This window comes from Nuphar pumila, chromosome 17, assembly GCF_984573655.1.
Source record: "Nuphar pumila chromosome 17, dmNupPumi1.hap1.1, whole genome shotgun sequence".
In the NCBI taxonomy this organism is placed as follows: Eukaryota; Viridiplantae; Streptophyta; class Magnoliopsida; order Nymphaeales; family Nymphaeaceae; genus Nuphar; species Nuphar pumila.
This window is the reverse complement of record NC_143265.1, coordinates 69,734,500-69,795,447: the sequence shown is the minus strand read 5'-3', so window position 1 is coordinate 69,795,447 and position 60,948 is coordinate 69,734,500. Positions and strand designations below refer to the sequence as shown.

At 38.7% G+C, this 60,948-nt stretch overlaps 3 protein-coding genes across 3 annotated transcripts; 1 reads left to right on the top strand and 2 right to left on the bottom strand.

Annotated features, from left to right (window-relative positions):
* Positions 1 to 15,768: 15,768 nt before the first annotated feature.
* LOC149812139 (phosphoribosylamine--glycine ligase-like) lies at positions 15,769 to 24,016 on the top strand. Its single transcript, XM_089993271.1, has 4 exons — positions 15,769 to 16,338; positions 16,730 to 17,103; positions 19,088 to 19,618; positions 23,390 to 24,016. The coding sequence occupies exons 1-4, from the start codon at positions 16,107 to 16,109 to the stop codon at positions 23,792 to 23,794; spliced, it is 1,542 nt and encodes a 513-aa protein (XP_089849397.1). The 5' UTR covers positions 15,769 to 16,106; the 3' UTR covers positions 23,795 to 24,016.
* A 1,956-nt stretch (positions 24,017 to 25,972) lies between these two features.
* Positions 25,973 to 31,211, bottom strand: LOC149812138 (small ribosomal subunit protein uS3x-like). The gene is made up of 6 exons (XM_089993932.1): positions 31,086 to 31,211; positions 30,782 to 30,929; positions 30,501 to 30,672; positions 26,759 to 26,813; positions 26,558 to 26,689; positions 25,973 to 26,346 (listed from the first exon to the last, which is right to left on the bottom strand). The coding sequence occupies exons 1-6, from the start codon at positions 31,113 to 31,115 to the stop codon at positions 26,185 to 26,187; spliced, it is 699 nt and encodes a 232-aa protein (XP_089850058.1). The 5' UTR covers positions 31,116 to 31,211; the 3' UTR covers positions 25,973 to 26,184.
* Positions 31,212 to 41,132: 9,921 nt separating this feature from the next.
* Positions 41,133 to 44,542, bottom strand: LOC149812137 (mechanosensitive ion channel protein 10-like). Its single transcript, XM_089993214.1, has 5 exons — positions 43,042 to 44,542; positions 42,804 to 42,927; positions 42,409 to 42,702; positions 41,634 to 41,836; positions 41,133 to 41,517 (listed from the first exon to the last, which is right to left on the bottom strand). The coding sequence occupies exons 1-5, from the start codon at positions 44,334 to 44,336 to the stop codon at positions 41,250 to 41,252; spliced, it is 2,184 nt and encodes a 727-aa protein (XP_089849340.1). The 5' UTR covers positions 44,337 to 44,542; the 3' UTR covers positions 41,133 to 41,249.
* Positions 44,543 to 60,948: the final 16,406 nt, after the last annotated feature.

Sequence of the window (60,948 nt, the reverse complement as noted above, 5' to 3'; positions counted from 1 at the left end):
ATTTAATAAATGCCATCTTTTTTTATATTTACATGGAGAAACCGCTCCCAAGAACATAGTCCTTGGTAACCCTTTTCGGGAGAAGATATTAGTGTTGGAGTGGAGATGAGTCATTTTCAACTACATCCTTACAATTGAAGTTGTTGACAACTCGAGTCTCATCTCTCATTTTCTTCTCTACTCTCATCTCTTCCCCCAAAACCGACTTTCAAACAAAACCTTAGCGGTGTTACTTAAAATCTTTCTTGCAATGTACACTGCATTTGTACATCCATAATGATGAATTCAACCATCCTTGTTAGATTTCCAAAGTTTTTTTTTACAAGGGCTCTGCTAATTTGATATTGTGAGTTCAAAACTGACAAGGGGTGTTCCTTGCTGCAAGGTCGTAGCTGAGTGTACTTCTCGATGGGCAGAGGAAAGGTTACCGGCATGTTTGGAAGTGATAAAGATGTAGGAAAAGCGATACAAATTAAAAAATTTAGTACAGTTTTTTTTTTACCTTTTCAAATGAGAGAAAATCTCTATGAAAGAGTTTTTCTAAAATGTACAATTTTTGATAGGAAACATTCATCCACGAGGGAGGTGGAGAAATGTTTTCTACCCAGAGAAAATGGTGACCTTCACTCCCCACCACCCATCTCATTACTATCACCACCACTCACCATCTCACAATCACCACCACCACCACCACTCACCATCACCCACCTCTCAAAAAACCACCATTTTCACGATGATTTTTCATTGTCCATCACCACCATTCATCACCCACCTTCCGAAAAATGGCACCAGAAAAGATCCACCACCCACAATTATTTTTCACCACCACCTACCTCTCGAAAAACCGCCATTTCCACCATCCATCACTACCCACCATGAGGCACATCCTAAAAAATGGCACCAAAGAAGCTCCACCACCCCCACTTCTCAATGATTTTCACTATCGCGCTGCAGCCATTTGCTCTGGTGGTTCCCTTGCTCGACGTTGTTGGGTCAAAAAGCTCTATCGAGGTTTCCATGGTACTCAGTCTGCTCTAGGCTCGCCCCTCGAGGCCTTAGCATCTGTTTGTCCTCTTTTCTAAGAAAGTAGCTCATCTCGTGCGTATTCCCCAAAGTCATTGTTTTTCCTTTCATCTGTCGATGGGTCTGCATGCGGCAATCATCAGCCTCTGCATGGGACCTCTCCACCTTCCTTTAACACCGTCACCTCTTCTCTTGGCACTTCATCCGGAGTTAACAACCGTCCTGGGGGTCAGCCTCTTTGTGCTTTGGAGTCTGTGGTTGGTATGAGTGGTGGTTCATGTCGCACGCATCTTTTCACATCCTCCCCCCCTTGCCTCTCATTCCCAGGGCATCAGGTTGGCTCAAGGGGGGTTGGCGGGTGTTCCGAGCCATCTATGCCAAGATTTCTCCCCTCCAGTGTTTTGTGGTCTGAGTGAATGCTCGATAAGCGTTGTTCGCTGCAGTCGCCCTCTATGGTAGACCACTTGCCCAAGGTTGATAAGCCTCAGTGTCTTATCGTGATCATCCAAGAGCCCCAGTCTTCTCTCAGCCCGCCTTACAAGGTTGCATCATCATTTTTGTCTTCTCTTTACGATGGTGGTTCAGCTCTTGTGTCTTTCCCACAGTCGACGGTTCATCTCTCGGATGCTTCGATTTCTGCGTAGGTCAATCATCAGCCTCTCCTTGAAGACTTGCGTCTGGCTTAATTCCTCTGCATGCATGATGATGGCCTCTCGATCATGGTGTCGTCTCTCAAAGATCGAAGCAACATATATCCTCTATGCCTGATTTCCAACAGTCTTGTCTATCCCCCACCATTCATCGCAATTGTCTGGAATCAGTCCTCCTTTGCTGATACCTCATCCTCTAGGGAGTCTGAGTTCGATGGACAAGGGGGCTCTCCCATCTCACTCTCTCCTTCGATTTCCACTCTGCCTTCTTCGCGCAGTCCTCTCTCATCCTTTATGGGTCTGTCCGTGGCCGAAGCAGCTCAACGTCTCGATCTATCGCTCCCTCAATCGTAGATACAAAGCATCTCCATCCTTATGCGTGAGTCCTTCGCTGCTATCGCAGATGATTTGTCGTTTGTGGTCATTGTTGATCCGCATATCCTAGTTCCAACCATTATCGTGCCTCCTCCTTCTTTGGACGGGGGCTTTTCATCTACATGGCATGGTGGTTTCTCCCACAGGGGACGTCGTCGAACCTCGCATTTCTCCCTCCTTCCAGTATGGGATATCTCCTAGGCGCTCAATGTAGAACCGTACTCCTCAGGGTTTTCCTGATTTTTTAGTTATGAAGATTCTATGATGGAATATTAGGGGCCTGAATTGCTCCTCAAAGTGTCTGTTCCTTGCAAGTTGGATCCGTCAAAAGAAGCCCGGTCTCATCACTCTTTGTGAGACAAAGATGATAGAGGTCTCACGCTCGGTCGTATCTGAAATCTGGCGAGGTGTAGATTTTTTCTTCAAGCTCGCGTTCCATTATGCGGGAGGTCTCCTTATCCTTGGGAGGCCTTCTCTAGGCATCTACCAACTGGACGAAGACGCGTTCTCCATCTTCGTCACTTTGCCCCTTCTTGCCAAGCCTGTGTCGACCGTGGTCACCATGGTGTACGGTCCCCACCGCCAGAGCAGTCGAGAGGAGTTTTGGTCGAACCTGAATAGGGTCATCCAGTCCTTCGGAGAGCAACATCTTATCATGGGTGATTTCAACTGCCTGCTGTCGTAAAATAACTCAAGCATTCATGTTTCCTACTCGACTTCTATGATTGGCTTTCAAAATTTTATTCAGATGCACCAGATGTATCTCGTCCTTCATATCAATGAAGCTTTCTCTTGGTCCAATCGGCAATCTTGCTCATGCTACCGCCTGCTCGACCGCATGCTCGTCTCTTCGGTTTTGTTGGGCTCACTTAATGACATCTCGTGTTGTCTCCTACCCCAATCCGTCTCGGATCATAGTCAGGTTGTTATCTGATGGAGGCATGGCTTCTTCGGCTACAAAACTTTCAGATTTTAGCAATGGTGGTTTAAGGAGCCTGGTTTTGAGTCAGTCGTCCTCCATTCTTGGAGTAGACCTTGCTCTGCGGCTAGGGTGGTAACCTGTTGCCTGATCAAGCTCCTCCACTTATTTCGCGACATCAAATCTTACCTTATTTCCAGTAACATCAGCAAATTTCAGAATCTGGGGGAATGGGAGCATGAACTATCTTCTATCCATCAGTCTCTCTTGGCTACGACCTCCCTATTTGCCTCTGATATTGAAAGTCTCAATGCAAGATCTACTGAGTTGACTCTGTTATTGTATTCTTGGCGACTGAAGGATTAAATTAGTTGGAAGTAGCGGTCTCGTGCGATATGGATTAAAGCAGGTGACGGAAACACCAATTTTTTTCATTCTTTCGCATCTCATAGGCATAGGAGGCAAGTCATTCACTCTCTTTCAATTGAGAGTGTCTCCTACTTGGGCGAATAGGTCCTACCAGTGGTTACCAATTATTTCATTAGCATGTATTCCTGCAGCCACTCGATCGGTGGTTCAATGGACCGTGCTCTTTCCTCGTCTATGCAGGTTTCTTTCACTGGAGAGGAAATCTATTCTGTCGTGTGGGATTCATCGGGTTGGAAAGCTCCAGGCTTTGATGGTTATCCTGTGGATTTCTTTCATATTTTCGGGCCCTGTGTTAAGAGTGACATTCTTAGTGTCTTCGCTAAGTTTCATCGCAACTGTCGTTTGCCGATTCACTATCGCTTGACCATTGTTTCACTTATTCCTAAGGAAGCAACTTCATCGGATATCTCGCAGTTCAACCCCATATCCATTTTAGGGAGAATATACCAAATTATCGCCAAGGTCATGGTGAATAGGATGTGTTCAGTCGCTCCTCGAATTTTTTTGGATGCACAATTTGCCTTCATCCCTCATAGACGGCTGCAACATTCCTTCAATCTGACCACATAAGTGTTACACTCTCTCAAGATCATTGGCGGCTTTCCTTCACTCTGAAGCTTGACTTCCACAAAGCCTACAACTCGGTTCATTGGTCTTTTCTTTTTCATACGCTAGCAAACTTTGATTTTGGTCAGCGTTTCTCTAGTTGGGTGTGTGAGCTGGTTACAAATGCCCAATCACAAATTCAGATCAACGGGGTCTGTGGCTAGTAGTTCAAACTTGATCGCGCTCTTCGGCAAGGATGTCCCGTCTCCTTTGCTCTTTAATATCGTTTTTGAAGGCCTTGTGGCTTTGTTTAAGAGGGTCATGGAGTGTGGTCTCATTGTCTCTCTCAGAATCTAGGAGTTCTCTAGTCATATCCTTACTTATGCCGATGACATGATAATTTTCGGAAGTACTTTCATCCAACAAATGTTAAGAATCAAGCTTATCCTCATTTTTTTCCTATCGATGTCAGGTTTATCTATGAACAATGATAAGTATTATTTGTCCATGATAAATGCCCCTCCTTTTATGCTGACTATTGGTTAGCGGATTTTCGGATGCGCTATTTCAGAAAATTCTTTTTTCTACCTGGGTCTGCCGCTACAGATCTCGCGTATCTCATTGGCAGCCTGGAATGCAACTCTTCAAAAGGTTCAGACTAAAATATCAGTCTGACAAGCATCCTACCTTTTCGTCGCTGGCAGACTTACTCTCATCAAGCACGTTTTAAATGCTATGCCAGAATTTTTTATGTCCATGTTCTTGATGCCTATGGGGGTCAGTAAGAAGCTCTCTCGGTTGTTGGCGAATTTTCTTTGGTCTGGGCAAAGTACCAACAACAAGCACCACCTGGTGGGTTGGGAATCTCTAATGCTTCCTCAGAATAGGGTGGGGTTAGAGATTCCAGATTCCAGGTTGAAAAGTATTGTTCTCGTCGTGAAGCAAAGTTGGCTTGCACACCAACCGGGGTCCCCATGTGCAAGTTTTTTTCTTGCTAAATACAGATCGGTTGAATCGTTGTTTGTTGACCACCGCGTGATACAGCCAATCGTTTTGCACCTGCGTCGCTCGTGGATCCAAGCTTGGTCTGTCGCTTTGTCTAATGAGGGAGATGATGTCTCTCCGGCCCAGTTCTTTTGTCGCACTCTTGCCCCTAATGGCTCTTTCCGCATAAGAGCTTGCTACCTTTCTCTCTTTCCTTCAGGGGTAGATTGGTTCCCTGCACGCCTTATCTGGGGCAAGAGACCTACTCCTCAATCGTGTTTTATGGCATGGCTAATCCTTCACAAATGGGTGCAGATGGACAATATCCTCAAATCTATCGATTTCCATATTCCAAGTAAATGTGTTATGTGCGAGGCGGCCGAAGAATCTACGTTTCACCTTTTCTGGGAGTGCCCTATTTTTCAAAACCTCTTTAAGGTTACCTAGAATAAGTCTGTTGTTAGCATGCGATGAGAGTCATTCGTTGTATACCTTTTGTGGGGCCCTCAGCCAGTTCGCAATTGCAAGCACTAGCGGATTATTTGGAGAGCGTGGCTTCTCTCATCCTGGTGGGCTGTTTGGATGACTCACAACAATGCCATTTTCTAGCAAGTTTCGACAATTTTCAATAAATTAGTGAACTGTATTTTGGCAGATGTGTATGTCATTTTGCGCATTACCATCTCCGATCTTCAGCGCTTTCTGTCGCCCTGGACCCCACCTAAACCAGGCTAATCTCATCTAGTTTTTGTTCTTAGTTTTATTTCTGTGCTCTCGGTCTGTTTGGGGCCTGTTTTGCGTTGTCGTCGAGTTCAATGTTTGTTGACTCTTTTTGTAATGTTGATGTTTATAGTTCGTCTCTCTCTCTCTCTCTCTCTCTATCTCTCTAGAAAATGTATGAAAAGCAGTTGAGGGTTAATGATGTCCATGTTGGGCAACGCTTCTTTTGCATTTCTTGATTATTGAATAGCTAAAAATTTAACGATCAAAAGTTTGTGCATACGTATTTTCTCTTTTTTGGGTGACCATTAGTGGCCCAAACTCCACAGTAAGAGAAAAAACAAAAAGACATCCTTTTGGCCAAGTGTCGCTGATGACATGATCAGACACACTGACATGGACACTGACATATAGATATTTTTTTATATTTTTAGATTAATCTAGCACTTTTTAATAGTAATCTATGATAAATAGATTTTATTGATTAAAAACTAAAATTTTTTGTGCCCTCGGATACCATTTTGTAGAAATTTTCAAATTTGCAAGTTGAATCCTATTGCATATCAGGTCGTACATCTATCATCGTAAGTTCGAGACAAAGAAAATAATATTAGGTTCTTGCCATCCATGAGCTCGAGCCACCTGGCCCAACTAGGTCCAGGAGGGGGTGTTTCCCCCCCAATTTTTTCACGTTTTCAAGATGTGAAGAATGGGGGAGGGAAGCCTACCCTATTAAATCCATTAATGAGGGAGCCTCTCCCTCTTCCCCACGCATGAAGTGGTGGGGGAAGGGGAGAGGCATCCCCCAGCATTGGAATTGGAGAGGTTAAGTGTGAGCCTTTACATAGGAGGCTCACAAACTCTCAATTTTATCTTCACTTTTGAGAAATCAAAGAAAGAGAGATCGTGGGAGGTTGAACGCAATTCAGCCATCAACACGTAAACCGAGTTTGGTGGGTTTGCACCTAGACCAACCACTACAAGAAAATAGGGAATTGGCGACGGACGTTTGCGATGGAATTGTTTCGTCGCTAATTAACAACGGATTAACGAGAGAAACAAATTCGTCTCTAAAATCTGTAATATTTACGAAAATAGCGACGAAATTGCTTCTGTCGCACAATCCATCGCAAATTAGCGACAGCTTAGCGATGAAAAGTTTTGTCGTAATAACCGCGATATTTAGCGACGTATTTGGCGAGGGACAGTCTGTCGTCGCTATCTAGCAACACAGTTAGCGACAAAATATTTCTGTCGCTAACTAGTTATGTAAATTTACGACGGCTTTATGACAGAATTAGGTCATCGCTAAATCCATCGCTAAATATCACGTAAATCTCTAATCCGAGTCCTCTTTCTGTTTCCTGTTTCACTGCTCCCGCCCGTCGCCCTATCCCGCCTGTCGGCCTAGATCTCCTTGGCCCCCACCGCCCGTCGCTCGTCGGCCGACGCTCTCCGTCAGCCTCCCGCTGCTCTTCGTCAGACGCCCGTCGCCCGACAACGCTCAGGTAATCGATATTAAATTCGTTTTTTCTGGCAGGGGGGTCGCCCTCCTGCTTTTTCGGCAGGGGACCGCCCCCTGGTTTTTCGGCAGGGAGGCGCCTCAATGCCTTTCTGGATGGGGGGGCGCCCCCTGCCTCTTTGGTTTTTCCGGCAGGGGGGTCGCCCCCCTTCTTTTCTGGCAGGGGGTCACCCCCCTGCTTTTCCGGCAGAGGGGCGCCCCAATGTCTTTCCAGATGGGGGGCACCCCCTGCCTCTTTGGTTTTTCAGGCAGAGGGGTCACCCCCCTGCGTTTTTGGCAGGGGGTCGCCCCCTACTTTTCCGGCATGGGGGTGCCCCAATGCTTTTCTGGATGGGGGGCGCCCCCTGCCTCTTTGGTTTTTCCGGCAGGGGGGTTGCCCCCCTTGGTTTTTTGGCAAGGAGTCGCTTCCCTAATTTGCCACTAGGTGCTTGGGTGCTCGACTTCTCAACGCCTCCATCGTGCGCATGCCCGTGTGCACGACGTGTGCTTTTTGGGATCTCTGTGTTTGCATTCTCTTTGCCATAGCGGAAACGTGTCCCTACTCGGTGCTGATAGCTCAACTGCAAGGTTCCTTGTGCATCTTGCCAGAGGGCTTGACATGCGGTTTGGCAGACCACACTGCATCGTTCTGTGAAACTGTGAATGACTCATTAAATCAGTTATAGTTTGTTTAATGGTTTCTGCTACTCGGATAACTCTAGTAAAGCTAGAGCTAATACGTGCACCAAAGCCCGACTTCTGGCAGGGCCACATTTTTTAGATAAAAGGCCAATACAAGATTTTTTCATTTCAGCAGAGGGTGACTTCATTTTAACGCATTATCTCTTGCAGATTTCTCAACGAATCCTGTTTGTGGCCCACCACCCATGATAAGTAACTTACAAAATCAATGCAAATTGGGTGAATACCCGTGGTGAGTACGTGATGCAAGCGCATCACATGTTATTTAATTTATTGGATGCAACACTTTACTATTCACACACTCACTTAGTTGCTAGGGATGGCAGTGGACCGGGGGAAAGCAGGGCCCTGCCCCGCCTCGCCCCGTTTGGACCGGGGATGAAGGGTATGAAACGGGGATGGAGGCGGGGATGAAGGTTAAAATCCATCCCCGTCCGGGGGTGGAGGCGGGGATGGACATGCACTTTTCCCCGTCCCGCCCCGTCCCCGCCTCATCCCCGCCCCGACCACTTTTTCCCGCAATATCCCCGCCCTGCCTCCGCCTCATCCTCGTTTGAACCGGGGATGGAGGACATGAAACGGGGATGAAGGCGGGGGTGGAGGATAAAATCCATCCCCACCAGGGAGGCGAGGCAGGGGTGGAGGATAAAATCTTGAGGCGGGGCGGGGTGGAGACCTTGTCCCCCGCCCCGCCCCACTATCATCCCTATTAGTTGTTGATATCTAGGACTGTTTTATTGGAGTTTGGAGATCATGTTGAACATGATCTAAATGTATGTGAATATAAGTGTTCTTATTTTTTGAGTACGGATTCCATGCTAGGCATGGTAGTAGTTAGCAGGATATTGGAGTGTGTTTGTTGCAGGTACATGTTTGACAGTTTTTTGATATGAATGTTTTCGATGTATTGCAATGTTGAATGTGATTGTATCCATGCTTGCATGTAGATACTTTTAATTTTTTTATTACTTACATGTAAAATTGTATAATAAAAGCATGCTTCAAGTGAATGTATCGTTTTATGAATAGTTTGCACATGAAAATATTAAGTTATCAATGCACGCATCATAATTCTTGTGATTGTATGACATCATATATTGTATGATAAATTTGATATTTTCTTTATCATAACATTCTGATGATTCTCTTTTAACTGATTAGGATACTATTTGTAACATCATACGACAAAATGACTGCAAATCGTAGATGTACCTTAGGATAGTTGACAATGAGTTATCACATGAATATATGGATGGTGTTGAAAGTTTTATTGAATTTGCAGAGTTTTAGATAAGGGTTTAGAATAATAATAATAATAAATATATACATATTTTATAATATGGGAGAAAACCGAGACATTGATTATCTCGGTTTCCTAATATGAACCAAACCAAGCTGATTTAGGTTTAGTTTGGATCAAACTCGGTTTGGATCAAGTTTGGGTCCATTTGGTACCAAATCCAAACATAACTAAATCTGAGTCCGGTTGGAACTAGGTCAAACTGGATATGGATCTAGTTTAATTAACCAGGGAATGAGGCAGAAACTGGATCTCTGACTCGAATCCAGTTTATGATCTTCATTAGACTATATTGGATCTAGATCCAATTTGTTTAAATAAAAACAAAATCAGGGACTGAACCCATTTGTTCGGTTTGAGCTAGACCCAGACCAGGGTAGGTCAAGGTTAGGTTCAATAATTTAAAAAAGAAATTATATATATATATACATATATGTGTGTGTGTGTGTGTAAAATTTAAACTCCCATGCTCTTAATCACGACTACCCCTGACCATTAGACCAACATGGATTAACCACAGCCCTATTTCATTATCACAATGTAAAACTCTTTAAGGCACCCACCTTCTTGTACTCCCAATGGCTTGGGTCTAAGGGCAAAGGTAGAGCACCGTGGTTACCAAACTCGTTATGTTTTTATTTTAGCTTGAATACTTCAAGCCAAACCACCTAGCTGAAGGAAAGCCCGACTCAAGATTTTCGTAGGGCTCTTGTGTTCATTGCATAGCACATTTCATGAATTTCTGTCCTCATAAATTGTTAGAGATTGATTTTTTGGTTCATTTTTTTTTTCAATTTAAGAAGTGCATTTGAATAGGAGTATGGATTCCATCATTTTGATATAAACTGTCTAATCAATGGTTAGCGTTGATTCACATTTTTACTTGGATGTGGACTGATCTTAACCGAACGTAGGATGGAAACCATGGTCAATCAAAACAAAATCTCCCTATCAAAATGGGACACCAGAATCTCCTCCCTTCTGTTTTGGTGGGACGAATTGTCAGACCCCAAGGGGTCCAAAGGGTTCAGGACAAACTCATGCAGGACGAGTTTTTTTTTTATCAATTCTCTTGTCTTTGGTGGACTCTTTGGGTACGGTGGATGATTTATCCAAGAGTGGACAAAATGAAAAGAAAAATATGAAATATTACACTAGTTTTGTTCCTTCCGTAACTGTACTAAGTCCAACATTTGTTTGAACCGTACTTGAATACTATGTTTCAAAGTCCTGTGTTTGTTTTATGGAGTGGATGGACAACATAGACACACATGGATAATGGGTTGGATATCTTAGTTTTTATCATACAACTCGATTCAGGTGACCACATCAGTGTTTTAACAAGTTTATTTTAGATTTTAGCCTCGGATATGGATATCAGATTGGATTTAAAAACTAAAAAATATTTACAACATGTCATTTAAGAAAAAATAAGAATTGATATTTTTTATATGTAAAAAAAACTAAATTATATGAAAAATCATAAAATTAAATAAAAAACCATAATTCAAACCCTAACCAAAGAAAATAAAAAAATCCCTAATCAAATACAAGAAAAGCCCAAATCAAATTATAAAACCTTAAAATATAATAAAATAAATCACAAATAAACCAAAACCTTAAACTATAAGAAAAAACCATAAAATTAAATTAAAAATCACTAATTCAGACCTTAACCAAAGAAAATAAATAAACGCTCTAATCAAATTCACTATAAAAAACCCTCAAGTGCAAGAAAATAAATCATAAAACCCTAAAATAGAAGAAAATAAATCATAAATAAACCAAAAAACTCTAAACTAAAGATATTTGATTCAAAGTCCAAATTAATTAAAAACAAAAGAAAAAGCTCTAATAAATGAAAATCAAAGAAAAAATCTTACAAAACAAACAACAACAACAACTACGCCTTCATCCCAAAACAATTGGGGTCAGCGATATGAACCAAAAAAGAAATTCATTTTGGGTCTTCCACATGAATCCTTTTCCTCCAATCATTTCTATCCAACGCCATGTCCTCGGTGAGGTTCAAAGCATTCATATCCTTTCCTATCATCTCCATCCAAGTCTTCCTAGGCCTACCCCTACCTCTTTTAACTAATATATTTTCCCATTTCTCCAACCTTCTAACTGGAGCATCATTAGGCCTTCGCCGAATATGTCCAAACCACCGTAAACGATTCTCTCGCATCTTATTCTCAATGGGTGCAACACCTACCTTCTTACGTATCTCTTCGTTCCGAATCTTATCTTTTATTGTATTTCCACACATCCATCTAAGCATCCGCATCTCAGCTACACTCATTTTTTGAATATGATGTCTCTTGGCAGCCCAACATTCCGTACCATATAGTAAAGCGGGTCTAATAGTCGTCCTATAAAACTTTCCCTTCAACCGCAATGGCATTCTACGATCGCACAGCACTCCAGTAGCACTTTTCCATTTCATCCACCCAACCTTTATCCTATGATTTACATCTCCATCAATTTCTCCATACTTTTGAATGATAGATCCCAAATATTTGAAATAATCATTCACCGGTATATCTTGCTCACCAAGCTTCACTACACTCCCATCACTACTTCGTTGCTTACAAAACCGACATTCCATATATTCAGTCTTACTCTTACTCAACTTAAAACCTCTAGCTTCCAATGTCTGTCTCCATAATTCTAACTTAGCATTAACCCCAGCTCTAGACTCATCAATCAAAACAATATCATCAGCAAACAACATACACCACGGTACATTTTCTTGAATTGATCTCGTAAGCTCATCCATCACTATCGCAAATAGGAAAGGGCTTAAAGCAGATCCTTGATGTAACCCAACCGTTATCGGAAAATTGGTTGTCACCCCTCCACAAGTGAGGACATTGGTTACTACTCCTTCATACATATCTTTAATTATACTAATGTACTTGAGAGAAACACCTTTCTTCATCATTGTCCACCAGAGAACGTCCCTAGGTACTCTATCGTATGCCTTCTCTAAATCAATAAAAACCATATGCAAATCTTTGTTCCTCTCTCTATATCTTTCAATAAGTTGTCTAAGAAGATGTATAGCTTCCATAGTTGATCTTCCAGGCATAAAACCAAATTGATTCTCCGATATCATGACAACCTTCCTCAACCTAGACTCAATCACCCTCTCCCAAAGTTTCATAGTATGACTCATGAGTTTTATACCACGATAGTTTGTGCAATCTTGTATATCACCCTTATTCTTATATAAAGGCACCAAAGTACTCTTCCTCCACTCATTAGGCATCTTATTTGTTCGCCAAATCAAGTTAAAAAGATTTGTCAACCATTCTAAACCTTTCTCTCCCAAGCATTTCCAAGCCTCGATAGGTATACCATCTGGGCCAACTGCCCTTCTTGACTTCATTTTCTTCAAAGCCTCTGCAATTTCTTTCTTTTGAATCTTGCGCATGAAGTCACGATTTATCTCATGAAAAGGAATGGAGAAGTCTCCAAGATCTTGAGCATGACTATCATTAAATAGCTTATCAAAATAATCTTTCCATCTCTCCTTAATCTCCTCATCTTTGACTAAAACCCTTTGCGTTTCATCTTTGATACATCTAACCATACCCAAATCCTTCGATTTCCTATCTCTCATCTTTGCAAGCCTATAAATATCCTTCTCGCCTTCTTTGGTATCCAACTTGTCATAAACCTCCTTATATACCTTAGCCCTCGCGTTTCGAACAACTTTTTTAGCTTCCTTCTTTGCTATCATATACTTCTCCAAATTCTCATTATCACGACTCTTACTTAGATTTCTATAACACTCTCTTTTAACCTTAATAGCTAATTTGACATCCTCGTTCCACCATGATGTATCCTTACCTAGTGGTGCACCGCCTTTAGACTCACCCAATACCTCCTTAGCTACTTTTCTCATACCACCCGCTATCTTATTCCACATTGATTCTGAATCCTCCTCGAGACACCAATCAACTTCCTTAACTACCTGCTCTACAAACATTCCTTGTTTAGCTCCTTTCAGTGCCCACCACTTAATTCTAGGATCTATCCTATGTCTATCCCTTTTACGGCATTGTCTAATTCTAAGATCTAAAATTAAGACTCTATGTTGTGTAGCTACACTTTCTCCCGGTATAACCTTACAATCGATGCAACAACCCCTATCTCTCTTTCTAAGTAGGAAAAAATCTATCTGACTCGTATTAACCCCACTTTTAAATGTTACTAGGTGAGACTCCCTCTTCCTAAACCAAGTGTTTGCTAAGATCATATCATAGGACAAACAAAAATCTAAAATCTTTTCTCCACTTTCATTTCTTTCTCCTATACCATAGCCTCCATGGATATTCTCAAATCCATCCCTACTAATGCCTACATGTCCATTAAGGTCACCGCCGATGAAAAGCTTTTCTCCATAAGATGTCTCTTGTACTACTCCATCTAAATCTTCCCAAAATTGATGCTTAATGGAATCATCTAAACCTACTTGAGGTGCATAAACACTAATAATATTAATAATATCCATACCTAATACTAATTTAATAAGTAAAATTCTATCACCCTTCCTACGGACCTCAACTACATTATCTATAAACTGACGACTCATAACAATCCCTACTCCATTCCTATTCCTATTTATTCCTGTATACCAAATCTTATATCCCCAAGGTTCTATCACTTTAGCTTTCTCACCTACCCATTTGGTCTCTTGAAGACATAAAATATCAATATTTCTCCTACACATAACATCTACTAACTCTACCAACTTACCAGTTAAAGACCCTATATTCCAAGTGGCTAACCTAATTTTATGGTCTTGGATTAACTTCTTTACCCCCACCCGTCCAACAAAGTGAGGGAACCCTTGCCTATTTGACACCACACCCGGGCGCCGGTGTGACGCGTCGCTTCTGGGCGACGACCTAGCAACCCTTGCACATTTATCACTGCCTCCGGGCCTAGAGAGTACAGCGCGTCGCTCAGTAGGGAACGCCCCAACGAAATTCTCATATTGGTTCATTTTCATAGGATATGACAAAGTTTTTATGCTGGCTGTCACAGGCCTACCGCAACCCTCCTCCTTTATCCGGGCTTGGGACCGGCAGTGTATAACTACACAGGCGGAGTTAAAGAAAAAATCTTAATTAAAGAAAATAAAAAAGAAGAAGAAAATCAAAGAAAATGGAAAGAAGCCTTAATCAAGAAGAAAAGAAAAAGAAGAACGAACACGAGAAGAAGAAGAGCGAAAAAGAAAAGGTGCCGGGTGACCTTGCCTCTGCCCCTCCGCTGACCTTGCCACTGCCGACCACTGCCCTTGAGAGAGAAAGAGAGAGCTCCTCAACCTAGTCATCGTCCCTTCGATGGCCACCATCGAGAGAGAGAGAGTGCTTCGCCCCTCTATTCGCCGCACAGGAGAGAGAGAGAGAGAGAGAGAGAGAGAGAGAGAGAGAGAGAGAGAGAGAGAGAGAGCTTTGAGGGAGACAAGGTCTGGCATGCTCGTCGATGCATTTTTTTAAATTTTGTTTTCTTCGTCCTTATTTTTTTTTTGTAAAGAGGGGGGTGAAACAAAAATAACACAGTTTTTTGGATTTGGTGGATGGTGTTTTGTGCATCCGCTGTGTCCAACGTTTGTCAAAAACAGTGTTCTTGATGTCTTTTTCATCCTGCACAATGTGTGAGACGCGCCATCAAACATACCCTTTAGGATGTGTTTGATGTGCTAAACAAGTAGTCTAGGGGGTGTGTCTCCTTTGTTCTGACAAATTGGAATACAAGCATCCAAATTGTCAAGACTTGTCCCGCATTTGCTTCCACCTTTAGGCTCACATAAAAAGGGACACAATTCTTGCAAATTGTTGCACCCTCAGTTTGAACTCACCTTTAGGGTGTGTTTGATACGTGGGACAAACACCACGTTGGGAAAAAAATGTAATCCCCACACAGTGTTGTACCACGTTTGATACGCGCTGACAGCCACGTTGAATAGAAAACAACTTCTTCTGTGAAGCATATTTTCAACAATGCTATTCGAGATGCACCAGTCACACTCCTAGGACGTGTTTGATGATGGCTTGTCCAAAAATTGGACGGAACAAATAGAACAAACATTCTGTCTATTATGTGAGAACTGCACTCGTTCAACATTTGTTGACCCTTTTCCAGCCTGATCCAGAGAGAGTCAGTAAAAGGGTTAGGGCAAAGGAGAGAACGTAGGACATTGGGGGTATTACCACTCCCCGATCATTTTTTTAGAGTGTTTTCCCTGTTCGGTTCTCGGCGTAACAGGGTGTGAAAGACGAGTATTCCATGTATCCGTCACATCCAATGTTTGTTCGCCACGGCATTTAACATGTCCGTGACATCCTGCATGAACGCACGGTCAAACACACTCCTAAGCGGGTGCAACTAGCATGTCCCGGGCAGACGCTGCATGGCATTCTATCCATGCATCGAATCACCATAGATACGAGTATTGTTCTTATTCTATAGGTTCCATTGAAACTCGGCTCAGAACTCGAGTCACCATAGATATGAGTACCAGTTCTGATGCGACACGAGACACGAGACACGAGACACTTGACGTGACAAAGTTCATGCGTGACTGGGGCTCACGTTTCCTCTTTGGGAATCCTCCGCCGGGCAGAGAACGGCGCTCGGTCTAGTGCGCACTGGCAGAGGTTCCTGGGGGCGCTGAACGTTTGTTTGGGAAAGAAACCATTGGCGCCATCGTTTTCGAGGAGAGGCGCGCGACTACTCGACTCTCTGAAGCGTTACCATCCCCACTGGATTAAATCGCCCTCCCAATCTTCCATCTTCTCGCACCCCAACTTTTCCCATCGTTTTGGGGGGTGTCCAAGTCGCCTTCTAAAGAGGGAGAACCTTCTTCTCTCCCTTACATTATCGTGAGCTCTTCTTTTTGTCTTGGCGTCTCTTTCAGAATCCCTTTGAACACTCCTTTCGATGGCTTGCCTGTCCTACAACGTTAGGGTTCTCGGCTTCCACGGAGGCGGCATCCCTCGGAGCAATGGAGGAACGCTGCGTCACTCCCTGTCGTTCTTCGGCGAGGGCAGAGTCTCGTGTTTGGGGTTGAAGAGGTCGAAGTTTCGCGGGGAGAGGTTCTCGGCGCGGACGTCTGTGGATTTCTATGTGAATTCGGCGGCGAAGGACGGACCCGCGACCGGTGATTTCTCCGGTGAGTTATCGTCGATCTTGTTTGGTTGCATGGATGCCCTGAACTGCGTCTGTTCTTTGTTCGTTGCCAATGCATGAATAAGATTTCCATTTTGCAAGAACACTGCTTAGGTGAGCAACTTATGCAGGAAACTAGTATAAATTGGAAGCGCAACATGATATCCTAGCTTGTTTCCAGTTTTCTGGATAAGTGGGGGTGGATTGATACATCCCCCAAAAGGGGAAATCGAGAAAAAGAAAGAAAAATGTTCTGGTTATGTTGTCGAAAGTCATGTTTGCTGTTCATTATTTTTCATGTTTGGTCCTGGTCCTCTTTTTCAGTTTTGTTCCATTTCCTCCCATCCTCACAAATAAAACACACAGATGATTAAATTTTTGGTGCTTGATTGCAGGAGAGAGGGTCGTTACATTGGTGATTGGAGGCGGAGGTAGGGAACACGCCTTGTGCTATGCATTGCAACGATCCCCATCTTGTGACGCGGTCTTTTGTGCACCTGGTAATGCCGGCATTTCCAGTTCAGGAAATGCTACTTGCGTCCCGGACCTCGATATTTCCGACAGCTCGTCCGTTATCTCGTTTTGCCAGAAGTGGTCAGTTGGGTTGGTTTTGGTGGGTCCAGAGGCTCCTTTGGTTGGTGGCCTTGCAAATGATCTTGTTAAGGCAGGGATCCCAACTTTTGGTCCTTCATCGGAGGCTGCGGCTTTGGAAGGGTCAAAGGACTTCATGAAGAAGTTGTGTGATAAATACGGGATTCCTACTGCCAAGGTTTTCTTTTTACCATCTAGCATTTGCAGTTCCTTCAAAAAAATTGACAACAGAAAGGCCACACTTGGTGGTGTGTCTATTAGATGTTTTTTCCTATTGTGTTTTGCTATTCATTGGCTTTGTATTTCTATTAATCGAATCTTTTGACTAAAACTGTATATTTTTCATGAACTATCCCCCATTATATTGTTTTTTCTTCTGGTTTGCGTTTATTTGAACCTCTTCATATAATATCTGGATCATTAGCTATATGCATATGTAATTTTTTGTTTCTCACTTATCTACATATCTCTGAGTTATGAAAAAAGGTAACATTAGAAATGAGTGTCAAAATGCGTGTAGGAGTCCCACCAATAAAAGAAAAGATTAGAGAATGTTATTTAAGTTGGTTTGGACATATTGCACGGGGACATCATTGCACCAGTAAGAAAGGTGGACGTGGTACAAGTGAAAGGAATTAGGAAAAGAGGAACACCATTGAGGCTTACAAGGTAGCAGTCAGAGGTGATATAAAGGATTGTGAAGTGATCAAAGTTGTAGCTCCAGATAGAATGGAACGAAAAAATAGGAGAGTCATAATGCTAACCCTATGCCATTGGGATAAGGTGTGACGATGACGTCCATGATGATGATTTATCTGCATACCTGTGGACTAGGTTTACTGTCTTATTACATTCCTATGGCTTCACGATTTCTAACTTAACTTTCTACAAAATATTCTTGTTACTGTTAGTTATTTGTCTTAAATAATTCTGTCTACTTCTGGGATTCTGGGTGCTAAGTCCACAAAAATACTGAAAATATATATTTTTAGGATGGAGTTTCATTTCTTGGAGCACAAATGTGTGGGCTCTTGTTTTTATGTTATGAAGTCATGATTCTCTCTTATTCCGGAAAATCCTTCATGCATAACTTCCACTCCTGGGGTGCATGGTAATGAGGTTAACGTGTCACATGTTTTTTCTTGCATAAGCCAGCACACACTAAAAGGTTTCTAGTGAATAACTTTGTCTTGCTGCACGGGACTGTTTTCCTGGCGAACTTATTTTTGCAACAAGGTAAGGCTTGTTGCATTGAGATTATACTTTCCAGGTAATCCTGCAAGATCCTCTTTTGCTGTCATTATGTACTTAATAGGTTAGGATTGTGTGTTTAAAGGCTCATGACTGTCTTGTCATGGGGTTTGACAGTTCTGAAGTTGACTGGAGGTCGCTTTTTAGTTGTTAGGTGGTCACCTATCTTTGAATTCCATCGGGTACCTATTATGTTTTCATAGGCACACATCTCACATGTTTTTTTATCATTTCCATTCGTAGAAATTGGGAAATAATGACAGATGAAAGTGCAATTTTCTGGTGACAATTTGAGTTGAATTGTAGTTATTTCTATCTTCTCAGCTAGGAAGCATTTCTCTGTTGCATTTCATAAGTTTTCTGGGCATAGAAGTTCAATTTTGGTGCTTGTTCATATTAGATGTTTTAGGTTACAAAAATTTGGTTTTATCTTGTTTGGACTATGTACCTGGAGTTGTATCTTGGCTTTCCACTTGTACAGGCCTTTTTATTCTGAATCATATGCATGGCTTAAACAGTACATGCAAGTGCAGAGACCTGGAAGTGACTGAATCCAATATCCAGTTGTTTGTTTTGGGGCTGCCACTTGAGACTGAAATGGGTCTTGAGAATTCATCTGTTGTTCTGCACGATTAATTACAAATTCATTTCGATAACTTGCCTGTTTTGTTTTCCTCTGCTTCCCTAATAGGTTGATATGGTATGTGTAAAGAGTTTCATATCACTTTATCCATTATTGAACATGTGGAATGCAGAGATAGGCTGCATCTTCCTTGTTCTGTGGTTTACCTGATTGGGATTTCCTAATGCTTGGATTAATTTTTTGCAGAGAATGTTGCTTCCTGTTAACCATACATATTAATTTTTTATGAGTTTTAGCTAAAATTATCTGATTTTTATAAACTTTGCAGCACAAAACATTTACAGACCCATTGGAGGCCAAATGGTACATCAAGGACCAAGGAGCACCTATTGTTGTCAAGGCTGATGGATTGGCGGCAGGGAAAGGGGTGGTTGTTGCCATGACCTTGGAGGAGGCCTATGAAGCTGTTGATTCTATGCTTGTAAAGGGAGTCTTTGGCTCTGCTGGGGGCAGGGTCATTATTGAGGAATTCCTGGAAGGTGAAGAAGCTTCATTTTTTGCTCTTGTGGATGGAGAAAATGCTCTACCTCTTGAATCTGCACAGGACCATAAGCGAGTTGGTGATGGTGACACTGGTCCCAATACTGGTGGAATGGGAGCATATTCACCTGCACCAATATTGACAAAAGAAGTTCAGTCACTTGTAATGGAATCAATAATCCTTCCAACTGTAAAGGGAATGGCTGCAGAAGGACGCAAATTTGTAGGAGTTTTGTATGCAGGGCTAATGATTGAGAAGAAGTCTGGTTTACCAAAGCTCATTGAGTATAATGTTCGGTTTGGGGATCCTGAATGCCAGGTAAATGCTGATTAGAGCATGTGTATATTTGTTAATTGATTAAAGTTCAGTTTGGAAAATGCCAGAGTTGGTTTCACAGTTTCTCATTAAAAAAATCCATGTCATGACTAGCTCAGCCATGTGATCCTTAGTTACAGATCCTGCAACTTCCACTAACTTCGCCTAAAAAATGCTTAATAGGTATGTGGTCATTGATTTTGTCTCTTTATTTAAAGAAGTGACATAAAACTTGCACTATTTAATCACTGGTCATCTATTGTTGCAAGTTGCAACATAAGGAACTTCTTGTAGTTTTTAGGGTACTATTTCTTGTGAGAGAAAGTTGTAAATAGGTTGGGGTGCTCAGAAGCTCGATTAATGTAGAGTCACGTAATGATTAAGGAGTACATGCGAGAATTTAGTAATTTCTTCTCAATAAATAACAATGTAGATGGACAGAGATCTTCAAGCTGGCTGTTACATACAATGTCCAAACAGCTTTTTGAAAACACCCAGCTTAGGACTTGTGAAAATTTGAATTACTTTCTTCATTGGTTTTTCTTCTGGTAAACTAAAATATTGATGCATCCTTATAATTTAGTGATTCTTGGTACAATATTGGGCTATGTTAAACTTTATAATTCTGGGACTGATACACTGCCTAAGCTATCTGCGCACAACTCTTAAAAATGGTAGTTAATCAAAACTCTAGTGCAGCTTTTATTCCTGTTTAAACATGTTCAATTCTGCTGCAGTGTTTAACATGTATTTGAATATATTAGATTTGATATGATTTGACTTTAAAAAAATAAGTTTGGACATGATTATGTACTGCACACACCTTTTACTTTTTAAACCTGGAAGAAAATTGTATTTAATATGGAAATGTTCAAGCACTCTCAGCAAGTAATGATTTGTTAAAATAAAGAAAAAGGAAAAGTGTACTAAGTTGAAAGAAGGGCCTTGAAAATATGGACACTTGGTGTCGCGTGTCTGGCACTTTTGAGTGCCTTAGACACGAAGTGTCCAATGTCAGACACTTTGTATCAACATTGTTTAAACCATATTTTCTCTCCATACTCCATGAAAATGAGTCAGCATGCCCCTTTACTATAGGGAAATCTCTCTCTCTATGAAGGGACAGAGGATGTTTTTTTTCTTTTGAAATAGTTTTTTTTTGTTTTTGACGTAATTACCTCTCTCTCTCTCTCAGTGTCCAAGTAACATAGAATTTAGCAGATTGCTATTAGTCTTTTGGGCTGGAGATGGCTGGCTGCACCTTGTAATGTTAACATGTTTTCTTCAATTCGTTCTGCACTACTCTTTTCCTACAATAAGTATTTTCGAAATGCGTCTAGCATTTAACTTCATTTATTGCAAATTTGACATCATCTTTATATATGTCTTTGATTTACCAGCTTCTCCTTTTTTTACAATTAAGGTTGCAATTTTATTATGGGCATGTGCCCTGTTGTCTCTCTCCAAGCAAGGAACATTGAATCTGGCACTGAGTGATATTGCATGACCTGATGATCACATTGGAAGACAAAATTTGAACTTTCATGCCTTTTCATGTTATCATTAATTATCATCATGTGACTGAGCTGGGAAATGATTCAGCCTAATCCTTTTTTGGCGAAAAGATTCAATGTAAGTTCAATTGTCCATTTGTGGGATGATTCAACTTGGAGACTTCCTATCCAACCTCCACCCCAATATATTCTTACACTGATCTGGAAACAGGCGATGCTAAAAGGATCTTTTGGATCTGAGACCAGTTTTCAGCTTGGGGATAAGACAGACGGATGGATTGTGCCAAAGAGCATATTAAGTCCAACATGCAACAGTTTGTGAATAGAGATTGAATGAGTAGATGTAAGAATGACTGTAGCTCGGCACTTTCTGATCAGAATTTTCACTGTTCACATGCTTCTAATTTTCAGTAAGTCATTGACTAGCATTTTGTTTCCAACTTCTAGACGCAAGAAGGCCTTGTCATGTTTTGGCTCCTCTTCACATCCAGTATCCCTTGGGTTACTCATGCGTTTTCTTTGTTTTGTTCTCCATACTTTGGTTGCTTCAGTGAGAAACATGTTACTATTGCAAATTGAAGCAAGATTTGGATAGTTCATACTGTTGCAACATGCATTTTAGATCAAGGGAGGCTAGAGAAATCAATAGCATTGTTGTGGGTATTCATGCTGTACTGGCGCCACCTATGAGTGGCATTCTTGTAATTTGTGTACAGTAGGGGACACAGCCTATAGGTGGTATACCTCTGATTTTGGTGTAAAAAGGGTGTTTATACGAACTGTAATGAAGGTTTATCTATAAATAAATGAAGAGCCACCCCTTAGAAATATGAAGATGGCTGTTAAGATTCTTCATAACTTGTTCTCTTTTCCTCTTCTCCTCTTAATTCTTTAGATGGTATCAGGTAATAACCCTTGAACCTACACTTTCTTTGTTGATCCTTCTTTTCTTCTTGTTTTTCCCTGTTCTTGTTTTGTTTTATTATTCTTTTCCCATCGTCTTCCTCTGTTTGCATTCTCTTGAACCAAATCTGCTTGAATATGATTGTTTCTCATTTTTGTTCCGTTATGTCTTCTTATTGTTCATTATCTTCATGAAACAGATCTGCTTGGGTCTAGTTTTTCTTTTCTCTCATCTCTCTTTGGCTTTTTTTTCTTCATTTGATTATGATTTGATCAAATATGTTCCAGATCTATCAGCACTAACACCTTGTTGGACTGGCACACCGGTCACCAAACTTGCTTGGATTTTCACCATTATTATGCCATCTATTACAGTTTGATCTATTAATTGTTCATGAGCATTTCTACCATTGCCAGGTCCACTAAGCAGGGTTAAAATAGCAAGGTCTATATCAGTCTAGCCATCAAGAAGGGAGGATTAGTGCTAGCGTCAGCAATTTGAACTTGCCATTGAATGCCAAATTTCCCTTATTTAGGCCATGTTTTAGGTTCAGTACTTTGGACCTTCATCAGCAAAAAGAAATCAGCAAGCAGCTTTCTTGTACTTCATTTTGTGTACTTTTGTTATTCTCTTGCTTTTCCATTATTTCCTACTTTTATATTTTTCCTTGCCAAACTTTAGGAGAGAAAATCCTTGGTGCTTCTGAAGACTCATCACATCTATGGCGACATGGTGCAGCGTTGTCCATATGTTAAGAATTGCAACATATTAACTAGTGGATGACATTTTAGCTGGCTTCGGTAGTACTTGGGTTGGACATATGTAACATAATGCTTCTGAAGACTCCACCCATCTGTGTTGACATGGTGCCGCATGGATGTAACTGGGTCAAATGAGGGTTGGTTTTTTTTTCATCAGGTTCATTTGAATGTTAGGAGACCTAACATATGGCTATGTCGCACATGGCCTATGTAACAACTGGATCACTTATGGAGATCATGTCATAAAGTTCTTCATGGCTGGTTGGCTTTACTCTCTTAATATATGGCCATCACATTCTCATTTAAGATGTTAGAATTAGAAACCACAGCAGTCTGGATCTACTCCCCTGAACTTCAGTATGGCATCTGGGATTACTGTTATTTTGTTGGCCGTGTTTTAGAATTGCAACATCTTCACTAGTTGATCTTGAGTTGGAGTTTAACACTTTCCTCAAATAGGTTGACAAGTTTAGCTGATATTCTTTGACAAACTTCATAAATTTTGTCAGTGAAATTGATGAAGCTTTTAAATATGTGTGCTCGGTTATGTGTTTGTTATATAGCTTTGCCATTGATTAGGAGACACTTGTTGCAGGCTTTGATGATGCGTCTTGAATCAGATCTCGCCCAAGTTTTACTTGCAGCTTGCAAAGGCAAGCTAGCAGGGATGTCATTGAGTTGGTCTTCAGAACCATCCATGGTGGTAGTCATGGCGAGTCAAGGCTACCCTGGAGATTACAAGAAAGGCACCATCATTAGAAACCTGGATGAAGCTGAGCTTCTATCTCCAAATGTAAAAATCTTTCATGCAGGAACTTCAGTGGATGCAGATGGTAATTTTATTGCAGTGGGAGGTCGTGTGCTTGGAGTGACAACCAGGGGGAAGAATATAGCAGAGGCACGCGATAAGGCATATCTGGCAGTGAATGAAGTGGACTGGCCAGAAGGCTTTTTTCGGCAAGATATCGGATGGAGAGCGCTGATGCACAGCGTCTGTTGACTGATGAATGATCTGTGATATGCTTGAATGTGGTTCATTGTCCCCTAAATTAAGGTCCTGCTTTCTTGGCTGGGGGGAAGTCCAAATTTAGTTGTCATTGTTGCCTAAGTTGTCCTACTTTCTTGGCTAGGGGGGAGTGCTTCAAATCTCATTGAAGCCCAAGCCTTTTCCTAACAACAATGTTAAAGTGGTTTTGAATGAAAGTAAATCACCTTTATGATATTTCATGGAGATGCAGTATGGTCTCCATCTTCATGCATCGTGTGTGTGTGTGTGTGTGAGAGAGAGAGAGAGAGAGAGAGATTGTTTCCGTTAAATTCTTATTATCAGCATCACCCAGATGTTTCAAATATCACTTTGTGATTCCTATGGCCACCAGTTCCATTTTTTTGCTTACCATTCCTTCTTTCTTATTCCAATTCTCATTTTACAAGCATGATACCGATCTGCTATGGTTCAACCGATGCCTTAATTGGAGTACGCCGACTTTCTACTAGAACAACAAGAGTGGATGACGGTGATTTTTTAGCCACATTCAAGATTTATCATTTCATTATTGTCCCTAAACAACTTTCTATATCTTTGGTTCTTGGGATTTCCATGCAATCGCCTGAAAATCTACCCTCGAACACACTTATTTAACTTAGGGCTTCATTTTTCTCCTTTTCGTTTTTAGCTAATAGTGCATATCAAGTTTGGGAATCCTCCATTGGCCAACCATGCGAGTCAACCAATTTTTTTAGGTATGATACCCTCCGCTGACATGGAATGAGAGGCAAGGTGTTTGCACCTTGAGGTGCCCTTTTCACAACATTGATTGGAAGCGTATACGCTATAGGGTCGCTTTCAGTGTTGAGTCGTGCATTGTGGTTGTTAGTGTCAAGATTCATGTAGTGTTTGTTAATTTTAGATTAATTACGTAAATTTGTGGCTGGAGTTAGGATTTTGAAAAAGGAGTCAAAGACGCTGTTTGCATCTCCGTCCACCTGTGTCCGTGGGACACCCAGCACATGGGTCCCACGCGCCCACGCAAATGCAAGATAGTGCATCACGCAGACGGGAAATGAGCGTCTAACAATGTCCCGTTATGTAAAATTTATGATTTGTCTTGGGGCTGAAAGGGATTTAAAAGTCATGACAGCAATTATACATGGGAAAGAAGTGTCCCCATTATTATTATTATGCATTGAGAATATATATCTTTTTTAGTGAAAAGATGTCCAGTATATCATAACTCAAAGAAATTCCACTCTTGTTTTATTTCCTTCATTGGTAATTGGTTTGATAAGGATTCGTTCTCCCTAAAATTCTAGTTTCACTTCGATGGAGCTACCAAACCTGTTCAACTTCGTAAAGTGAACAGGGTCAACCCTCCTATTATTACTAAATGTACCCTCCTATTATTACTAAATGTAGCCAATGTTGGAGTTTGATGCAGACACTTACACATGCTCAACCATTTATGGTTTGAACCACCAATGTACAAATCTAATTTCTTTGACAGCATTTTTTTAAACCCTGGTCTTGTTAAGGGCACGACCCTTTTAAGTTAGGTTTCCCCAGAGGCAAAACCAGGTATTAAATTATACCTTCTACAAGTAACAGTGCCAAAAAGGAATGGCCATGACGGTTACCACCAAGTACATATGTTCCACAACCTGCCCATATGCCCGCTAATTCAACCTAAAATTGCATTTATGTAACGCAGGCCGCAGCGCCATATTCACGTGCAAGTAGAAATACAGTTTTATACCGTTGCATCCTAAAGATAGCACCAAGTGTGTTATTTCATTTTTTTTGCCTAAGCCATGGGAAAAACCCTCCATCACAGACCGCACATTGACGGGCCTCCAATTGATAAAACCCTTGGGAATTCTCCTATCTACCAGGGAATACACCCAGAATTGACCTTGCAGCAAGGGACACCCCTGCGGGTTTCGAACTTGTGGCATCCTGTCAACTCAGTGATGTTTACAAGTCACCCCTTGCAGATGAGTGCCACAACGATTTCCATCATGTAAACCTAGTGGAAAGTTATAGCAATTCAATAAAAAAAACTGACTCCTCAGAGGTTAATAATTTAGCCATAACAGTCTAACACAAGCACAAAACTCTGTTCAAACGACTGGAATAAAAAAAAACGTAAACAAAAGCTAAAAAATAAAATGAAGTGAGGCATTATCCAGAACGATGTCCTGCTCTACGGAATTTTCTAGTGAGATACACATAATCTTGTGTCTGCATTGGTCTTGACATTAGCTAATAATCAACAAAAACGATGGGAAAAAGTAAAAGATCCACGCAAAAATGAAAGAGCTACGTATCCCTTACGATATACAGCAAAATCGGCTGCACATCACTCTTTAAGTTTGCATCATATTGGCAAATTTTCAAGCTCCCACGTCAAGCTCTATTGGTATCACAGGCCGACTGATTTCCTCATCCTCCTTGGGGGTGTGAATAGTGACAAGGTCAGGAAGTGGAGTTGTTGGACCCTGCTTGCCCTTTGGATCCCAATCCAACATGATCCTAACTTTAATTCCAAGTACACCCTGACATCATAAGAAAACACAAAACTTTCAGAATAGTTCAAACAGAACATGACAATCTCATCAAAGGCACAAAGATAGGGTTGGATACATAATTTGGGTTATAAAACTGATTTTGTGTTTGCATCTGTTTCAGCGAAAAAACACCTCTACTCCATATAGAGCTCAGAAATTTCATGTGTTGAATTATTACTGAAAGTAGTGAATCATTTACCTGTCTTAGCAAAACATGCCTGACAGCAGAATCAATGTACTCATTAACAGGCTGCCCAGACGAAATCATGTACCCATCCTTGAACTTCATTGATTTTGCACGTTGTGCTCTGAGCTTCCCACTCACAATAACCTACACAATATTATGTTCAGAATTAATGTCAGATAGCATGTTCTGCAACAGAAAGGTTCTTGAACCTACCTCACATCCTTTAGCACCACTTTCCATGACAAAGCGCAAAACACCATAGCAAGCCCTGAATGAGGCACAAAGGAGAAGAATGTCAGGTTGCATAATACTTCAGTGCAGGAAAAAGTTAGTTGAACTGGGTTAAAACTTCAAGTAACATCATCTCAGTAATGTATTCAAGGATAATATTGTGGGAGCTAATGGATATTTGCACACTCAACAAACAAAACACACACACAGATGCATGTCCATGTGTTTTTTGCTTAATCTGAACCTTTAGCAAAGTTTCAAGTCTTTCAACCTAATTAAATTAATGAAAAACCTCAAATTGTTATTAGACCATTTAGTGCAATATAAGTAATAGACTCTAACACTTGAATATGAAAAATCCTATATATGTTTTCTACTGAATAAGACATAGAGAACATGTCTTCCCACAACCATGTTTTTTGAAACTGTTTAGCAGAGTGACGAGATAAAACTAGTTCGCAATTCGGAACACAACGCACATGTGCACGCACCCACACACAAACACACATGATAGGCAGCAAAAGCCACAGATGCAAACAAAGAAGCCAGCCTCCTAGTTACTCATCCTCGCTATCTGGAAGACTGGTGAGCTACTAAAAAACTATTATAGCACCAGTGAAAGAGGTTATTCTAAGATGATAAAACAATCTCATGTCACAATAATAAATTAGATCATAAATATAATTACCAAACACGCACACAGACACACACGAGCACACATACATACACACAGATGTGTGCTAAATGAAAGTGTCCCGGCAACATGACCAGTAATAACATGCTCATAAATTTCATAATGGTTCCATTAATAAAAACAAAAAGGGAGCCAACAAACAAGGACAGATCTGTTTATAAACTTTAACAGCAAAGGAACAGTCTTAAAACATAGCCTACAACTTCATCTGATCCCCCAAATCCCAACGATTCATCCTTGGGAAGGAAATGAAGTGCCAACCAAATGGCTAAAGGAACAGAACTACGGGGATCTTCTGTATGTTAAAGTTGACTGTGCATCAATGGCCCAACAATGGGGGCTTCCTAGATGGGAGATATAGAGTCAAAAATCACGACTAGGCATCGCCTAGTCGGTCTAGGCTATGTAATTCCTAGGTGGGTACCTTAAAAGGTACCAATTTTGCAAACTAGGCATCGACTAAGGTGCTGCCTCCGTTTAGGCCCGAGGACAGTTTAGTTATATATATATATATATATATATATATATATATATATATATATATATATTTTGTTATTTTTTTGTATATACTTTGTTATTTTTTTGTATATATGTAATTATATGTATGTGTGTGTGTTTGTGTGATTTGTTCTGTGAAATCATGAAAACATGCTTAGTTATTATATTTATATGTGTGTGTGTGTGCTACTTTGCTTTTGGGATTTTTCTGTGAAACATTGAAGCATGCACAATTAATTTTAATTGATTAAGTTTTTATATGTGTGTGTGTTACTTTGTTTCTGATGAATTTTTTTATAAAAGCCTGAAAGCATGTTTAGCATTATGAATTATGTAATATGTTATTTATATATGTATGTGTTATTGTGCTTTTGTGAAAGGTTGAAAGCATATTTTGTTGATTATACCAAATATGTTATGAATAATATATATATATATTCTGGTTATGTATATTAATATATTTTGTGAAAGCATGTGTGATTTTGGGATGAAGGCGTAGTAGTTGTTGTTGTTCTTGATGTGTAATTTTGTACTTGTGTAATGAAATCATCATATTAGTAAAAGAATTAAACATATTTATTTATATTGTGTACTTTTTTATATCTAATTGGGGTACCGACTAGTCCCACATGGTCCTCGACTAGTCTTTTTAGGGGGTCTACCGACTAATCACCGCCTAGCGCTTTTGACTACATAGGATGGGAGTGGACAATATGTTCACATATCATAAGAAACACAAGTGGGACGACGACTAATAGAAATAAAGAACATAAACAGTAGAAAACAAGATTTACCAACAGCTTTATTAATTAATATTTTTTGTTTGAAAATCAAAAGTACAGAAAGACACTGGGGGATGTATAATTGAAGAAGCACTACATGTGTTCGTTAACCAAAGAAACGTTTCAAAAGGTAAGGAAGGGAAAATTCAGAGGGGAGGAAGACATTTCCTTTTAGAAGTAAAGAAAGAGAATGTGCTCATTTTGATAGTAAAAGATGTGAATGACAAATGATGCTTAAAAAAAAGTTCTTAGCTCTAAATCCGCAACAGGGAATCAACCCTCTTTCAAAGAGCAACACAGCTGCTACCCATTTGTGAGGAAAGAATCAAAATGAGTAATAAAGGATGTCAATTAATTTTGTCACTCTACAAAAAAAAAGATGCATTCTTTCAAAAGCATGAAATCACAGAGGAGCACCAGCAAGTCCAGACATCTTGTGACAAGAGTGACTAAGAAAATGATATTTGACCTGTTCTCTGTAAAGTGCAGGCCATGCAGGAGCTCGTTTGATGATTTCAATGACCAATAAAGAGTATATAGTATCATTCAATCTATCAATTTTCATGTTATTTTTTGCTATAATTCATGCCACCAAAAAAATGATTTTACGGGTAGTTCTAGAATCCACTATCGTACATTATTCAACTATCAAAATCAACAACTAAAAACACCAGAAAACTCTGATGAGAACTAATGGAAATGTCAGAACAAAAAGTGAATAAACTAGAATTCTTAGGAGGAAAACTGAAGACAAGCCATCATTTTTTCAGGGTAATTACGGCCTAAATAAGCTAAATTAATAGTAATCTTCCAAACATAAATTCAATAAGGAAAAAAATCTCCTTCTTAGAAGAAGAAAATGACAACACATTGGCAAGAAAGAATTGAGGGGCATATGATAGTTAGATAGTTAATAACTTAATATAGGGCATATCAACTGAAGTCCACACAAAAGAATTGATAATCCACAAACTAAAACATAATACAACTGCATAACCTAGCATAAGGAAAAAGAGAAAAAGGAAGGACCTATTAACATGGGGTTGTCATTGTGATAATATTCAGCACATTCTTCTGCTACCGCATTATATCAACAGAAAATGATTTATATGTTGGCTATTACACTTAGACATATTGCTAGTAAAGCACACTAACCTGCTGTAAAGAAGACCGATAACAGGCCTATAAAGGGAAACAAAACATGCATTTCATAACCATGTCATAGAAGGGTGTTCGTCGGTTACATGCATTGTCATTTAAGAATAAGACTCATAAGATAGAACTCATAAGTCATAAACAGTATCAATGTGATGCTCATGTGTGGACATGTTTCTAAAGCTCCTGATATGAGAAACGCTTTACTCCAAATTCAAGGGAAAAAAAGAAAAAGGCTTAAGAAACAAACACGCGTGATCAAAGGAAAGCGAGGGAGGTTCACCATTGTGATAAATTCCGTTTCAAAGTCTCAGAACGAAATTTTCAAAGACGCAAACTTTGGCATACGAGAAAAACCATTGTCACATACACTCGAGTAGCAACCAATTTCCCCAAATCCCAATTTCACCACATTCTCCGCAATCCAACACATACTCCATCTAAAATCCAAGATCCCTTAAATCAGAAGATTGGCTTACAAATTCTAATTTCAACTTCACATACCTCGCACATGCGAACGCAATCGCACGCCCCAAAATTCAACAACGAACAGACAAATGAACAGATCTGTGGCAACAGGAATAAACCCACCCACCTCCTGACAGCAAGGCCTCCAAGTAGCTTGTACCGCAGGGACTCGGCCTGCGCGATCGCGCAGAGCCCTCTGTTGTTAACCTTCTCGGCGTACAGCTCCACGCTGCCCTCCGGGAAACTGAATCGCTTCTGAACTACAGAAGTTAGCTCCCTGATCCTCCTACCCTTTTCACCTACATTTCTCAAAAGAACAACGCAAACAATCAGGACGGACAAACAAACCGTAGAACGATTGGAGAGAACAAATAAAAGCAATTCAAGCAAAAGGAAGAGAATGTCTACCGAGGACGTTCTGCGTCCTCGTAGCTCTGATGATGATCTCCGTACGCATGGGCGTGACCCTAACCTCGACGCCGGAGTATCCGTCCTCCGCCAGCTCCCTCGTGAGCACTTCGTTGAGCTCCGCGTAGAAGACGCCGTCCGCGACGAACTGTAACTCAAGAAACAGAGAGAGAAAAACGTTTTTATCCGATCAAAAAATGGTTTTGTTCCGATCAAAAAACAAACCGGGAGAAGAGTATGTTTCAATGTGAAAGCAAACAAGAAGGAAACCTATCGAAGGGAACGGAGGAGGAGAAGGGAGAACCTTTCGCTTCTTGCTGATCTGAGTCGCCATCCTTTCGAGCGAATCGAGCGAGAGATCCCTCCTCACACTCTTGCGATCTCCCTGCAGAACCCTAGCGAGTGTCGAGATTTTGCGAACTCTCAATAGAGGGAGAGAAAGAGATGGTGGCAGGGCAGCTTAAAAGAGGATGCGCGGAGAGCGCATCGGACGGTCCAGATTACGTGGATGGGGTTTTAGATGGACGACCGCGGATGCATGTGCCGAAAACCCTAATTTGTGTAGTGGACTGCTTATAAACCGGGTCTAGATCGTATCCAACCCGATACGACAGGAAGCAATAAGCATGCTGCACGGCCTGGTGGGGCTGTCAACCGGTCGGATCTGGTTCGGATCCAGGTGGGTTCAAAGCTGGATCCGACTAAAAGTATGGGTACCGGGTCTGGAACCGGATTGTATCGGGTCTACAATATGAAAAAACATACCCGAATTCTATAAGCCTTACATGAACCAGACCTGGTCCATGCCTTGTTTTTTATCTTCTTTACATTGGAACAGGTCTTAACCGAAACTCGGGTTGGGCCAGGGTCTGGTATGAAACTTCACAAACCATACCCAGCTACATAATACTAATGAGACCTCATTCTTTATCACCAAATACTGACCCTAAAGACCCATAGGGTTTGGTATGGGTTGGGTTGGACCTGACCCATTGACACGTGCATTCAGGGATGTCACCGGGTCTGCTTTTTATCAGATACCTGACCCAATCCTAACCCAAATTCTCCGGTATGGGCATAGAAAGTACCGACCCGAATAATATTTGGGTTGACTCTAACCGGACCCGAGCAATATGCAGTTTAGGTTTGGGTTATGATTTTTGTCAGGTACCCGATCTGACCCAGATTTTTTGTCGAATACCTAACCCGACCTGAGTATTTTATATATTTTTTTAATAAACATAATTTCTAAAATTATGTGGGTCTGGGTTTGGGATTCAATTTTCGTGACCTGAACCTCAACTTGAACATGAGTATTAGTTACATGGGCGGGTCTGAGTCAGCCGTGGCCCAGCCCTGACCCGACCCGTTGACAGCCCTAGGTGTGTCAAAGATGATGCAGACCACGAAAAAATAAGTAAAAATGAAAATGCATAAAAATAATAAAAACCTTTTTTCGAAGATATAGATGATGAAAAGGAAAATATGGTGATATTTTCAAAATATCATGGTATTTTGAACGATTCAATCAGCTAATAAAATATTACAATATTTGCAAACATATAATGATATTTGCCACACTGGTCAGGATGCGTGCCCCATAAGCAATGTGACAAATATCAATATATTTTTTAAAAATTTGTGAAAATATCCCAAGAAATTACCTGAACGTTTTAGATGGTAAATCCTCTCGATAATTTCAAAATATAGTGATTTTCTGTAGAAACATAAATATTGCATTTTAAACCCAATATGTATGTTTTTAACAGCTATTTATCATGAGAAAATTGTGTGTGTTTTAAATATTTGTTTATTTGTATTTCTTCATAAAATTTTATTTTTTTATTTTTTAGAGAAATTGTTAAAAATGCACCTAAAGTTTGGGAATTAATAAAAAAAGGGACCTAAGTTTTAGAAAGTTTAAAAAAAACACCTAAAAATATGGTGGTTAATTAAAAAGACTCAAGACTTTACTACTATTTTACCCTCAATATCATATTTTAAAAAATACACCAAAAAAGAGAGAGGAGTCTTTTTCTTTTTAATTTGTTTAGTCCTTCCAACTGCGAATAGCAAACAAACCAGTTCATAATGTGATTTTTTTGCTAAAAAAAATCAAGAAATTTCTTTCCAAAAGACGATAGCCATATGTGGAACTTCCAACCGTTCTAAAATTACCAATATGTAAAAAGAACATAACATTGATCGTGCAATGAGTTATCAGATTTGTTCTTAAGTATGTTAAACGGTTCAAATTTTAGATGAACTATGGTACATACGCAATAAGTTTATGCAAATCATATTATGAAAAAAAAATTGAGCATGTCAAAATAATACATCTACAACTAAAACATTTTTTCTTTGTTTGGGTCTCCAACTGAAAATTGAAATAGATTGTGCCCTTAGTTAATATTGTATATCATTTCAATTTGATTTATTAATATTATTAAATTTAAAAATTAATTTTTGGTATTTATTTAAGATTTTTTATTCTTTATTGGTTGTTGCTTCGTCAATAAGGCATTTCTTTTATTTATTTATATTTTAGATTTTTTTTATTTTTTTATTTTAAAAAATATATTTTTGAGGCTTATGTTTTTCACCTGGCTTCATGTGTTGGTAGAGCATTTCCTAGGCGTCAATGATTTTAATAACATTGCTTCCAATACTTGTGTGGCATGCACATTTGATTCCCTATATATATGGGTTTATATTTGGTACAAATGATTGTACCCTACAATCTAGTTTCAATCTCATGATGCAAGTTACACAATATAACCTCATAGATGTGTTAAACATATTTGATTTAGCAGGAAATAACTCTTGGATCATGTTTTTTTTGACAAATAAATCAATGCCTTTGATATTTATCATTAAAAAAACCTATATACCGGGTCAGATTTTCGGTGATCCAAAACGGTTTCCCACTAAACAAAACTTGTAGACATCTATGGTGTAAGATAAGAGAAAAAACCAAAACAAGAAGGTTCTGCCCACTGGCGGAGCCAGGGGTGGGCATGGGTGGGCGGTCGCCCACCCCAGAATTAGAAACCGGAAAAAAAAAATTTCTTCAGACAATGTTAAAGAAAGAATATGCGTCCATGTGTGTTTTCTTCTGTAGTGCTAATCTTTTCCTTTAATTTTTTTTACCTTATTGAACTGTGTAAAAACTGTAGAAGAGACGGGTTATTAGTTCTCGGGAGTTTCTCTCTTGTGAATATTCAACGAAGATCTGTGTGTTTTTCCCCAGCTTCTTCTTTTGTCATTTGTTCTTTGTGAAACCGTGTAACCTACGTTTATGGGGAACCCGGCTCCACTCATCCCTGTATCATCCTCTGTGGTCATAACTCCCTCTGAGATCTCATTGGTACTAAGTTGTTTTGGTCAATCTGACCCTATCGATGGGTTCAACACGGTTGATTTAATTGAAATCAATCTTTTGATAGTGTTCTTTAACAAAAAAAAACATGATTTTCAATTTATTTTGACAGTGTTCTTTAACAAAAAAAAAACATGTTTTTATTAATGGTTATTGATTTTTGAATCAACAAAAAGTCCTTCACATAAGTCGGATTATGTCTATTCAAATGCCGATCTTCACTAAATGGATGATGTAGATCACATACACAGGGTCCAATTTGATGAAAACAACTTGCATCGGTGAGGTCCTAATTACAGGAATGGCGATATGGATGACCAAAACCTAAATCTGATTATGGGTGCCATGCAAAACACTATGCTTGCTTCACTAAATGGAGGAAAAGAGGGATTGAAAGTGTGTTGTAGCCTGACCACGGGCAGGCCGATGCCATGAAGGCCCTCAGAATGATGAAACCAGATGGTACCATCAACTTGATGGCCATCGCCTTTTCTGGCTAGGGAGGCCGCTTCTAGAAGAGCATGTCAGATCTATCAGGCACAACCAAAATTTCTTCTGACGATGGGTGGGCAAAAATTTTATGGCTCCACCACTGGTCCGAATAAATGGATCGTCCTTCAAGATCATAGCATTGTCCCCGAGACCCGAAGTCTGCCCACCCAAAGAAAAACTTCTGGCTCTGCCACTGGTTCTGCCCCATTTTCTATGTTGTTTGCACCTACAAATTATTAGCAAATCTTAACCCCCACACACATATATAAAGAGAGAGACCTTTAATGATGGTACACACTCAATTTACATAGATCTAAGCTCTAAAGGCAAAATCTAACCTTTGAATGATGCTTAACATGTTCTATTTATTATTTTTACATGTTAAAGTGAATGACGATTTATACCATTTTTAAACTACTCTTATTTTACGTCAACAGTAAAATTCTCATCATTTAAAAAATGAATGTCGTGGTGTATTAAGCATGATAAAACCTTCTAAAATAATAAATAAACATGCTTTGATTTATCATTTGCTAACTAGATTCATATAAACAAGAGTATGTAGCACCCTAAGGTGTCATGATAAACAACCCCCCCCCCCACACACACATATATATATATATATATATATATATATATATAGAGAGAGAGAGAGAGAGAGAGAGAGATGAGTGCTTCAATGATGGTATTGCACACACTTATTGAAAGCAAAATCTAGTCGTTGCATAATGTTTAGCCTATTCTATTTATTATGTTCAGGTGCCAAAGCTGACTCAAACATAATGTTTTATACCATTTTGAAACCTGTTTTATTTTCATGAATTGTGAGTTGTTGATTTTAGTTATCTAAAAAATGGAACCTTACGATATTGTAAACATGATAATATATTTTAATATAGTAAATAAATCGTGCTAAATGCATATGTTAGATTTTTCATTTGGTGGTTAGATCTATGCAAACAATAGTGTGTACCATTGTATGGTATCATGGTACATAAGCACCATATATATATATATATATATATATATATATATATATATATATATATATATATATATATATATATATATATATATATATGTACTTTTCACTGATTTGAGCCATTAAATGAGTTTATCATTGTTTATTCAATAGGAAGCATGTATTTGATTAAAATTTTAAAAAAAATTCAAATACCCCCAAATTTTTAAGTCTAATTCACACACACAAAAAGTTTAAAAATTTGCAAATTCACATCAAAGTTTTTACTTGGGTTAATCAAATTCCCCCAATCATGAATTAACGTTGGGTTGTTCTTGGGTTAACACTAATTTATATTTTCAAATTACCATTTTACCCCTATAACTTGTAATTTACTCTTATTTTAGAAGTTTGACGGTAAGGCTATAATAGAATGTATTTAATGTAAACAAATTAATATGTGCATTGATGCTTGAAGTGTGACCTCTAGATCATAAAACATCATGCTAGCCACTACACCAAAAGCTTATTTATTAACATTTTTAAAAAAAAAAATTATATAACCATGTTTAAATTCCAGCAAGCCATTCTAATAATAATGATCTAAACCATTAGCTGATAGCACATTCAGGTGACTTGGCAAAACCTGAACCCAAGAAATTATTATTTTATTGGGTTTGGATAGATTTTGATGGGTCAGGACCCCTGAACCCACTAATAGCACAACCAATTATGTTTGAATACTTGAAACTTTATGTATACCAAACTCGGACCGGTTGTACTATTAGTGGGCTGGGTCATTAGTGGGTTCATTGGTTTACTGTAATTTATGCATAGTTATATAAATTTTATTTTTTGAGTTGACAACATTTGGTTATTTAGTACTGTGGTTAATATTTTGTTTTATGTTAAAGAGGTCATGAGTTCAAATATCATTTTGAACTGTATCAAACTTTTAAAATAAGAATAAATTAGTAATTTTATCTCACATACAGAGGTAAAATAATATTTTCAAAACATGAGTTAGTGTTAATTTGATGATAAAACATTTACATTTTTACATCAAGATTGTTTGTTAATAAATAAGCAATGTGATTAATACATCTTATGGTTTAGAATGAGAAAAAAAACTTGAAAGTATGATTTTTAAAAAATCTCAAACGAACTCAATGGAAAAAGTTGAGGACCATTCCCTCTTCTCATATATATATATATATATATTCTTGAATTCTCTATATTTGACAATTCACTAAACTATCCAAGTAATCAAGTACACACCAATTTGGCCGATAAGAAAAATACAATAAACATGGCCTTTTAATGACTTAGATAAAAAAAAAGACAAATCTGGTGAGGTTCAAGATGAAAAAAATGTGTACTTAATTAAATTATAATCGGATAATGACACAAAAGACAATAAGTTTTAATACAATACCATAACTGACCGTGACCTAAACAATATGACACATACCAAATTACTTTTTTCTCGACATTTTTGCCCTTTTTTTTGGGGGTCAAAATTATGGTGATTGATTTTTTTAGGTGACAACTTGTATGACACCTGATTTTTGCAGGTAACCACTTCCATGACATTTATATTTTTCAAATGACAACATGCATGGAGTCTAATTCTTTTCAGGTGACAACTTAGCATAGTTTCTGGCAATAACTTAGACAAGTAGTTTGACCAATTCCCCAATTTTTCAGCCAACAAAAGGATAAATCACCAAGAAATTTTGAGGTAAGAAGACAAGGATGACAATGGTACCTACTAGGTGAGGCATACATCTTGAGGCAGCAAAGGTAAAGGTGTATGGTGTCAACGGCTGAACCCGACTCGAACCGAACCCTATAAAGTCCAGGTATGGTGACAAATAAGAAAACCAGGGTCCAGATTAATACATGGACTCGGGTATAGTTTGTGAAATTTTATACTAGACCCAAAGTCTGACCCGAGTTATATATAAAACCTATAAATTTTCAATGTAAAAATGATACAAATTATTATTTTTTATCGAGTATGGTCCAGGTCAGGTTCATGTAGTTCTTATCGGGTCCAGCTATGGTTTCTCTTATAGTAGACTCATTTAGACCTGGGTCCATACCCGAGTCTATACCTGATACCATACCCCAAAATCTGATCCAAGTCTGGTTCCACCGGGGTCTGAACCAAAACCGACCCGTTGATACCACTAGCAAGGTGTTATCCTCAAGATAAATAAGCAAAATATGTACAAAAGAAACAAAATGATGTAAAAATAAAAAAAGTTAAGGTCATGTTAGGGTCTTCTTATTTATTGTTTACATACATAAATTAAAATACATTTTATAAAAAAAGAATCTTGCCTTTAGTTTTAATCGAGTGAATGTTTAAATCACAAAAATTAAAATGTGTTTAGCTGAGATTGACTTGTATAGGCCATTAAATAATAATAAATATATTTTAGATATACATTCATATAATATAATACATGCCAAATAGTTGATGCATTTGGTTTTAAGTAACATGTTTGGAATTCAAGCCCCAATAAAATTTGGGTCTTGAGAAGCCAAAGTTGTGCCAAGAATAAAGTTTTTGGCCAAGTTAGTTTGCCAAAAAATTGAGTTGGTTAATTGATAGAGATACCTTAATTTTGACCAGGTCATTTCAAAGTTTTGCTAACATTAACTTCATTTTTGACTAAAAAAGAGGTATTCTTCATTTTTTTTTTTTCAAAAGATCAATTAAACTAGATGATCACAACAAGGTAGCTTGTTTAGTAAAAATCTTATTTTTCAAGTAGAACTCATTTTAAGTGTATTTTATCACAAAACGATCAAATTTGGTTTTGCATTTAATAGATAAATTAAAGTTGAGGATGTTGATTTTCCAACACACCAAAAATACCTAAATCTGACATCGAGATAGGAAGTTATGGTTAAAATAAGTTATCCTGTCATAATAAATTCGAAGTATAACTCAATTTTAATGTGAAGATCCAAAAATTTTGTATCCAATTCATAGGAAACCTCTAGAAGCTTTATCCATGCATGTCATTTGGAGAGAAACCACAAAAAAAACTTATCCTTGTCCCCATAAAACCCTAAAAAATATAATGATCCTAAATCTTATCTTACCCAAACTCCTATCTCAAGTAGAACTCTTCTTGAATAAGTCTTATCTCCGTTAAAGATAAGCCTCAATTCATTTGGATTGAATTTTTATCTAAAAAACCCTTGATTTATATCTTATATAGGATTCTTATACATAAGAGTTGACCCCATCAAAATGGTCACGACATGAAAAGTCATATACTCGAGTGCTGGCTCTAGAGAAGAAGTTTACCTTAGCCTTGCTTGCACTCACACCCTCCGTTGACTTGGGCTTTAAACTAACATACCTATAGAAGCCATTGCAAGAATTCTCGAACCTACAAGAAGGTGCTGTCAGAGAACCAAAGAAATCACAAAAGTCCAAAAACTATATTTTTCATATCAATTTGCCTATTTCTTTTGATTTAATATAATCTACTTATCAATAGTCATACACATTTGATCTTTATTGCATATCTGAATCAGTGATGGTGAGCTTCAAATTGCGAAAATAAAAAAGACCGGCCTCTGCTTTACCTTTTTCTTGAAAAAAGGATGACAAAGACTTGAAACTAGCATCCGCATCTTCTAAAGATTTTTTTTCAAAAAAAAAAAAACAAGAGGCTAACTATCTTTTGGCTGTCTATTAGGTTAATGGCAACATCAAGAAAGGCAAAAAGAAAAAAAAACAAAAGACAAAAAAATTCCTGGTCAGCTTTTGTCCATCTACCATCGGTGCTAGCTCGGCTATTTTCCCGCTAATAAATGGTCAGGTGTTAAATAAATATAAAGAAAAGAACAAGATGCTTAGTCATCTTCTTCTGGTCATCAACTAGCTAGAAAATGACTAGAGGTAAATGTTTTTGCTAAAAGAAGGAAAAAATTTCCCGCCATTTTTGGATTAAAAATGGGTGGCATTAGCTAGTACCGTTTTGGCTAGGCAGTACCATACGGTCCATTTTCCAGTTGAAAACGGCTGGCATGGCATGTGGATCATTCAAACAAGAGCCAAAAATAAAAGAAAATATAGAGGGGAGGGAGAGGGCAAACACTCTCTACTTCCTCCTTCCCTGATAAACTGGGTTTTCTAGGTGAAAATTTACTTTGATTTTTCACAAACCAAGCTTTCTTTGAAAACTTGATTTATCAAAACCTACCTTTTGGCATCCAAATGGAGCTTAAACCTGATTTTGGTCTCTAAAATGGGTTTTAACCCAAAACAGCAATGTTGTCGGTATAGGTGTGTATCAGCCGATAAGTATCTTTTCAGCAGAAAATCGATACACATCACCTCTGAATCGGCTATTTCTTAATAAATGTAAAAAAATACTAAAAATGAATTTTAAATAATATTTTAATAGTTTTAACAGGCGTCAAATTTTGATTTACCCATAATGCTTTATTATTATTTTTTGGCCGATACAGAAGGATTCACTTATCGGTTTTGGCGGTTACAGCTGAATCTTGGCCAAACCAAACGATTCAGGGCTGACACGATACTGACAACATTGGTTTTCAGTGCTTCAAATGACACTTAATTTTTTTTTTTTTAAAGAAAATGAGATTTAAATGTTATTAACTGTAGTTTTGACACCGATACTGACAACATTGGTTTTCAGTGCTTCTATTGAATTTTCAATGTGCCGCTATTGGAACATATAAATTCAAATGAGGGAGATGTCACAAAACCACCTCACATCATTTTCCTTATTTATGTATAACAGTAGTCACTTAACTACTGCAGGTTAAGCAAATATTTCAAAGACATCCCTAAATTTTTTCATCTGAGTCCTACCAAAATGGCAGACAAAAGAAGGGGTACTCTCTCTCTCTCTCTCTAAAGAAGACATTTTAAGCTCCCAATAATCAATTCAATAGAAGGCCTAGAGGCATCACAAGTACTTGGAGAAATTCAAGAATCCAGAGCAACTGGAATCCAGTTGTGTCTTGCATCCTTGTACAAGAGAAAGAAACGGAAAGCAACATATACAAAGATTGAACAAAACCAAACTTACACGACTGCCCACAAAGAAACATGTCCATGTTGTGGTAGCAAGATAAACTTCCTGGAGACAACAATTGGTACCAATTCTTGAGTGGCCCAAACATTATATTTAGGTCGATGAGGACCTCCAATATCCGACTGTTCTCTGCTATATCTTGATCAACTCATCATGTGCAAACATATAGAACCTATCTTCAACATGTCTGTTCCTGATCTCCCTCAGCTACTAGTGTCACCCCTTTGAATTCCAAATACCAAGAGATAGGAAGTATCCCCTCAAGCAACTACTCAAAGAGCCACAACCATCATAGCTTGGTTCAAGGAGCCCCATGTGAATGGTGACCCATAGAACTTAGAATGAAAGAACAAATGAAATTTTTTAAGGTCTCTATAGTAAAATAAACGAAGATATGACCACAATTCTTCGGCAAGACTCCAGGGGAAAAGAAAAGCATGCCACCTTGACAAAAAGCCAAAGGAAAAGCACCCTAAGAAAACAAGTGGCATTCAAAAGCTGCAAACAACTCACTATAAAGAACTAGAATCTCTCCTAAATGGTTCATTGCAAAGAAACACGATGCAGTGTTGCTGCTGTTGTAACAAGATGAACTTCTTGAGGTAGCAAATGATACTGAATGTTGAGCTCCTCAAAGATCTTCTTCAGCTTGAAGACGAGCTCTGATCTGCGATTGTTTCTCTCCCCCATATTTTGATGGTTCATTGTGTGCAAAACGTAGAGAGCCATCTTCATCTTATTAACATTTTCAATCTCCTTTACCACCACACTGTGTTTTGGGTACCAATGTTGTGGCTTGCTTTCCAAATACCTGCATGCAAATTAATGAATGAACAAATACAGTAGAGAACATTTGATACTTCTAAACACAATAAGTTAGCATAGAACCCAGCATGTAAGAGCACAAAGCAAGTACTGAGCTTGTACATTTGTATCTTGGTTTTGAGGGCGCCAATGGTTTGTACTGGAGTAGAAACATCAATAGAGAACTCGACAGAGTCACCCATATCCGGGCTTCGGTAGAAATTGCTGATAGGTTTTGTGAGAAGCACAGCATTTGGATAATAAATTTTCTCATTGTCATATCTCAAGAAAACAGTGGTTAGAATGTTCATCTCTTCTACGATCATCTGCACCAAAAAATGCATTTCGTATCACTTCATAGGAAGCTGAAACAAAGATAACAATGATTGCTAAGAAAGATCAGCACATTTCGTTATACTGACGCTTGAGAAGCTGCAGGAAGCTACTAACTAGTAATTATTATTATAGTTATTGACTTGACATAGCTTTTTACTGCATGTTAACTTATGAACTTCAATGTTTCTAGGATCATGACAAGATTTGATCGGGAGGCTAGCATACAACTCAAAGTGGGCATTTTGAATCAGGAAGATTGTTCCATTCTTATTCAAATCAAAGAATCAAGAAGACTTTCCAGATGAACAGTACCGAAGTCCACTATTATCCTTGTGGACTAGCAAAAGAAAAATGCAAGTCACAACTTTGTGATTATTAAGATGAATCAACAATGTAAAAGACAAGAAAACAAAGTGAAAAGCTTCATATATTCCCTTGAACATGAAAGGACATGCCACAAACATAGTTGAATGTTGAGCTACTCTGTATATCAATATCCATAGATCATATCAGTAAGTAGCATAAAATAGTACCGATTGGATGCTATAGTTCAGAAGGTTACCTGCACACCATCTACTACACACCTATCACCAACATCAAATGGATGCATTACAAATACAAATATGATTGATTCGAATATGGTCTTGCAGGTATTCCCAAACATGAACACGACCACCAAGAGCTGGGATGAGATGAAGACCAGGACTTTGGTTGTCGCAAAACCCATGATGAGAAGAGACACAACCATGATCACGATGATCACAATAGCATTTGCAAGCTTATGCAGCTGCTTCACAGCAGTCTTGGTATCATTTAAAGAATGTGCCAGTGATTTGCGTTCAAGGTAGATCTTAACCTAAAAGTCACACCAACCACACAGTTCCATTCAAAATCATCACATATTAGGCCATCAGAAGTTCAAATTACAAGCATATTGCTAAGTTGTGACTGTCTTACAAGCCAATTTCTGAAAGCAGACTTCTTGATCTTTCCCGTCTCTGCCGCTCCTTCAAACTGAGGAAATACTTTCTGCACTTCATCTTTACTCAGGAATCTCAGAAGGTCTTCTTCATAGATGTACCTGCATTTAGAACAACACAATGGTAACTATAAGAAGAGTTTAAAAATCTAAAACGGACAACCAAAAGAAGAAGAGACATAACATGGGACAATCCCATCTACGAGAAAGCCTCACTTGGCATCATGCATAGCTACATTCCTGAAAATCCTATAAGCAGCAACTCTTGCCTCCGACTCACTATTGATCTGCCCATCCTGCCTCCAACCCGCATCATAGCCAGACTCATCAATGGTGTTCGAGATCGTCGACAATCCCGAGCTCGTAACAAGATGGACCAACCTCTTCATCGTCCATGCAGAGACCTTCTCTTGGTTCATCTTCTGCAACTTCCCCACATCGATCACATCCACTTCCTTCCCCTTTTTCACCTGCCCCGTCCTGAAGCTCAACTTCGCGTTGCTTTCCGAAGCCCCCACCTTCTCCTGCAATTCCATCACCGGTGGCCCCGAGAGCGTCGCCAACACGTACTGGTGAAACACCGATTCCTGAATCCTATCAAAGTAAGTGCTCACATGGAAAGAGGAAGCCAAGAGCTTCACCAGCAATGTCTTCAGCAACCAGAGCAGAGCTCCAACCAGGAATGCGAATAGCGACCGCGAGACGTAGGAAAGAACCCGCCGGTTGCGAGACGACAAATCGCCCTTGTCGTCGAAGAGCAGCGCCCATGAGAGGAGCACGAGGCCCACCCACAGGCAGACCTGGACGCTCTTCCTCATGCCGTAGACGAAGTACAGAACCTTGGTCCTGAGCATGAAGTTCCTCTCGATCAACCAGACGATGATAGTGATAAGCCAACCGGTGACCAACCTCCCGGAGAAGACGACGAGCACCATCAAGCACCATTTCCAGAGCTCCAGATCCCAAATCTCGAACCTCTCCATCCGGGGCACCGTCAGGCTGCAAATCAAGCAACCCATTATCAGCACGAACATCGCCCACTCGACGAGGATCCGAACGCCCAATTTCTTTCCTTTCTTCTCCTCCTCCACCACCGCCTGCTTGTAAAACTCGTCCTCCTCGTCTTCCCCCCCAGGAGCGTTCGCCCCATTCCGACCGCTTCTGGGGGTCTCTCTGGCCGTCGGCGTCGCTGCCTGCTTCTGAGATGAGCTGTGGATTAGGAGCGTGGTTTCGTTGACGGGGTGGTTCATCTCGAAGAAGCGCGACTTTGCCTTCGAGAACGCCGACATGGAGATCGTCCGGAGGTGAGGGAGTTCCTCCGACTTCTTCGTTATGGTGTCTTTGCGATCGAGAAGAGGTGGTGATGATTCCGGCGCCCTGGAGAAGGAGGAGGACCCATTGTGGTACTCCTCCGGAACTCCTTCCCCACCGCCACCACTCTTATTCTCCTGTTTGAAAACCTCTTCCTCCATCTTGTCCACCACCAAAACCACTGCATCTCCAGCCACCATCACGCCAAAAACCTCCCCTCCTTTCTTCGCCAAAAGAGAGAGAGAGTTGGGGAGTGAGTGAACTTCTGAGCTGAGACTGAGATATAATTCTTCTCAGTGGGAGTTCTGATTCTCCATTGGCCGGATTCCGGTGACAGCAGCAGAAACCAGAAAGGAGAGGACAGGAACAGTGAGCTCTCAACGGAGAAGGCCTCTCTGGCTTGTGCTCCACTGCCACTTTGTTCAAAAAAATAACTAGGGAAATTTTCAGAAACATACCTAAAGTTTGGGAATTAATAAAAAACACCACTAAGTTTCGATTTTTTTTTTTTAAAAAGACGCCTAAATTTTTTGTATCTTTCATAGAAAACAAAAACATCCGTCCATTGAACTTAGGTCATCACTACTCAAGATGAGTTGAGAAAGTTAAATTACTAATTAAACCTTCAAAGATTTCTTTCCTATTTTTTAAAAGCTTTTTTGAAAATATGATGTTAGGGTTAAATGATTAATTTTTTTTTTTTTTAAGGCAAGATGGGGTTAGGCATTTTGAATAGTGAAACCAAAATGCCATGGCATATGAAAAATACCACAAACAGAAATTTTGACCCAACCTAGATTTGGAGAAACCAACAACATAGCCGCCTCCATCGGATAGCTGTAGCCTCCTCTGAATTGTGTAAAATGTGTACAACATGTTCTGGGAGGAAAATTGGACCCTCGTCTTTTATATGATCGTGACCTCTCCTAGTGTTCTAAAACAGTTGTTGATTCCGCAACTTTCAGATAACCCACACTAAGATCTGAACCGTACCTTCCCAGCTCTATCGAACATCTTTATCATTGACTTTGATGGGAAACCAAGATTGAAGGGCACTTGCAGCAGCCAGGTTGGCCACCCTCCTCCATAGGGCAGCCGCCGTACAAAGAAGAAAGAGGTGGGATGTAATATCTGATATTTTTAGGTATTTTTTTAAATTTATGTAATATTTAGATAATAAAATTTTTGAGGCATATTTTATGATTTTTGAGTTTGTGAAATTTCGAGAACGATCTTTATTATGGTCCCTCGCTTCGTTATCTTCTTCACTTTATATATATAAAAGGGAAAACCAATGGCTTGCTTGAATCAGAAAAGGAAGATAGAGCAAGGCAAGAGAGAGTGACTCCATTCCTCGACTGCCCGACCAATAGAGATCATTCCATGTGTGCCCCTCATCCAAGGGTCACTTCATTTCACTTACTTTCTTCTTCTTTTCGTAGTCCCAAGTTCGTCTTTTTATTGTCAAAAAGTCCAATCTTTATCTCGAAATGTTATATAATGCAGAACATGAGCAGGGATTCACCCTTTGTCCTCAAATCACTTTTCCAAATCCTCTCGACCCCCATAGCTACGACACCTTCAAGCACAAATCGCCAGGTCCATAGATGAATATTTGCCTTTTGATCTCGACCCCTCGAAGCTACATGCTACCAAGTTTCCCCAAGTACAAAGACACAGGCAATCCAAACGCCCACCTCCTTCAATAATGTGCCACTGAAGATCCATTGCTTATTCGCTTATTCCAGAGAAGTCTAACCTACCTAGAATGGTTCATCTCATTGGAGCAGATGAGTTAAAATGAGTTCGAAGTGTACCCAACAAGTTTTGGGGGTATTTCGATCAATTTTGATTTGTTTTGAGGGTATTTTTGTCTCAAAAGACATACTCATCTAACCCAAAGTTGATTGAATCAGTCAACTTTGTAGGGAGACATATTCAAAATTATTAGATTTGTTTGGATGGTATTTTTGTGATTTTATTTCAGAAAAAGAATAAAATAAACACAATTTTCTTTTTAGGGACATTTTGGTCATTTTAGTTGAAACAACAACTCCAACTGCCGCCTAGCTCAGCCAATCTTAGTAGGTCAGATGAACAGGGTTAGGTGGACCATGCCACTTGGCTAGCTCTCTTTTTGGGTTGTCTTCTAGTTGATTAGTTCAACTAGGTTGGGACCTAGTTAACCCAACTAGTGGGCTAACTAGCAGCCCATGATTTTGGCTGGTTGGAATCTAGTGGGAACCCAATCAGATTTGGACTTTTTGAGATCCAGTTTGCTTAGGCCCATACCCATTTTAGGTGGGACCCTATTTAAACCCCTTAAAGGCTACACTTCTCTCTTTCTTTCTCTTGTGCAAACCTTTCACCCTTACACTCATTCTATATACTCATTCTCTCATCTATCTCCTCTTTGTGGACAACACACCTGCTTCACCATCATCTTGATCAAGATGCACCACTGCTCTTTATCATCCGACATCTATTGATGTTGTGTTGCTGCGTGGAGAAGACTCGAGAAAGGACCGACCTAGGATAGGTTGGCTCCTCTCATTTCTTCTTCCATTTCTTCTTTTCCTTAATGTTTCATTTGTTTCTCCTTTCTTATTGTTGCCATTTTTCCGGTTTGGGTTTCCTCAAGGCGGATGACGAGCTGCAATAGTGTGGTTGATGCAAGGGAACGAGTGGCGTGTTGAGTAGTCGCGTTGTGAACATATACTAGTTGGATTCACATTTCGAGGTAGGAGCTCAATCTCTCTCTCGTAGTAGTGTCATGCGTAGGCATAATTGTGTGTTCAAAAATATATTTTTTGACGTGTACAATGATTTGAGAGGTATGAATGTGTGTCATGTAGGTGCTTGACTTCCCTTCTTGTACGTAGTGAGTATGGTACGACTTCTAATAGCCTTTTTATTGTGATTTTATGAAAATCATGTTTTGAATGTTTTGATATGATTTGTATAATCATTGTTTCAGTGATGATTTTAGTTATTGTATTTATCGTCTTGAAACACCCCTAGATGTGCTGGGATTGAGTTTCAAGCGATTTGGGTGTTTCAAACCCCAAGAATTCGAAGTTAAAAAATGGTATAACCAAACTTGAAGGTCTCAAGGGTCGACTCATGTGAAATTTTGGATTCTGGTTGTCTCGAGGGTCGACTTCTACAGAACAGGGGTTGACTCCTCTTTGTTTTATCTATTTGGTGTTGTAGAGGCAAGAGAGTCGACTCCTGCAACTTGGTTAGTCAATTCCTTTGGGAAGAGTCATCTCCTTGTTGTGAAAGAGTTGACTCTTTTTGTTTGAGAGACGGCACATACATGCAGTGAGTTAACTCCTGAAGTAAATAGTTGACTCTTATATGTTGTTTTAAGTACAGTTTAGCCAGACAGTCGACTCTTGAGCTTTGTTTATGTTCTGTTTGACTCAGAGTCTACTCTTGTGCATAGGAGAGTAGACTTTTGATTGGGTAAAGTGATAATAATGTGGATTATATGCTATTTTTTAGCGGTTTGGCTTGGGTTTTGGTAGAACCAGTCTGAGGCAATTGTACATTAGTTGGTTGAACCAATGCTGCCATATTTTTTAATCTCCATTCATGTTTTTCATAGATTTTCAATTTGACTATGTGTTTTCTCAAGTCTTTGCTTAAGTTTATGTTTTAAGAACAATAATATATTTTTTGGTAACTATTTGAAAGTATCTATAAGTAAATCTGTATTGTTTTCAGATGCAAGAATATTTATACTTCTGAATTTCTGTAATTGTTCTATGAACTGAAATTTCTGTAGCTCCTTGTTTTCAAAGTGTTTAAAAATCAGATTTTTGCACATGTTAGATAAACTAAAATTTTCTGTAGCACATTCTTATGGCAAAGTGTGTTTTAAAATCTGGTTTTGTACCTAATACATAAACTGAAATTCTGTTTTTACTTGATGATTGTTTTCAAGAGTGTTTTATTTGAAATCAATACTAATATTTTTAAGGAAAACCTATGTTTTAAAGATAAAATTTTTAGAAACTGAATGTACAATAGATTTTCATATAGGAATGGATGTTTGAGTATGTTTATTAGTTTTACATGCTTCTAGTTGTGTTGATGTTTTGACTTTTGGTTAAAAACTATGAAAACATATGTATTGGTTTTGAAAATGAACTTTGTGTTTGAAAAGTTGTTAGATATGAATCTTGGGTTGAAATATATATATGCTAGCTTAAGTAGCCCAAGTTCCCATCCATGTTATGATTTCTTAAAGTGTAGTTTCATGCTTGAGATTTTATGAACCATGTATCTTGTGGTTGTTCATTTTTGACACTTTACATGTTGGAATGATGTTTATTCAGATAGACTACCATTTGGTGGAATATCGTAGCTCATAACGATGCTTCGGTGGAGTTACCCGATTTTGCAAAAGGGTAGGAGTCAACTCTTGTTCCCCTACAAAACATCAGTCAACTTTTGTTGTTTTGCAGAAGGTGGGCAGGCTTGGGGGTCGACTCTCGTAGTGATCTTGGGTGGACCCTATTCCTGTGAGGGTGACCCTGCTATTTTGTGTTTTGCTTGGAGAAGACCTGAGGGTCGACCCCTGTTCTTGGGGGTCAACTCTTGAGTTGCGTTTGTTGACTCATGATAGTTAGGGTCGACCCTTGCTAAGCAAGAGTCGATTTCTACTTCTGTGAGTCGACTCCTGGTTCCAAGAGGGATGACTCATGGGTGCCAAATGTATGATTTTGTTTGATGTCTTGGCTGAGTTTTTTTAAATAAAAAACTTCTTTTTTTAGCTTGATGATTTGATGAAAATGGTATGATTGAAAAGTCCAGTTTTAATTAAAGTTTTTGATAAACTTAAGTTGTTGAAAACATTTTTCGTGTTATTTGAAGGTTGTAGACTTACATATACTTTAAAAATAAAAGTTTTATGTAATCTAGAAAGTTGCATATCTAGTTTATTTTTTAGAAAGACTTTCTGAAACTTTGAATATTTACAAATTTAAGAAAACTTTAGAAATCTTCTAAAATCGATATTTGCAGACTTTGTATGCTTTTTAAAAGTCTTTGAAACTCGTATTTACAGATTGTATGTGTTATAAATGTTCTTGAAAATCCGAAATGTTTTCATATTTAATGTATTCTTTGTTAACATTTTTCAAAAAGCTGGATAGTTGTAGATTATATATTCTTATAAATGATTTCTAAAATTTGTAATATTTACCAAATTAGCTATTCTTTAAATAAATTTTTGTTTCTTAAAGATTTTGCTAAAATCTTTATGGTTGAAGAAGTTTTTGTACTTCTTGGTGTTATGCTGAGATTTTCATGATGAAAAGTCTCAAAATAGCTAGATGTTTAACTTTATTCGCGTGATTGAGATAAATGGTGTTCAAGATTGGTATTTGTTGAATTTTTGGTAGTTTGGGTGCTATCTGACACTGTAAAACACATTCGTTGACTTTTGCACTAGAGAGTCAACCCATTTTTGTTTCACATGTGGTTGAGTTTACCTGAAAGTCAACTCTTGCTTCCTGGGAGTCGACACTCGGGGTCTCTGATGTTGACCTTGATTCTAGGGGGTTGACCTCTGCTTTTTGAGAGTCGACCCTTAAGAATTTATAGTCGACCTCTGAGAATGTGAGAGTCGACTCTTCTTGAACAAAAGTCTATTCTGTTCAGAAAGAGTTGATCCTTGAGATCTGTGAGTCGACTCCTAGCTAGGGAGAGTCGACTCTTTTAAACCTGTATGCATGTTTATGATGGGTTGAGCTCAGTTAAAGGATGTTTAGCTTGGGTTTTGAATGGATCAACCCTGGTACAAGTTGGTAGACTTGTGTTGACTGTATTTAAAGGTTGATTTCATCAGTTCGTGTTCGGTAGCCCGAGGAGAGACAAAAATTATATTGAGATGCATGGTATGATGTGTGTGAATGAGATTATGATTCTTATTTCAGATTGGTATGTTGTATATTTGTCCATATGTTTGAGCATGATACAAAGTGTTTTAGATGTGAGCATGATTCGATGAATATGTATATGTATATACATATGAACATATATGTGGTTAAGTTTGAACATCATGTATACATGTAATTACTAGAACATAGGGGCATGAATTGCATATTATATATCTGTACTAATTTTAATTATAGATGCGTAGGTTTGAATGGACTACGCATTGGGTTATGGGTTTCATAAAATATTATTTTATGAAATTACCCCTAGTAGTTTGATTTAGATCTTGAGAGATAAATCACTCAAGTGTGAGCCTACAATGAATGACAATGTGGACTATAGTTGAACATGATGCTGATTGGAGCACCAAGGTGACCTCAAGTGTGTAACTAAGAGTTTGCACAATATATCGATAATCTTATAAGTTAAAGTACTTATTATAATAGGCACCACATACCTAAGCTGTACAATGAAAACTAAATTAATAATGAATGTTAATTTAAGGTGAAACAAATTACACAAAGATTGAATGGTATACCCTGAAATATTGGGTGATCTGTAATAGAGTCTACTCGTTGAGCGAGTTAGCACCAATCCCGTGGACTAATGGTTGACTTGTTGTGGGCGAGGTCCTATTTTTTGGTCACTGAGGGTGGACCAGTCTTCAACCACAGTGACTTAGGGGATGATGACTTTTTATGGAGGAGGTCCAGCTATGTACGCTAGCGGTATTGCATTATGATTTTTTTAAGGAAAAGAATCCTTGACGAAGGGTTTTGGACTCTTGGTGACAGTATAACCGTGTGCACTTAAAATACCTATGTTTAAAAATACATTCCCATGTAAACAAGTGAGCCTATAACGTCCCATGTAGTGGTACCCCTTAGATACAACTAAATAATATCAGAACAAGTAAATAGTTGCATTATGTAGAGAGCAAAAGAGAAAGATTAACGAACGATTAATAAAATATGTTCATGCATTTAGGATATGCATGTGTATTTATTCTTCCTCTTAGTTAGAGGTGGAGTTGATTCAGATTCCGCAGGGAGACGAGAGTGAGACTCGTGAGCCACAAATTTGGTTTGAGTTTGTTTATGCTAGTGTCCTTTCCATGATCGCTATTGCAAGATGGAAGGTCTTGTTCATGCTGAGACATGTTGTTTGTCTCACCCCTGCCTATGTCTCCTCTTTTAGGTACTCTTAATTAGGCGGTGTTGGTGGTGATGAATGTTGAGGATCTAAGACATCTTTAGAGTTGAGTCGGAGACTCTTCTATTCTTAAGATCATTTTTTTTTGTTTTGGGACAATGTAATGTGTTATGAGACTTATCCTTTTTATGTGGTTGAGATTATCTCTGTTATTCTCTAATGTAAACGATTTTGTAAAAAGATATAATTGTAGCTTACCTAAGTTTTTGTATGTGAACTTTCAAAATACATTAATGAAATATTTTAAATTCCGTGTTCTCGTTTAGACAACCCTGTTTTAAAAATCCTTTAATCAAATCCATAATTTTGTTCTTTTGTTGTGTTCTCCTTTTTAGTTAATTCTTTTAATTCATTTAAAAAATGGGTCAATTTTTTAGGCTTTTACATGGGAAGCATCCTCAGCACCTGCTTTGCATAATGGGCAGCGACTAGGCAGTTGGAACCCCATTCTTTGTAGTTGAGCTTACATGAAGAGGCGGTCTTCTAGAGCCCACCTTAGTGTGATTGCTGCTTTAGGAAAGGTTTTTTTTTACCTAGATCATTTTGAATAAACTATTTTTTTTGGTTTTAGGGCCTTAATTGCTTTCCACACCTCTTTCGATGAGAGTGTTTGATGGGATCCAATTGAGGTGGTTAGAGACCAATTGTTTCCATGTATGTGAGTTCACCAAAAGTTTCACCTCCTTTGAAACATGCAGTACAGACTCCATATAGCAACATCGAGGGGCATGAGTCTTGTTAATGCACTCATTAAATTTGATTATCCTTAGACTGTGATACATGACCTCTCTCATGTTTGGGGAGAGTACATGTAGTATGAGACCTTGTACACACTACGGATTAAACTAGAAATCAACTTTTGAACCCTCTCAAACCTGCAATCTCACATGGTTTAAAATGGAAGCAACTCTTTGTTTGGCTCCTTGCCAACCTTGCAAGCCTCTGTGTCGATGCAATGAGATCCACATGGATTCGGTCCTAAGGTACTTGGCTTCAATTAGCCGTGTCCAAGGAGTGTCTATATTGTTCACCACCTTCTGGGAGAGCTTTGCTAAGCAATATATATTCAATTCCTAGAGATTTCATATGCCCAACCCTCCCTTATCTATTGGTTTACATACCTTCTCTCAAGACATCAAATGAGAGTACATTTGGTTATCCAAGTCATTCTAAAAGAATTTTTGAATGATGGGCCTTAACGAGCTATGAACATTGATAGAGAGAAGGAAAGAACTCATCCAAAATATTAGAAAAGATTAGAGCACTGACCTTATCAAGGTTATTCTTGGCGCTATGGACATAAGTTAGTCGCTCCATAAAGCAAGCTTGATGCAAAATTTCTCAATAAAGTTTTCACACATTGAGCACTTGAGTCTCCCTTTAAACAATGACAATTCCAAATAGGTGATAGTGAGCTCCTTAGATTTCCATCCACTTTGTTGAGCAATGTGATCCACCTTGCTATGGGGAAGGTTGCAAGACAAAAACATGATTTTTTCTTTGCTAATATATTTCCCTAATGTGGTCTCAAATCGTTCCATAACCATGAGAAAATTCTGAATGGAGTACTTGATGTCATGTAGGAAAAATGCATCATCAACAAAAAAGAGAGTAGTGCCAACTGAAGTCTTTGATGAAAATAGGCCACAAGAGCCCCCTCGAGACTGCCTGATTCAAATGCTGAGTCTTTTCATGACGATTAGGAAAAGGTAGGGAGACATAGGATCTCCCTGACAGATGCCCCTACTTGCTCAAAACTGGTGATTATCCTCTCCATTGACCACGATAGTAAAAGAAGGGGTTCAGATACAAATCATGATTTTCTCAGTCCATGCTTTCTTGAAGCCAAAAAACCATAGGGAGTCCTCTAGGAAATCTCAATCTACCTTGTCATAGGCTTTTATAAGGTCTATTTTTTTTTGTAAGCCAAAAAAAGTTGTATACTGGTGCAATACATCTTGTACTAGTATAACCCTAATTTTTATTGGTGCTACATAAAATAGCGCTAGTAAAATGCTCTTTTATTGGCATGCCAATAAAATCATTTTTTCTTGCAGTGCTAACAATATGCCATTGTTACCACTAATCTTATTATTTTTTTAATATCCAAGGAGAAAACAATCAATTTTTTTATTATTGAAAGGTGCAAACTGTTGACCTATGGTGTTATTCATGAGATCTATCAGTGTAAAACTAGATCTATCAATGGGTCAGGTTTGTATCGAGTACTCAACCCGACTGAACCCAAATTTTCTGATATAGGCATAAAAAAGATTGACCTGAATAATAATCGGGTTGACCTGAACTAGACACTAGCAATATGTGCACCGAGTTTGGGTTATGATTTTTGCACGAGTACCCAACCCTAGTGTTTTATATGTATTTTAAGTAAAAGTAAACTTCTAAAATTTTACAGATCTGGGTTTGAGATTCCATTTTCATGACCCAACAAAATCCAAACCCTGACTTTTGTTATGGGGGGGGGGGGGGGTAGGTACACCTTGATCGGTCATGTCGGTCCTATGTAGAACCCCAAGTCCCCCTTGCCCACTAAGGTGTACAACCAACTTCGACCTTGCAATGACAAACATGCACCCCAACTTTTGACCACAAGGATTAAAGAAGATTTAGAGACCAAGGAGCACCCAATGATTAGGGATGGCAGTGGTCTCCACCTTTGCCCTATCTCAAAAATTTTCCATCCATCCCTGCAAGGGTTTTGATTTTAACCTCCATCACAGTTTTATGTCCTCCATCCTCAGTCCAAACAGGGGGAGGCAGGGCAGGGTCCTGTTCCCCCCCGGTCCACTGCCATCCCTAAAGAAGGAGGTCCAATCATTGAAGGGTATTTTAATTATTTTACTAACGGGGATCAGGGATGGGGCGAGACAAGAGAACATGTAAGTCCATCCCTGTCTCCATCCCCACACAGGTTTTGACTTTAATCCCCATCCCCAGTCCAAACAGGGTGAGGCGGGGCTTTAAACACCCCAAATTTTCCTTGTTCACTTGCAGACATACCTTCTTGCAGATGCGAACCCTGATAGGTTAATATAGGAGTCCAACCCCAAGTTTGTCTCAAAAACTACCATTTTACCCCCTTTTTATTAGAAAAATTATCATTTTACCCCTAGGTTATCCTAGATTCCTGTCAGTCAAAGTTGACCAAGCTCATTCCTAAGCTCAGAACAGGTAGAATGTCAGTCATTTCTAGCTCACCTGAGCTCACAGTGAACAATTCATTTTCATTTCTGATCATTCCTGCCAAAATGGGTTCATTTCCTCAGAAATGAGCTCATTTCTAGTTCAAATCCAAGCCAATTGTCTCTGAGTCAGTCATTCCTAGTCAATCTTATTCCTCTGAGTCTAGCTTGAGTTCACCAGAAGTTCAAATGCTCCAGTTTCAGTTCAAATCAATTTCTCACAGTCTAGGAGCTCATTTTAGCCCATTTCAGCTCATTTTAGCTCAAATTGAGCTAAACCCAGTCAGTTGAGCTAGTGTTTGAGCCTCAGTTTTAGTTCATCTCAATATTACTCACATTTGTTTCAACTCAAACCCAGTTCTTGTTCGTAACTCACTTCACTCCAGTGATCATTTCTCACCATTTTTTTAAAAATGGCATCATTTCTTGACAATTCAGTCTAGGAGTTTAGTTGAGGTAGTGTTTTGTCAGTCTGTTTGAGTTCTGAAACCCTAGAACTCAACTCATTCCAGTTTAAACCATTTAAAATCCTAAATTTCAGTGTCACTCTTGGCCCTACAGGTATAAAAACCATTTCTTGAACCATTTTGCCCATTTTTATCAATTTACCACTTTTTAAACTGGTACAATTATCAATTGGGGTACAATACCTAAAATCTTTCATCCAAGGTTAGCATTTCACATGACATTACATATCATTTCTCATCATTTCATATCATTTAATTTCATTTTCGAGATCCAGAACTCCAATTTTAAAAATTTCAATCCAAATTCGAATTTTAAAGCTTGTCAAAATCAATTTCAAACCCTGGGTTTTCAAAATTAACATTTTTACCCCCGGGACTCCAAATTTCTAAATATTTTCCTAAGAAAACAATCTGGATTTCTTTCAAACTTGATTTTCAAAATTTTAAGCTGGATCTACTCTGCGAAGGGGATGAAACTTCAAATCTTGAATTTAAATTCAAAAATACAAAAATACAAAAATCTTTCATTTAATCCAAAATTCTTTCATTTAATCCAAAATTCTTTTGAAATTTTTTATAAAATCATTCTACCCCTTTGGTTTTCAAAATGAATTTCAAAATTATGTGTGTGCCCACTTCCAAGGTGGTGCCACACTTTGAGTTTTCAAAAAAAATAAAAATAAAAATAAAAAGTCTTTCCCTTTCTCTATTTCTCTTTTTGTTTATTTATTTTTTTTTATTTTTTTTTATTTTAGCCTAACAAAAGGGAGTGGACCCCACAAGGGGGTCGACCCCCTCTCTCTCTCAACTTTCCTTTTCTCCCCCTCTTCTCCTTCCTTTCTTCTCTTTTCCCTCCCATTTTCCTTTCCTTTTCCCTTCTCCTTCTTCTCTTTCTTTCTTTCCTTCTCTTCTTCTTCCTTCTTTTCTTTCCCTTTCTTTCTGTCTTTTCTTTTCTTTCTTCCTTCCTCCTTGCCACCAACCCCTCTTCCTCTCTTTCTTTTCTTTCCCTTCTTCCCTTTCCTTCTTTCCCTTCTTCCCTTTCCTTCTTTCCCTTCTCTACCTTTCACTCTTAATAAAAACCCATGCACCCCCCCTCCTCGGCTAGAGATTCTTTTGCTAATTCTCTCCAACTCTCTCAATATCTCCTCCTCTCTTTTATGCCTAACTCCCTCTCTCTTTGCTAATCTTCCTCCTTCTCCCCTCTGCTACAACCCCATCAAGGCAGCCCCTCTAGCCAATCCTCCACTAGTGGCAGCCTCACCACTTCCAGCAGGTGCAACTTTGCTTCAGCCCACCTTCTCCACTTGGCCACAGCCAGTGCAACCACTACAGTAGCTACCTTCCTTACTGCAGTTTCACCACAGCAACTGCCTTCAACTGTTGCCATCTTCAGACATGGGGGCAAACTTCTCCATTGTCGTAGCACTCCAACCGATTCAAGTGAATCCCAAGGTAAAACCTTTTATTCCTGCGATTTCTTCCATGATTCCAACATGAATACGATTCAAAACTAGATTCACCTAGTTGCAAAGGTTATTTTATGAAGTTGTAATATCGGTTTATCAAAATTAAGGCTGTACAAAATGAAGGGATCCATCCGATAGATGGATCGGATCCCTCGATTCAATGGCCAATATTAAATATAGATTATATTCCCTTATTTATTTTTTATTTTAAAATTAGTTTTATGTTTAAGCATTGCATTTAATCTTATTCCATTGTCTTATATTTGTTTCATTAGTTTTAGTCTCATTGAAATTTTATTGATAGTTTTAGGTGTTGATTTTATGCGTGAAGTCCAGTTGTTATTTTATGTGGAAAATTTTATCAAAAAAACTTGAAATTTTTATCGTGAATACCTTTGTTTGTTCCTGATTCCCTGCAAAAAACCTGAGCTGATTTGGATTATGTAGACCCATTTTAAAAATCAAATACTGGATCGAGTTTTCAACCCTATGAAAATACTGGATACCCTAGATGTGGATTTGTTAAATCAATATCTCCCTCATGGGAGATCTGATTAATGATCTATAAAATACATTGGATTCATAGAAAGATCTAGTGTTCTACTAGATTTTACCGATTTTTTCTAATAAATATTGCTATCTTCTAAAAATTGATTTCTACAAACCACTGTGAAAAGCCTATTACAGGTTGTCGGAGTCCTAGATCAACCTAAATCGATTATTTCTTTCTGATCTGTAAGTCGGATGCTCTGACTGTCAAAAAAGGAATTGATCCCCATATTGTTCTATGTCATTTCCTAGAATTTTAGGATTTTAGGATTCATAATCTATTTTTTATAGATTTTTTAATTAGATCTGCTGATTCCCTTTCATTGCAATTTCATTAGATTTAGGTGTATGATAATCTAGTGTGTCCTCTGTAACCGTATATCCAATGCCAAAACTATAAAAAGAGGATCTGATCCTCTATTTGTCTGCGACATTCTCCTAATTTTTCATGAATTTGGGCCACTATTTACTATTTTTCTCAAAATTTTAGAAAATAGTCTGCTGTTTCTCACTGGTTTTTGATTCACCGGAATCCGATTAATTTTGCTAGAGTTGTAATTCTCTAACCATAGGTCGAATCCCAAACCTATAAAAGGAAAAAATCATTGCTAACTGTCTACTATCACTCTGTAAAATTTGGTGAATTTCTATGGTAGGTTAATTCCCGAAATCATGCTGTCATTAGGATAGGTCTAGGCATTAGGCAAAAATCACGCATTTTTAAAGTTTTTTATTAATTTTCATATTGAAATAATACCAAAAAAATGTTTTTCATATTCTATTCCATTCTTAGGGTTGGTATAACCATCCATGCCAAATTTGGTGTGAATTTAAGATTAATTGCCATGTATGTTAGTTAAATTAGCAAAAAAAAAGTTTAATTCGTACAAAATTCAGGCGAAATTCAATGTCTTGGCAATATTTTTTGCAATTTTAAGGTTTTAGAATGCATATAATCATATCATATCATCTTGTGTTTAATTTTATCTTTATTTTCATTCATTTGAATTTCAAAACTCTCATTTTCACAAAAATTCTTTCTGAAAACTCTGATTTCAAGGCCATAGTCTTGTTATCAGGGGCATTTTAGTTATTTTCACCTCAATTTCGAATTTCCAAACTTTATTTTTGTATTTTAAATACATTATCATCATTTATTTCTTATGTTTATATCAGAGAGTTATGAATTGGGTTATATCTGGATAAAACCCGATAATTTCTTGATATTACGGATAAATCTAGAAAAACCTACATATTTGTGCTAACTCATTTTCTAGTTTTGCAGGGATATTTAGAAGGAAGATTTTATTTATTTTTTCTTTTATTTCAATGATGTAAAATCAAATATATTATTGGAATAAGAGTTACATTTCCTACATAGAATAGGATGCATTGCATATAGTTTGCTTTCATAAATTTCAATATCTGATGAATGATGATTCATACATTTTTCGAAATCCACTATGGTTGACACAAATGACACATGTACAAGCTTTTAGAGAGTTGACAAACTCTGTGGAATTCCTATTTATGGCCATAGTCAGAATACGAATGAGACCCAGATTTATCATTTTCGTATAAGCCACATTCAACTTACACTCTTAGGCTAACTTCAAAAATTCACTGCATTTCTCAAAAAAAAAAAGTTTTTCTCAAAATCCTCAGAAAATATTCTTTGAAGTTACATTAATTCATTTATATCAATTATTTCACATCATGAAAGCATTTCAAAGAACCATCAACTTTTTATCAGATTATTTCAATAAAAAAATTGATTTTCTCAGAAAGAGCATTCAAATTTCAGAAATCGATTTTTTCAAAGTTTCAATTGTCCTGAGAATCAATTTTCCATTTAGAAAGAGATTTCCAATATAATTCATGATTTTTAATAAATTCCTTTTCTAAGTATTTTTCCAAATATCAGAAGCAAACATAATCTTTGCAAATGTGCAATTTTCAAAACTTTATAGCACATGCTTGATTCTCTGTGTATTTAGAAATTAGAGCATAATTTTAATAGTTGAGCCTAGCTAAGCACACTTTTGATCCTTGGTTCAATTACCTCTGGTAAAGGCGCCAAGAATGATTGAACCTCATACCGACAAGCGAGTCCCATTCTACAGAATTTTTCTACAAAATTTCAAAAACGGAGGTGAGTTATTTTCAAAAACCATTTTCAAAACTGTGATCGAGTTTGACTCACAGAATCGTTTCTCTCTCGAAGAGAGGGAAAATTTTTGCGATGATAACAGGGGCGGGGCCCCATTTTCCCTCGGTCCACTCTCATCCCTACCAATGATCCAAAGAACATCAATTGCTTTTTTTTTCAATGAAGCATCTCCTGTGATGCTCATCAACCTTACATTCTTGTCAAAATGGCACCATTGGATTGGATTTAAAGCCAAGGATTGGGATGAAGGGACAAGAAGGAAGAGATGGTTGCCTTGAAAAACCTTAGTGTGCATTTGATTGCACCTAGATTTAAGATCCTAAGATCATGACTTGAGATCAACATGAACAAATTTGGAGAGAGAAGGGAATGGAGTGTGACTCCCCTTCCCACCCACGCCCACTTCTGAAGGGAGATGAGAAGCACACTGCTTCTCACAGCCTGACGTGAAGGATTCTCCCATTCTGAACATATCATGGGCCAACATGATCGAAGGATCCTTGGCATTCAGTGTAGCAACCAAAGTTTACATGGTCCACCATGGAGAATCTATGTGGCTCGAGATTTCGTAGGAACATCACGGTGAGATGCTGAAACCATTTAAGTGGACATTAGTGGTGGGCTTTGCATGCGACAACCAACAAAAATATATAGAATATCAATACGCATTCCAAGAGGTTTGTGCTTTATGGAAGTTTGCAACCCCCGTCAAGTTTTCTTCGCTCACACATGGGTTGTTTTCTTATTCATTTGAATAACGTAGATGAGAGGTCTCACATACTCCATGGAGGACTATAGAGAGTGGTATGGTTCACACTGGTTGCACATCAATGGACTCCAAGTATGAAGTTAAAGCTGCAAGCAATAAACTGAATTTTGTTGTGAATTTCGACTACCCAGTCTCTCAAACGAATGCTGGATGAGAGATCTTTTTGAGGGGATTGTTTTGTTTCTGCAGGGCTGCCTTATGGCTGTTGATAGTCATATGAGGGCCTTGGAGTGATGTGCTTTCAGTCGAATTTACATATTTCTATTAAACTTTGTGCCTAAACCTAATATTGAAATTGTAATCTTGAATTAAAGGTCGTTCATTCAGGATATTATTTATGAGCAACAAATTCAGTTTTGCGGCATGTGCGGATTGATGAACCATTCATCATACACTTGCCCAAGATGATAACATTCCCCTACTAAGGAATTGACACCACCTCTTCAAGACGAATGGGCACGTGTGAAAGTACACCATCACAACAAAATTTCTCAGAAGCATAATAAAAAACAATGCACAATAATCAATTTGAGATCCTCCAGTGTGAAGAGGCTGGTCTCTTTGTCAAAGACACAACTATGGACACCGAAGTTAGGGATCCTAACCAAGAAACCAACATTACCAAGGACTATACTTATGTTCAATCTAATTAGACTATCATCAAGCAATTGTTCTCCTGTAAGGACAATCTATGCCCAGTTGAACGTAACCCAAGGAATGAATCTCACCTCCAGCAAAACTGCTACGACCACCGATCGGAACGACGACCGATGACCTCTCTGGCCAAGACTGTGACGATTGAACAATTGAGCAACCACCCAACAGTGGACCTTCTCACAAATGTGGGACAACAAACAATACATGGGACATAGATGGAGTCTATGAGTACCACACCTTTTATTGACGTGGACTCCCACCCCAACCAGCGTGTCCTTCCTTCCACGCTGGCAGTCCAAGAAGTATCCTTTACTCCTGGGACAAAGACCCAACATTTTATGTTTCGATCATCCTCTAAGGCCGATAAGGAGAA

Bases quoted from the DNA above. Each gene is read 5' to 3' on its own strand.
- LOC149812139 (XM_089993271.1), top strand. From the start codon at position 16,107: ATGGCTTGCCTGTCCTACAACGTTAGGGTTCTCGGCTTCCACGGAGGC. The intron at 17,104-19,087 runs GTTTTCTTTTTA...TAAACTTTGCAG, and splicing joins ACGGGATTCCTACTGCCAAG to CACAAAACATTTACAGACCC. The intron at 19,619-23,389 runs GTAAATGCTGAT...CACTTGTTGCAG, and splicing joins TTGGGGATCCTGAATGCCAG to GCTTTGATGATGCGTCTTGA.
- LOC149812138 (XM_089993932.1), bottom strand. From the start codon at position 31,115: ATGGCGACTCAGATCAGCAAGAAGCGAAAG. The intron at 26,814-30,500 runs GTGGGTGGGTTT...TGCCTCATTCAG, and splicing joins GGAGGCCTTGCTGTCAGGAG to GGCTTGCTATGGTGTTTTGC. The intron at 26,690-26,758 runs GTAGGTTCAAGA...AATATTGTGTAG, and splicing joins GTGGTGCTAAAGGATGTGAG to GTTATTGTGAGTGGGAAGCT.
- LOC149812137 (XM_089993214.1), bottom strand. From the start codon at position 44,336: ATGGTGGCTGGAGATGCAGTGGTTTTGGTGGTGGACAAGATGGAGGAA. The intron at 42,928-43,041 runs GTGAGGCTTTCT...TTCTAAATGCAG, and splicing joins GTAGCTATGCATGATGCCAA to GTACATCTATGAAGAAGACC. The intron at 41,518-41,633 runs GTACAAGCTCAG...ATTTGCATGCAG, and splicing joins CTCAAAACCAAGATACAAAT to GTATTTGGAAAGCAAGCCAC.